This window comes from Gossypium arboreum, chromosome 12 (assembly GCF_025698485.1).
Source record: "Gossypium arboreum isolate Shixiya-1 chromosome 12, ASM2569848v2, whole genome shotgun sequence".
In the NCBI taxonomy this organism is placed as follows: domain Eukaryota; kingdom Viridiplantae; phylum Streptophyta; class Magnoliopsida; order Malvales; family Malvaceae; genus Gossypium; species Gossypium arboreum.
Window position 1 is genome coordinate 100,332,753 of NC_069081.1, and position 72,089 is coordinate 100,404,841.

The 72,089-nt window shown below is 33.1% G+C and overlaps 2 protein-coding genes and 1 long non-coding RNA gene across 11 annotated transcripts; 2 read left to right on the forward strand and 1 right to left on the reverse strand.

Moving 5' to 3' along the window:
- Nucleotides 1-16,965: 16,965 nt before the first annotated feature.
- On the forward strand, nt 16,966-23,894 carry LOC108477591 (ethylene-responsive transcription factor ESR2-like). Its single transcript, XM_017780121.1, has 3 exons — nt 16,966-18,058; nt 23,472-23,535; nt 23,891-23,894. The coding sequence occupies exons 1-3, from the start codon at nt 16,966-16,968 to the stop codon at nt 23,892-23,894; spliced, it is 1,161 nt and encodes a 386-aa protein (XP_017635610.1).
- A 13,404-nt stretch (nt 23,895-37,298) lies between these two features.
- Nucleotides 37,299-38,375, forward strand: LOC128285197 (uncharacterized). Its single transcript, XR_008275635.1, has 2 exons — nt 37,299-37,430; nt 38,118-38,375. It is a non-coding gene; the product is annotated as an uncharacterized LOC128285197 (long non-coding RNA).
- Nucleotides 38,376-54,515: 16,140 nt separating this feature from the next.
- On the reverse strand, nt 54,516-59,311 carry LOC108476909 (BTB/POZ domain-containing protein At1g67900-like). 9 transcript variants are annotated; one of them, XM_053023283.1, is made up of 6 exons: nt 59,150-59,311; nt 58,937-59,029; nt 56,950-57,196; nt 56,805-56,874; nt 55,428-56,699; nt 54,516-55,222 (listed from the first exon to the last, which is right to left on the reverse strand). In XM_053023283.1, the coding sequence occupies exons 3-6, from the start codon at nt 57,006-57,008 to the stop codon at nt 54,725-54,727; spliced, it is 1,899 nt and encodes a 632-aa protein (XP_052879243.1). In that variant the 5' UTR covers nt 57,009-57,196; nt 58,937-59,029; nt 59,150-59,311; the 3' UTR covers nt 54,516-54,724. The 9 variants fall into 9 exon arrangements, with proteins under 9 accessions (XP_052879243.1, XP_017634769.1, XP_052879244.1 ...); XM_017779280.2 differs by lacking the exon at nt 59,150-59,311 and having other exon boundaries at nt 58,937-59,136; XM_053023284.1 differs by lacking the exons at nt 58,937-59,029; nt 59,150-59,311 and adding an exon at nt 58,723-58,858.
- Nucleotides 59,312-72,089: the final 12,778 nt, after the last annotated feature.

A 72,089-nucleotide genomic window follows, 5' to 3' on the forward strand; every position in this document is an offset into this window, starting at 1 on the left:
TTTTATTGAATAATTTATAGTTTTGGCTATTTCATTACGAGTAATTATGCTTCCTTATATTTCCTCAAAAGTTTCTGATTCTATCATAGTTATAAAGAGCTCCAAAGCTCATCATCGCATAGGAACTAAAACCTCCACTGGCAAAGGTTCTCCACGACTGCCATGTCCTGCTTGACCACGACCATACCTACCACCAGATATAATATTCTTTTGGCGCAGGACTTATGGACTAATGAACCTCTACCACCACCGGAGTATCCTCCTCCACTCTCATCATTGCCTTGGCCGATTATTTTTCATAACTCCAAATCAAGGAGTTCATTCATCATTCAGGAAGTTTCACTTCTCTCCCTATCTTATGATTATTTATCTATATTTTTCAATATATATATCTTTGTACATTGAGGGCAATGTACATCTTAAGTGTGGGGGAGTCTTTCATATCATCATTAGAAATCCCTGAATTTTGTCTTATTCTCACGTGAATCACTCATATCACTATTAGAATAAATTTTAATTAATTTATGATTTTTATTGATATGTCTTGAATTAAAACATAGGCATTTATGCATTGATTGTTTAAATTTTAAGACATTAGGGAATCAACCATGATAAGCTGATTTTTGAAGAATTATAAACTTTTAGGTTGTTTCCCTAAGTTTAGGTATTATTGTGAGTTGAAATTCACAAGTTTAAACATTAAAAAGCCATAATTTTTGTGAGATCTTGAGCCTTTAGAGCATATTTTATTTCTTTCATGCTCACTTTTATTATGAGTGCGTCAATTTTGATTTGTTATTCTAGAACTTGCTTGATTATGCATGTCAAGACCACACCATTTGAGTTGATATGTCAAGATGATAAAGGCACTTAGGTTTAACCCACTCACTCTACAAAAGCCTACCTTCATAATTGACCCTTAGTGAACCCCTTTGAGCCTAACAAGCCATTAATTGATTTACCCTCAATATTAACCCATAACCCATTTTTGTTGAAATCCCCTAATTTGATCCCTATTTTTGTCGAGATTTGATTTGAACTAATTGCTTAGCTATGTTTTGTTCTTCTATGTATTTGACTTGTTCTTAAAAAAAATACTTCAATACATATTAGCAGTAATTTGTCATTTTTGAGCTTGAGTGTTAATTCCATATTCTGAGAAGAAGCTCAATTGTTTTCAAATGATGACTAGTTATTTTTCTAGCTAGGTAATTTTTCAATTCAATCTCGAGTCTAACCTTTTCTTTCAGCTTGTGACCACACCCCCTAACCAAAGCCACATTACAACCCTCTAAAAGACCTTTTTGATTGAAGTATCAGCTCAATTTATAGTGGTGTAGATTTGTTTTGATTATGAGTTGAGGATTTTGCTTGAGGACAAGCAAACGCTTAAATGTGGGGGTATTTGATAAACCGTAATTTATACATGTTTTTATCTCATGCTTAGCACATTTATGGATGGTTTCTCCTTAGATTTGGTGAATTCGATGCTCCTAATCCTTTAATTTCATGTTTCATACTTAAGTGAGCATAGGAGAGTAAAAAGAGTGAGAAACGGGCCGAAAACAGAGAAAATGGACCCACATGAAAAATCAACATGGCTTGGACTTCCTCACACGGGCGTGTCACACGGTCGTGTCCCTTTCGTAGGATCGAAGCATGACTTACACAAGTAGACTAGACACCCATGCCTATTCAACAGCCTTGACCACGGGCTGGAGTAATCGCACATAGGCGTGTCCCTGCAGAGCCCAAGTATAACCCTATTCGGAAAAGGCCAATTTTAAGGGCTCTTAGGCATTCTAAATCCTATTTAAACACTGAGGAGGCATTTAGGAAGGGGACGCGGAGTAGGAAGCAGGGAATTACTCAAGGAAAGCCGATTGATCCATCTCAGAAGCCAGATTCATCAAGACTGAAAATCTCCCTTCAAGTTCCTTCAGGAGTTTTGGGTTTTCTTATGTTTTGTTATCGTTATGCTTTTGAGATGTTTTCTTTCATAAGTATGAACTAAACCCCCTAAATACCTAAGGGGAATGAAACCTAAGATGGATCTTGTTATTATTATCAGAATTGTATGATAAATATTTGACTTGTTCTTAATTATGTCTTATTAATTCTTGTTTTAATATTCCAGGATATTGATTCAAGTTAATGCTCTTATTCAGAGGAGGAATAGACCCTGTCTAAGAGTAAATTTGTCATAATTAAGCGGAGTTGATTGCACGCCTAGAGATAGGGTGATAAGATTTTGCCGAATTAGGGTGAAACCTAATAAGGGGATCCATAGATCGAGTTAATGCAACACTAGGGCGTTAATTAGAAAGAGATTTCAATTAATCAACCTAGAGTTAGACATTATTAGTCTCGAGAGAGATAATAATATAACTTAGGGATTTCTACGGATCAAGTCAAATGAATAAGTCGTCTAATTCAGAGTCAAATAACAAGTGAAGTCTAGGTGGATTTTTCCTTAGGTATTGTCTTAATCAATCGAATTTTCTAAAAAGTATTTTCCCAAATTTTCTTTCTGTGCATTCTTAGTTTAATAATTAGTTTAGATAACCAAATCCCTTAATTTTTAGGCTAGATAATAAAAAGAAGGTAATTACTAGTACTCTTAGTTCCTTTGGGTTCGACAATCTGGTCTTGCTAAAGCTATACTACTGTTCGATAGGTACACTTGCCTTCATTGTGATAATAGTTAGTTTCAAGAACGATTAATTATAAATTTTTAAAACCTATCACGATTATCACGTATCAGTCAACTACCCACATAAACGATTTAATAAAATTTAGGGTGTTACACTAGATGGTTCAACGGATAAGTAAAGGTTAATTGCAAGGCTTGTATATAAATGGATAATTGTTCATAATCTTATGAAAAGATAAATTTAATGAATACAAATGAATTGAATTGAACTAAATAAGTATGCGATGAAAGGTATGTACATGTAAATTTACTTATGATATGGTTGAACTTATATGTATTTTGCATGAACTTACTAACTTGTGAGTTTGGTGGTGTATATAGGAGTTTATTAAGCTTATGAGCATGGTAATGATGTTATGCATATTTTATAAAATGAGTTTAAAAAGGGTAAGCTTATGTTTGAATTTATTCAAGCTTACTAATTACTAGTTGCTTACATAGTTATTTTTCTTCTATTTCGTAGATCGTCGAAAGCTTGATCAGTTGGAAGCTTGTCGAAGTTTTATCACACTATCCAGCAATCACTTTAGTAGTTTTTGAGTTATTTTGGCTAAGGTTATAAACGGCATGTATGGGGCTTTTGTGTAACGATAGTTGTTGTTTATGCTAATTGACTATTATGGTATGGTTATGCTTTTGTGTATATAGTTGTTTGAACTTATAATGTTTAACAAGTGTGTATCTTTTAGTCTCTTTTAAGCATATGATAATTATATGATTGTTCTATATTTATTTTGAAAGGTGGATAATTATATGATTTTTCTATATTTATTTTGAAAGGTGGAGGGATTGACAATTGTAGTCATTAGGTAGCTAATTTATATATGTTATGTGATTGAAATTTGACATCATATTTTTGTGATAGAATGATTTTGACTTGGTATAAATCGAAGGTTCCTTTGAATGGCATATTGGTTAGAATTGTTAGGTTGATTAAATTGGTATGTTTATGTGTGTTCGAAATGTATTTAGATCCATTGAATGTATGCTCAAATGAAGTAGATTGTTGGGCAAGGATTGGTCTTAAAAATAACTTGATTTAGGGGTTAATTTTGGAGCACACAACCTGAGACATGGGTTGTCACATGGCCTGGCTACACAGTCGTATGTCACTTTTTATTTCAGGTGCAGGTATCACACGATTTAATACACGACCGTGTGACACGAGCCAGGGAGTTACACGGCCTATGACATAACCATGTAGCTTAAATTAGTGAGTTACATGATTTAAGACACGGTCTGAGACACGGCCGTGTGTCCCATTATTCAAATACTACACGGCCTGGGCTATGCCACACGGCAATGTGACCTCTATTTTCTAAATTTTTAACTTTTACTCAGACTTTCTTTCTAAATTGTTTTAAATTAGTCCCAATTTGATCCCAAACTATTTTTAAGGCTTCGAAAGCTTGATTTAAGGTCCAAATGTGTATGCCTGTTGGGTTTGTAATGAGTTTTAATTAATTAATATTAAATACATTATTAAACTGTTTTGATGTTAACTGTTCTGATTTTTACGGTAATGTTCCGTAACCTTAGACCTACAATAGAAATGGGTTAGGGGTATTACAATGGATCTCTAGCAAGCTTCTCTTGCAAACAAAATACCTTCTTCCCGAAGGCTATGAAATCCTTATCTTGAAGAGTTTGTTAATCGGAAATCACCAATTTTTAAAGTTCCTTTTTCGAACAAGTTTGATGCATTGATAAATTTTTCGTTCTAGGGGAATCAATCTAAAAAAGGTTATCAACTAAAAAGCAAGTCAACTTATTATAGTAGTCATCCTCTTGAAAGCAAGAGTTGTTAAAGATTCCTTCCTTAAAACATGAAAACTATCCCACTAATTTAAACCAAATCTTTCACTGGATAAGAAAATTTTGTATCCCACTGATTAAGTGCTACAAATTATCTAGTTTTCAAAAAGATTAAGATAATTTTTATATTTGTTGCAAACAAACTACGAGAAATATTAATTAATACGGTTCATAAGTTTACAAGTCACACGCAATGAGAATTGCAATGTGGTAACATTCTGCATGTCACTTGTAATGTTGTAACACTCTCGGATGATCAAATATGCTTTATCATTGATGCAATATGGTCTTTTTTTTTTTTATTTGGTTTATTTATTGGTATATTGCATTTTAGTTCTAGTTTCTGGTGTTTGGGTGTTGGTTTTAATGGGAGATGATGGTGGGAGAGGTTTTAGGGTTGTTCAATGATGCTCGAGTCTATCAAAGGGCCAAAGCTTATGGTTTTGGTGGTGGTGAATTGTCAAGGGTAGTATAAGGAAGTGGTATGGTGATGGTTTAGGTATGGGTTATGGTGATGGACTAGTTTTGTGTCGTGATTAATGGCTTAATGGTGATGGTGACTGATGGAGGTATGCTAAAAGTGGCTAATATAGGTGGTAAGGTATGATGGTTTTCAAAGGATGGGTTATGTTATTGGCTTGGAGGTGGTTAATGACTTTTGTTATGAGGAAAGTATTGTATGAAATAATAACGTCACGTCATGTATATTTATTTTACAATGTCACATTAATATTTTCATTTTGAATTTTAGTATTTTCATCTTGAAAAAAATCAAATTTAAATAAAAATCTTATAATTTAGGATGAAATTACTAATGTGGCATTAAACTATTGAAAAAATATAATATTCATGTTTCATACAATCCTTTCTCTTTGTTATGGGTGAGAGGTGCACAAAACTCAGGGTAAGCAATGGTGTAAGTGTCGTTGGCATGAGTTTGTGTGACGAGGGTGATCTGTAGATAGTGGCTGAAGTTGCGTATAGATCTTGGTGAGAGAGGTTGGAGATCAATATTTACATAGGTAGCTCTGTTGTGCATGGTGCACAAGTGGTTGCTGTGCACTATGTGTATGTGTGCTTTGAAGGACATGAAGGGAAAATTGAGGCATTCTATAAAGTGCAGGGTGAGGGCATGGTCAGGATAATGGTAGGTGAGTACGAGTGTAGTACTATGGTGGTAAAAAAAAAAAAAAAATTGGTTTGGGGTCTAGATTTGAAGGCTTGCAAAAAATGAAAAAGGGGGAAATTAAAATACAAATGAAATTACAACAACTTGAATTTGGAATTGTAATTGAAGTTGCATTCAGACCAAAAAAAAGGCTGAAATAAACCAATAACTTATATATATAAAAACTCCACCGAGATGAGAGTTTAGGTCAAAGGCAGAATTAAATTTAAAATGAAACATATCCCAAATAAAACAAGATTACAACATCATAAAGATATATAAATTAAATTATAAAAGGTTAGTTATGATTTTCGACTTGATAAGATTGTAATTAATTATAACCAATTAGTACATGTCTGGTTGATTAATCTAGGAAAATATCGATGTTCAGAATATCAATTATAATGCAAGTAATTTATATTTGATAGAGTGAAAGTATATAATTTTATATGCAATTAAGTGAAAGTATATAACTACTTGGGAAGAAAAAAAAAACCAAACAAGTAGATGAGTGCTTGGCGTAAGATGTGATGAGTGATATATCATTGAAGGGGCTGTCTGTAAAAAGCTGGTAGCTCCATTGATGATCGTATTTTCTCGGGGCACTGACAGAACCTCGGCTTGTCGTTGAAAGTGTAGTTTCTCTCCTTATCCCGATCTGCATGCTTGGCGTTTCCTCTCATCTCCTCCCCTCTCAATCCCCATATAATAAAATTACTCTCTCCGAAGCTACCTTTCACACTATTATTGTGAAAGCAACTACTGGTTTAACCACTTGCATGAAATGAAATGACAAATCATTGGAGGAGACATTACTTAATTGAATCGCTAAATCCAACATGATAACCAAATACCATGCATAGGTAAGGTAGGTAGGTAGGCATGTACCGCTATGAAAACTGCACCCACATGATGTCTGGAGAGAGTGTGTGTCATTTTACAATTTGAGAACTGGGGTAACCCTGGCCATGCATGTCGCCCTTTATTTATTATTAAAGATTGGACTCTTCATACCCCCCGCTCCAAGCCACCAGGGTCTCATCAAATTCATAGTAAATTATTATTAAAATACACGTTTTCGTGTATTTCTTTTCCTTCTTTTGGACGTTTTCATGATGCATCTAATTTTAACATATCAGCTGATTGGATTCGGTCGGAACCCATTAGTACATACCTAAGATTTTGAGTTCATCAATTTTGCATGTGACATTTATTTCTTTAAAGTTCAACTTTTTTGGGTTTAATTTATTATTGTTTAAAAAAAACAAAAACCATATTAAATTTCACTCATACTTATAAACCAATTCATTTTTTATTGTAAACCAATCATTATCTTGAGTTTAAATTAGGACAACTCATCTCCTTATCATTCATTAAAAAAAAAATTCGATATCTGTCAACGATTGTGTGTGACTAAGTCTAATGTCAGAGGTGAAGGGAACAGGTAGATCAAAAAATTACTTATATAATCTCTTTAGTTTTTAGAAAATCACAAATTGGTTAAATAATAAAATGACTTTTATGCTTATTGCGAAATAGAATCATAAATAGTATAATTTACATAAGATACATCCACCCTTGTTAAACAATAAATCACTTTATTAACAAATTTATCGGTCCATGGAAATGACAACTCTTGAAAAGATGTTTTAATCACTAGAAACTCATTAGCTAACATACCAAATTCAAAATTACCAAGAGTGTTTTCCTTGAAAGCTTTAATAATGTTTTTTGTCTTTTCATATTTTCATAAAAAAATAGAAGAATTAAAAAATTTATTTAAAATAGAGTTAGTATTTGGTACTCTAATATTGTAATATTTTAACTTTACAAGTAGAGTTATAAATTTATCGTGTATCTCATTTTATATATATATATATATATATATATTAATTTCATTATACCCTATATATACATTTGTCGTCACTCATTTTTGCTTGTGGGGTTTTAAAGTTTTACTTGTAGTGTATCAAATATTTTCCATTTAAAATAATTTATAGATAAAAATTGTGTCTTGACTTAGATAAAGTGATGGCTAAAGCTATTGTTAGATACCCATTTAACACAGATTTAAACCATATAACTCTTATCCTCTATTCTTAATATTGTATAAGAAAAAAAGATAAAATATTATACTCGAGATGAATGGATGTAAATTTGATGTAATCTAGTTATTATTAATGACGACAACCGTTGATTTATCACAATGGTTTGGGATGTAAAATAGAGTAATATTGTGAGGCTGAATATTATTATGGAACAGAGAACACGCGTTTAAAATTGGTTTGTTGTTGTAAATGTAAGGTTGGGTTATATTTAATTAGGAGATGTTTAGGTTTTTTAATCTCATATCATATCATCACCTTGGTTTTGCTGCAAAATTTGAGAGTGAGGTTAGCTGAGTGAAATTTAGATTAGAGGCAGAAAAAGTGATAGTCGCAGGAGGGTTGTCCGTTACAAGTACGAATGTTGAGAGTACTAAAATGCTTTAATTATCGCATTATTTCTCATGATCCAAAAACTACCTCGAGAGAATGCATAGAAAACTATACATAGGTACTATCACTCATTATTTATGACCAAGCATTTGACGCACTGTAGCCCACTATTCAAATTCAGGGAATATTTATCCTTCATTATTTTTGTTTCTGGGTAAATTACTCACCCAATTATTAATTATAAAAATTAATTATTACTTAATTTTTTTGGTCATTAAATTATAAAAATTTATAAAATAGTCACTTAATTATTAATAAATTTCTTTTTATTCACTAATCCATTAATGATCGCAGTTTTTAAAACTGGTATAATAATAACTTTGAGTCTCAACATTTAAACATTGTGTCAATTTAGTCTTAATTCTAAAAACTTTAACCTTCAACATTTAAACATTTAATAATATATATATATATATATTTTAGTTTTTCTTTTCTTATAACCTTTCATTTAAAAAGCTAAAAAATAAAATAAATATATCAACTAAAGTTAATTGAAAATATATCAAAATTAAATCACCCAAAAATTTAACATAATTTTTATTTTTATTTTTATTTACGTTTTTTATAGTTTTTATTATAAATTTACTATTTACGCTTTTTTATTTTCAGATTATTTTGGTAGTTTAATTAACCGAAGTATTGCCACCTACTCATCCCATTAAATTCAACTAGAAGGTTTATTTTAATAGAAATATTTTTTTTATAATTAGGTACATGGATGAAATTGCTAAAGATTAAACTCAAACAAACATAATATTTTTGGCAATAGATTAAGAGATTATTGACCAGTAGCAACTTTTATAATAATAATTAATTGTTATTTGACTGATACTAAACTAAAATATATTTAGTCTTTCTATTTTTAAAGAAAACACTATTATTAATAGGAACCATTAATAATAAGAATACAAAGACGTATCATATAGTACAAACCATAAATAAGACATTAAAAATTGATGTACCAACGTATGTTTACAGAATAATTCTAAAAGATGAGAAAAACAAATTGACAATAACCGCAATACTAGAAGAATTCAAAAACAAAGTAAAGATGAACCACCTTGATTAAATTACTAAAGATTGCATCCTAACCCCGCCATCATCAGACCAACTTGACGATGAACTCCAATCAACCAAGAAACTATTGCAAAGAGCCCCCAAAAAACCTACAGCATCAGTGACGCAAAAGCCAATTCTTAGATTACCTATCCTCTTCCTCATATTGTATTTCAATTTTACAAATATTATCACTATGCTCTATTGTAGTAATACTCTTCGATGGCACTCTTACCTTGACAAATTTCATATATATGCGAAAATATTATTAAAAATTAAAAACTAAAAATTAACACCACCATTGGTTTAAGAGAAAATAGACTGGACAAACTAAACACTACAAAAGTGTGGAAAAAAACCACAAAAGTGTAGACTAAAATTAAATAAAAAATTAGATAATACTATTGAAGAAGTTGTAACCAACAACTAGCTCGAAGGTTAACATCATCATTGATAAAGCAAAAATTTAATTTAAAAATTAAACGATTAAATTTTTTATAAAAATAAAGAATCTAGTAAATAATTTTAAATTAACTTCTCTAAAATTTATATTAATTATTGAATTAATATACTAAGTCTTTTACGTAGAAGAAAAATTAAATTCAAAACCATTACAAAAATTATACATAGTAAAACTCCTGATAGAGGTTTGTGTACTAATTAATTGGTATCAACTTAATTAAAAAAGTACATAAATACTAAAATTATTAATTTTATAATAAAAGTAAAGAATATATTATTAACTGAACCAATTCATATGAGAATATATACAATTACAAAGTAAGCTATATTATTATAAGGGTGATTTTATTTTTTGTATTTTATATAAAATCAATAAAATTTAATCATGATGAAATTTGAATCCATGGCACGATGAATTTTAAACATTCAACTGTACTATTTCAACCAAAGATCCATTTAATTTGAGATAAATCTCAAAGCTACACATGAACTTTGACCGAGTGTTCAATTTGATGCATAAACTCTAACTTGGTACAACTATGCACATGGAACTTTGATTGGGGTACAAATGTATATGTGAAACTTTAATTTTAATTCAATTATACACATTTAAATAAATAACCATATTGATCTATTTTTATATTGGATAAATATAGTTATTTGTGTATGCAATATGTAAACTTAAAATGCTTCTATATCAATAATTGTGTTAGTAGTTTGTGAAATTTGAATCAAATCAAAATTTCATATATAACATTACACATAGAACCAAAGTTGATGTGTAGTTTTAGAATTATCCCATTTAATTTCTGTATAAACTTTTAATAAATATATCTATTATACAAATTAATTTCACCCACATTGTGAATATATCCTTGACTGAGTTGATGTCAAAATCAACTAAACACCATCTTAATTGGATAAATGATTAAATTATCCTTTTATATAGCAAAATTTAAATACATAACAACAATATCTATAAAACCTCAATCTTTATATAAATTTTAGTAATTTTTTAAAATGTCTTATAATCTAATAATACTTAAAATTGTTTAGGATTAATGCTCATTTAATAAAAGGTTTTGCTTTCCCAACTTTCAATCCAAGATTTTTTCTTCTTCATAATTTCTATATTTTATTTAAAAGGATATTTCGCTATCAAAATTAAATAAAATATTTTAATAAAAATAAATTTCAATAAAACCTGGACTCTAATTACCCGACTCAAATTTATAGAAATAAAGAAAATTGTTGTAACTCTGTCATATGTCATAACAACATTTATTTTAATATTTAAACCCTTTTCTATTATACTATTTGCTATCCTATGGACAGATGAATACTTCTAGCAATTCAATTAAATCTATTTTATTAAATTAAATGATAAATGTATGTTAGATATAATTTGTTTTGAGTTAAAATATAGTTATGATTCCTATATTATGTTTAAATTTAAGATTTAGTGTTTATACTTTAATTACATATAATTAAGTTTCTCTATAGAGTATCATTAGTTAGTCGAAATAGTTGACATCCTTTATTATTCGGTTAAAATAGTGGAATCAATTTTTTTCTGAAAATACCTGTTCCAACTTATAACGTTGAAATAGATTTTTTTTGTGTGTTAGAAAAGTATTTTTAAGATAAATTGGCTGTCATCATTAATCACAACGTTTAAAAATGTTAACTATTTGGACTAAATAATATCTTTGTAAAAACATATAACCAAAATGTGCCAAGTTAAAATATAAAGGCTAAATTCCAAACTTGAGCATAGTAGAGGGATTGAAACTGTATTTTTATCATTATCTTAAAATGACATAAATAAGAGAAAAAAGAGAGGTGTGATTAGTTAATTCAAATAATTAACATTCTTAATGATTTCAGTCGCTGGCTGATGTGAATTTTTTCAAAAACAGTTATTTCAACACATCCTTCCAAATTAACTTTTTTTGTTAGAATGATATTTTTTTAAAAAATCCATGTAAAAATTTAATCAAAATAGTTAACAATAGTAATTACTTGAATTAACTAACAATATTATAAAAATATAGGATCAACTTATAGTTAAAATTTAAATATAAAATAAAATTCAAATTTAAACCTAATAGAGACCAAAAATGATATTTAGCCAAATTCCTATATATAAAAAAGGCTAATGGAGACGTGTCTACAAAGAAGTCCTTTTAAACTTTCTTTTCATATAGAGTTATAGAGAGTCCTAATTTCATCATTTTGAAAGGGATAAAATAGAAATTATTTCATTTTATGGGATTAAAGTGTAATTTTATTATATATTAATTTATAATTTTTCTATTTATAGGAGGACATGGGTTTGAGTGCGTTGAAACACGTTATCCTCCTATTTATGGGTTAAGAAGGGACTATAAATAGTTCTAGATATTGTAAAAAAAAACAGATATAATAAAATTTATTGCTAACACATTTATGTTATGGGTGGAAACTTTTGTATAACAAATATATTTATAAAATTTATACTAAAAGTAGAATAGTTTGGTAGAATTAATAAAATTGAGGTTTTAAAAATCATGATGGCTTGTGTTCAAAATTCACTATTGATTTAAATTGATTTTATAAATTTTATATAACATATAAAAGATAAAAATATCCTCAATAATATTTATTACATTATAAAATAATGAGTTTTAGTAATTTTAAAATTAAGTTAATATCCAATTAACTTGTGATATCAACTTAGTCAAATAAATTTATATTATTAGATTATTATATTCACAATGTAGGTAAAGAAACATAATTCTATGACTAATATATTTACAAATGAAATAATATAAAAAATGAGATATTAGTTGAAGTGGCAAAACAGATATGTTTAAACCCAATATATTTTTATTTTTTCTTTTTTCAATGTAAAGTATATAAAAAGTTAAAATTATTTTAAAATGATCAAATTTATTTTGTAAAGTAATGATATTTTAGTGATTATCTAATTAAGTTAGAGCTCAATTAATACAAAACACCAATTTAATTAATAGTCTAATATATAACATTTATACTATATTAGATTATGACACACCAATAATGTGTGTGGAAAATATTATGGAGCAAATAAAAAATGAGGCTTTGTTAAAATATTAAAAATAATGGGGTCTTATGTTCAAATCTCATGAGTGTATTTTTCTAGTTTTTATATAAAAATAAAAAATAAAAAGAATCCTTACAATGTACTTATTATTTTGTAAAATGATTGGGTATTTGTAATTTTGTAATCGAGTTGAGACACAATTAATAGGTGACACTAACTCAATTAGATATTATATACATATATATATATGTGTGTGTGTGTGTGTATATATAGAGAGAGAGAGAGAGAGTTCTTGATTAAATTGATGTCACAAGTCAACCGGATACCAACTCAGTTGAAAAAAGTTTAAAATACCCTTTTTAACAAATGAAAAATATTATAATAAAAATATTTACGTCTTTTAATAGTTTATATAAAATTTTTAAATTATTTTACTTAAAATTACAATATTAATGGTTGAACATTAGACCTTGAAGTGGACAAATTTCAACCACTGCTTCAAGATAGACATGACATGTTCAAAGGTTAGATTACTTACCCAAAAAAGGGTAGGTCTATTTAAAAAATGAACTATGTTCAGACTTAAACATTCCCAAACTTGACCCAACCTAACCCATTTTTTATTTTGTGATATATTATGTAATGTATTACATCACACACAAAAATTCTACAATGATATATGATACTATAACGTAAACATTAAGAAAATGTTAAGTTGCTTATATAAAATTTTAATAGATGAGAAAAAATCTAAATTTTAAATTAAAAATAATGTAAATATATATTTTAAAATTTTCAAAATAAATTTATGGATGGGCCTAAAACAGGCTTCAATTAACCAATTATAAATATAAGCGGATTTTGACAAAACTTTAGGCTCACATTTCAGTTAGATCTAGCTTGAGCAAGCATAAAACGTGTCAATACCATACTTAAGCTTGGCCTAACCTAACCCATGAACACCTCTATTTAAGAGAACATTGTTCTTTTAGTTTTAAAGTCATTATAAATAGGATTATTGACTTTTTTGGCCCTCCAACTTTACAAGAAAAAGTTATTAACTTTACAAAAAAAAAATCATCTTAGCATTTCATTTATTTTTCACATTTTTTAACCCTTAAACTTGCTCTCTCTTTTTTTGTCAAATCACTCCAAAATGGATGAAAAAATTAATGTTTTTTAAGTTTGTTAACATGGCATACACATGGATTACACATAAAGCATTTAATTAATTTTTTAAACTTTAAAAATTCAAAAAATTATTTTTAAAAATTTGAAATCATTAAAATTATTTTAAAAAGTATAAAATTATATATTTTAATATTAGAGTATTAGTTAAATGTTGACATGTTATTCATTTGGCAATCTATCTGTATGCTATGTTAGCAAAGTTAACAAAAGTTAACTTTTCCATCTATTTTTGAGTGATTTGACAAAAAATGTAAGTTCAAGAGTTTAAAGACGCCAAAAAATAAATGGAAGAATAAAATAACTTTTTTTTTTGTAAAATTGGAAGACCGAAAAAGTCATCATGCTTTATAAATATATATTTTAAATTTCTTTCACCCACATAATTGGTGCCATGTAATTTAATAAAAATATAAATTTCTTGACCGAATTTGTGTCATGAGTCAACCAACCATCAAATTAGTTAAGAAAATTTCAAAATATATCTTTTTGAACTTCCAAAATGTCATTTTTAAGTGACAACAAGTTAATATTATTATAAAGGTAGTTATGCATTTTAATAGTTTATATAAAATCTTTAAAATAATCTACAAAAAATATATAATATTAAGGTTAGAATTTGAGAGTAGGTTTGCTTGGGTGGGAAAGCATAGAAATGCAAAGAGGGGATGGAAAAGTAGAAAGAAATTAAATTTGAAGTGTGTTTGGTAGGAAAGAAAAGAAACGAGGAGGGATCACTACATTTCATCCCAATGTATAAAAATTAATATTTCTAATTTGGAAAGATGAGAGGGAAATGTATGCTAGTTGAAAATTAAATTTTTTTTTTTCATTTTTTAACTTTATCAAGCAACAGATAGTAATAAAACTATTTTCCCACTTTTCTTACCAAGCATACTTATGGAAAGAAAAATTATATTTTTCCATCCTTTTAAATTTCTACCCCTTCATTTTTTCCTCCTTCCGATTTTCATTTTATTCTACCAATTAAAGCTTAAATCTTATGATAGAAATGTGCGAATGTTATATGTCTCATTTATTTAGTTTTAAATTATTAATTAAGGTCATCTGGTTTCTTTAATCTCACTTATCAATTAAAAACTCATCAGTAATATATGAAATAATTATTCGAAATATAGTTGATTTTTTTTTTCCCAAATAGTGTAACCTAATCTAGAGATATATAAAGGCATTTACCGAAAGGCTTCCACTTCTCTCGGCTCTTTCGACATGAGTTGAAGGTGACGCTTGTGATATTTTTGAAAATATGCATACCAACACATATTCAAAGGTTCCATTTGATGTTTTTTTTTTTAATATGTATAATTTATTTTCATCATTTTCCTATATTAAAATATTATTAAGTGGGTTGGTATCACAAGTCAACTTGACACTAACTTACAGTTGATGATAATACAATGATAAATAATTATAGTACATTAAGTATTTTCTGATGTATTTATGTGTTTAAATTTCGTTATACTCATAATTTAATCTATTTTTTATTTTAATAAATACACATTTAATGTATTATTATGATTAATTAATTTTAAAATATATATTTAATTGTTTATTGTATGTTAATTTTAGACACAAATCTATATTCTAAATTCATAGTTTTTACATGCATATGTGTAAGAGGATTTCTAGTAACACTTTAAAGGGCTATATTATGAATCCCCCACCTAGTTTGTCAAATTTATGAGTGTGATACTTTTGCTTTAAAAATATTTAATATAGTACTTATACTATCAAAGTACACTAACAACTGTTAAATATTAATTATGATGTATCGTTATTGATTGAGTCTTAGTTCGATTGGTATCAACATTATTATTAGTGCAGGAGGATGTGGATTCAAGTGCATTGAAGCGCATTATCCTCCTATTCAAGGGTTGAGGAGGAGCTATGGGTTGTTCTAAGTATTGTATAAAAAGAACATATATGATAATAACCTATAATGAGATTAATGTTCAAAAAGAAATTACAATATATCTTTGCCCAATTAGGTTACAACACAATATTTATTTAGAAACGAACCTACAGTATTTTTCAAAAAGAATTAAAAAGAATAAAACTTATTTTTAATTATAAAATATTTAAACAATGGTATAATAATTTTGAAGAATTAAAATTAAATATATTAAAATAATACAGTTTTTCAATATAATTCAATATATCTTATATTTAAAAATAATTTTATTCTTTTATTTTTAAAGAAGAAGATTTATGTGTTAATTTCTAAATTAACTAGGGGCTATCATATATAGGTATCATTTTGAATATTTTTAAAGTAGATGTGCCATATTGAAAATTTTGATAAACCTTAGGAAACATTTATGACATTATTTTGAACACTGCTTCAATACTTAAAACATTAAATCTCTCTCTCTCTCTCTATATATCAAATTTTATGTAAAAACATAAAATACTTAAAGACAACTTAGACTATGAGAAATTGAGATGTGAATGAAAAATTGTACCATAACAAAAAAATATATATATATATATATATATATATAACAGTAAAAGCAAGTTTAAAATTATGTAGACTTGCAGTCAAATCTGATATAATGTGCTGATTTTATAAAAATAATTATTATTATATTGTGAAAGGAGAATTTTACTTATTTCTCAACTAAGTTAATGTTTGTTTAATTATTGAAAATTGGAATTAAAATGAGATTCATACACTAATCCTATTGTAAGAGTAGAGACAGGAAAGTGTGCAGGAAGAGGTATGAAAAAATCTAGGATTAAAAGGGAAAAAAAACCGTTGCAATTTCCGTTGAGAAGAGTTTATACACCATCTCTGCTCCTACATTTGCTCTGATCAGCATTTATTATAAATACAAGCATATGCTCCACCAGTTCACAATCCACGTTTTCTACTTTCGGGCTAATAACCCAAGACACACGGCCCCCTTTCTTTCCTTTTCCTCCTTTTTGATTCCTTGGATAATTCTGTGTGCTGAAGACCTTCAAGATTTTAGTTTACCCAATGGAAGAAGTATTTAGGAGACTCAATGGCATCCCTCATGTGCCTGACCCTGACCCTGACCCTCACCCTCACCCTCACTCCATCCTCAATCCAATAAAGTGTTCCGCTTCCACCACTGCCGTTCCCACCAACACCACCACCACGTCAAAAAAGCGCTTTCTCAAAGAAAATGGTGGCCCTGGTGGGACAATAAAGTACCGTGGGGTTCGCCGCAGGCCATGGGGCCGTTACGCTGCTGAGATTCGTGACCCGAAGTCCAAGGAGAGGCGGTGGCTTGGGACTTTTGACACGGCCGAGGAAGCTGCCTGTGCCTATGACTGTGCTGCTCGAGCTATGCGTGGAATGAAGGCTCGAACCAATTTTGTTTACCCTGCCACGGACCCTCACTCCCCCAACGGCCCTTTTCTTCCTCCCTTCAACTTCTCTAACCCTTCACAGCTATCCATCCGGGACCTTAACCACACCCGTTATCAGTTTGGGAACTGTTCAAATCGGCCATTGTTTGCTAAACCTCCTCACTCTATGGTTCACCACCTTCCATTTATCAATGGAACATCTTCGTCTTCATTATCTTCTACTTTCCCGATTCCAAGCGTTTTGCCTGCCACTACTTTCTTCAATTCCTCGCCCAGTTCTTCTCTATGGTTAAGCGACAACAGCAGTGGTCCTTTTACCGCATCTACTATGACTCTTCCTCTCAAGGATAAGAATTCAAGTGTTACCACTGTTGTGCCTGCCCCTGCCATCTCAACTTGTCAAGCTGATGATATGGGAATGGGATTATTCTTCCCACAGGGACCTTCTGATTCTGGGTTGTTGGAGGAGATAATTCAAGGATTCTTACCAAACCCCACCTCAAGGAACTCAGGCCTTGTTTGTTCTACAACCTCAAACTGCACCCAACATTCCATCGTTTCACCACCCACTGAAATGTCTTTCACTGGGTTGAATTTGAAGGAGATTAAGAACGAGAGTTTAGGTTTTTATATGGACTACCATCCGCAGTTGGAGAGTTTGAATGGAACTGCAAATTCTCGAGTGGTGCCAAACAGTAATGAGATACCACTTAGCCATCTACAGCTGGGTCAAGACAGTATGCCGGATGATATCTTTCAGTAGCCGGATTACGTTACCGCCTTACCTGCTAGGGTTCAAAATTCTTGAGCCATTGCAATGCATGCATTAGGTGAAAATCAGCAAGCCAAGTTGTAGCTCTCTTCCGTTCAGGGTTTTTGATTTTTTTTTTCTAGTATAATTATATGTGTTGTCGTCTGTTTTAGGATATAACTTAATGTTATTTGAATTGGAATGATATGAAAATAACTTAAAAAATACAATGTCACGTAATTGAGACTTTGAATGAAAACAAGATTGATAATTTCTAGTTTTGTAACACGTAATGTAATGATATTTAGCAGAAACAAGGTCCGAGTCATGATGTTTTTCAATCTGGTCGATCTATATAGATATATAGCTTAAACTGCGTTGACCATGGAACTCAAAAGCCTGTATTTGTCCAGCTTTAAACAATAAAAAGGCAGTGGATAAGGATTTCTCTGGACATTCTTTTCTACTGTTTCCTTCTGAGTTTCGTAAACCGTATATAAATTTTTAAATTGTTGAGGTCAAATAAAAGTTTTGTATTTAAAAAAGAAATTCAATCTCTATATTAAAAAGTTAAAAATTAAAATTAAATCTTTTAAATTTTTATTTAAAAATTTTAGTCTAATTATTAACATTGTTAATATTTTTTATCAAAATTTGCCAACTTTGCAAAATTATTAGATTGTTCTTGTATAACCTTATATATAATTGACAAAAATAAACTAGTTAACATATTTTGACAAAATTACAAACAATGATAATGGTTAGACTAGAATTTTAAATTGAACAAGGAAGATTAAATTTTAAATATTTAATGTATAGGGACTAAATCTTAAATTCTACATAAGTATAAGGACTAATAGCATATTTTAACCTAAAAACCTTAAATTAAATTATTTAACATTTTAAGGGTAAAAGCTTATTTTTGTTTGGGTCACTCAAATTTAAAATTTTCTATTTTAAAACCCTGTCGAAATTAAATATTTTGGCTACTTATTTATTAAATCACGAACAAAGTACTAACATGATCATTTTTCATTGGCATAATAATAAATTTAGCTCTCCAATTTTTACAAATCTTATCAATTTGGTCTTAATTCTAAAAATTCAACAAACTTATCCCTCAAGGATACAAATTAAAAATTGAAAAATTATTTAAAAGTTTTATTTTTCAATAAAAATGCATAAGATTTTATAAAAATAAAAAATATAAATAAATACCCAATTTTATCTTTTTCTAACATGATATTTATTTATTTTAATTATAATTTTATAAATAAAATAATTTTTAAAACCCACAAACAATACCTAAATTAATTTGAACATTTCTTATTTTTAATTTTATTTTATAAATAATAATTTATTATATGTTGGGCCTTATTCCTCAATTATTGTCAAATTTGTTAAGTGTATTGCCTTCGCCCAGAATCATTGACACCATTAACCCTTACTTCAAACTCCTGACTCCACATCCTCTGTCATCATGCCATCAATTTATAAATTGGTTGTAAAGCTACCGTCATGACTTTCTACCTTGTAGGTCTTAAGATCTCATCATTGCCTACATATCCCAATCATACTCACTCTCAAACACAACCTCAAATGCAAGACAACAACCTAAAGGCATTGGTTCTTACCTCTTTTTTTTTTACCTTAAGTTGAACTTTTGACCCAACTTAAATATGGTGGTTGTAGTGTTGAAAAAAAAAGAAGTTGAATATGCTTAAGTCTTATTCATGATTATTTTCTTAAATTTTTTATTTATAAATTTTTATTTTAATAAATAATGTCATGTTAGAAAATGAGAAAAATAGATATTCATTTATTTATAAGTGTTTTTATAATTTTGTATACATCTTTTATAAAATCTTATGTACTTTTTATCAAAAATGAATGTTTAAATAATTTTTAAAGTTTTTATGTTTGAAATTTTAAGAATCAAAATTAAATTGACATAATGTGTAAAGCTAAGAGTTAAATCTGTTGAATTTTTAGAATTAATACCAAGTTAATGTAATCAATAAATATTGGAGGGCTATATTTGTTATTATGATAATGAAAAATGGCCGTGTCAACACTCCATTAGTAATTTAATGGATAGATGACTAAAATATTAAGTTTTGATAATTTTAATAACTAATATAAAAATTTAAAACTTAAATTATCAAAACAAAAACATGCTAATAATTAGATAACTATTTATTATTATCTTTTAAGAAAAGTTAAAAAAAAAAAAGCAAATGGCACCAAGGACACCACCGGTCTCGCCTCTGGCTAATGAGAACTTGACAACCTTTTCTTTTGTGTTGTAAAAGCTATGTTCTGAAGAGTGGATGCAAGGATGGGATCATCCATTTGCGCTTCAGATAGGAGGCAGTTTGGCAATATTCTTTGCATTATATTACATTGGTCATCTATTTTATAGGGTCAATGTTTGGATCCACCCAGTTAATCAATGAACATTTGTTTATAAATAGAGCGGTTTGTAGCGACGTAAAAATTTTTTAGTTTGGCTTGGTCGCTAATTGTGGCGATTTATTAAAAATTTGATAAACTGAAATTTGATTTTAAAATAAACAGGGAGTCATCACCGATCCTTTTTCCTAGGTGTGATCGGACACCTATTAGATTTTTTTTTTTTGTTTTTAAAACAAAAAGAGGGCCGAGTTTAGGTCTACGTCAAAAGCCAGATAAAAATTAGGGTTCGGGAGTCGGTTACGCGCGAGAAAGGTATTAGCACCCTCGTGACGCCCAAAATTGATATCTCATAAACATGTGTTGTCTTGATTTTTAAAAATACGAGTTCAATGTAATATTTAGTCGTGATCCGATTGAAAAGACATGAAATTTTAGTTTTCGGTTTTTGAGAAGGATATACCGTTTTAACACGAGCCGACAAATTCCATCCAACATAGCGATGAAACTTATGGCTTAATGTTAAATCGATACATTGCCTCGCTTATTAAAAAACAAGAATAAGATTTTCGAAATAATGCAAAGCAAATTGATGTGAAATAAAAATAAATAAAAGAGCCAGAAATACATTAAAGCAAATAACGAATATGACAGTAATAAAAAAACAATAACAATACATGCAAGATTAAATGTAATAATAATATCAAATACGAGAAAACAATGAATATACATATATAAAAGATGATATTAAGAGTATGTACGTATACATTTTATACACACATATATATAAGTAGTAATAATGTTAGAAATATACTATATATATTATTTGAACTATACATGAAGTGATAAAATATATAATTAGTAATGTTAAAGTATATACATAATAATAAATATTGAAAGATGTATGTACATAGCGTATATGAGAAATATATATATACATAATATAGAATAAAAATATATATATATATCGCACATGTTAAAAGAATACATATAATATACATATATTTCAAAGAAGATAATAATAATAATAAAAGAATAACTATTAATATGTTGCATAAAGTATATATATATATATATATATATATATATAAAATAATAATGGTGTTAGGAGTATACTATAATAGTATAAAGATACATAACTAATAATATTAATGTGTGTACATAATAATATATAAAAGTATGGTATTAAACATATATATAACGATATAAAAGATATATGTAATATGATACTAGAGGTGATCATGGGCCGGGCCGGGTTTGGGCTGGGCTCAGATAAAATTTTAGGCCCGTCCACTAGGCCCGGGCTCGGCCCGGCCCGAAATATGGGCCTAAAATTTTGCCCAAGCCCGGCCCGAAATAAAATTACTAAGCCCTAGCCTGGCCCGGCCCATATTAAATTTTTTCTTATTTCATTAAATAAAAAATTTAAAAATATAATAAATCAAATATATTTAAAAACATAAAACAAATATTAAAACAAATAAAATAATATTAAAACAATTCTTCAAACAATACACAAATTAATAATATAATAAAAAAATGGTTATATTAAAAATTTAAAATAATTAAAAATAAAATAAAAAATATATATTAATATAGAATTGGGCCGGCAGGCCGGCCAAAAACTCTTACTCGAGGCCCCGCCCGTTTTCTAAACGGGCCTCGTTTTTTTGCCCAAGCCCATTTTTCAGGCCTATGTTTTTACCCAAACCCTCCCATTTTTTGGACGGGCCTTCGAGCCGGGCAGGGCTGCCAACCATGATCAACTCTATATGATACGTAAGTATATTAAATTCACATACATAGACATAATATAAAAATATTAAAATAAAGTAGAAAGTGATTCTATATACAAATATATATGCGTATGCATATATAATAAAATATACACTAATATTATATAACATTAATACTAAAAATGATGATGTAATATAAAAATAAATATAATATAATAATAATATTAAAATAAAGTAATTAAGATAATTCTATATATATATACGTACATAATAATAATATACACTAATATTTTTAAATAATAAGAGTAAATATAATAATAATATTAAATAACAATGATATAATAATCTAGTGAAATTAATATTACAAATGCTATTTAAGAAAAAAAAAACAAAAAAGGACGAAATTGAAGTCAAAACAGAATTCTTGGGGTGAAATTAGAAACAAAATAGGGAAATCGGACCAAATTGCAACGCGCGTGTGACCTAAAGGGACCCAAAAGCGCAATATTCCCGACTGTTAAAACGCTGCGCTGCACGGAGGGACTAAATTAAAAACCATGAAAAATTCTGGGGCCAAATTAAAACGTAAAAACTTAATTGTAAATGCATGAAAAACCGGAAGGGCCGATTATGCAAATAGCCCTTCCGTTTTAAAAACACGCGGATCCTGCTCGGAGCGGGTCGAGTCGACCCGACCCGGGGCTAAACGACGTCGTTTTTGTTTTAACCCGGGGGGACCAAAACGGTGCGTTTTGGTCCTCTAAAAAAGATAAATTTTTTTGAAAAAAATTCATTTGCACCGGGGAAAGAAAAAAAAGAAAAGAAAGAAGGAGAGAAGAGGGGGAAGGGGGGAAATCAGGTGGGGAGCCGGTCACCGGACCACCGTCGGCGTCGGTGCCAGCCACCGTGCACGGTGGCCGGAGAGGTGAAAAACTCTAAATTTTTTCCTCTTTTTTATTATATTATTTTTATACGTTTTTCTTTGTTTATAATATAAATATAGATGGAAAATAAGTCTGAAAATGTGATTAAAGATAGAAATGAGGAAATCACTCTAAATGTTTGATACCTTTATTTTTGGTTGCTGGATTGCTGCTATACCTGTGTTTTCCTTTTATGTTTTTTTGAATCTGTTTGTGTATATTGGAAATCTTTTTGTATTGATCCAAAATCCCCCCTTTTACAAACTGATTTTTCGGGTTTTATAACCATTTACATTCATTTTTATATTATTTTTGTCTCTTCTTGCAGGTATTGAGGCGGTGGAGCAGAGCTGGTGGCGTCAGGGGATGGTGACCGGTGCTGGTGTCAGAGGGTAGGTGGCCGGTAATCAGGGGCAAGTGGGGGGTAGGTTCGGCTAGGGTTTGTTCTTTTCTGATTTGTTTTGGGCTAGGGTTTAGTTGGGCTAGGGGTTTTGGTTAATTGGGTTAGATTAGGTAGGCTTCGGGTTTGGGTTTGAAAATGGGTTAAGGGGTTTAGGTAATGTATTGGGTTTTGGTTTAATGTAAATGTAACTAGGCTGAGTAGTTTAAAACAGCCCAAAGTTGGCCTATAACAGCTGCCCCTCTTTGCTCATTGTCGTGTAACGGGAATAGAGCAAAGATACAAAGGAAGGCCAATTTTGCCTAGTCTTGTTGAGTTTTGACTTCGCTGGTGCTCTTCTTGTTCAGGTAATCTTTTTCCAGTCCATCGCATCTTGTAGCTTTGGTTCAATCCACTGTATCTTCTGACATATGCCTTGTAGCTTCAATCTTCTCTAATGTAACTTCATGGATATGAGATTTATGGCTTCGATCTGCTTCACTTGTAACCTTAGAAAGATAAGATACACATCTTCAATCTACTCTTCTATCGTTTCAGTGAGATAAAGTTTGTGGTCTTCTCTTCTGTAACTCTAGAAAGGCAAGATTTGACATCCTCGATCAGCTCCACTGCAACTCCAGGAAGACAAGACTTGCAACTTTGACCTGCTTCACTGTTACTTCAGGCAGGTTAAATCTATTGTTTTTCATCAGCTCCAATCTTTATTCTTTATTCAGCATGTGATCTTGAGCTCAACTCATTTCTCGCAATATGAATTGACTCTTTAAAACAGAAATTGAAAATAGCTCAACACGTGAGCCAAGGCTCAACTCACTCCTCGCAATATGAGTTAATTTTTGACAAACAGAAATTTAAAATACCTCATCGTGTCCTGATGCTCAACTCACCTCTCGCAATATGAGTTGATTTAAAAACAAACATTAAAACAGAAATTGAAAATAGCTCAGTACGTGAGCCAAGGCTCAACTCACCTCTCGCCATATGAGTTGGTCTTTTTGAAATTTAAAAGCAGATTTTGAAAATACCTCGACATGTGACCCGAGGCTCAACTCATCTCTCGCAATATGAGTTGATTTTTTTTTGAAAAATATAAATTGAAAAACAAAAACTGAAAATACCTCAGCGTGCCCTGAGGCTCAACTCACCTTTCGCAATATGAGTTGACTTTTTTGAAAAGCAGAAATTGAAAAACAAAAATTGAAAATACCTCAGCGTGTGAGCCAAGGCTCAACTCACCTCTCGCGATATGAGTTGATTTTGGAAAAGTAGAAATTAAAAACAAAATTTGAACAACAGAATTTGAAAATATCTCGGCATGTGACCCGAGGCTCAACTCACCTCTCGCCATATGAGTTGATTTTTTAAAAGTATAAAAATTGAAAATACCTCAGCATGTGAGCCAAGGCTCAACTCACCTCTCGCAATATGAGTTAATTTTTGACAAACATAAATTTGAAAAACAGATTTTGAAAATACCTCAGCGTGCCCTGGGGCTTAACTCACCTCTCGCAATATGAGTTGATTTTTGAAAAATATAAATTGAAAAACAGAAATTGAAAATACCTCAGCGTATCCTAAGGCTCAACTCATTTCTCGCAATATAAGTTGAATCAAAATACCAAAACCTGTCATCTGGTGGAGCTCAGGTGTCTCTTTGATTCAGTACAGCTATCATCATATCTTCTTGCTCTACTGGAGTACCTGTATATGTCATGCATGATGTTATCATGATATGCACATGTTTGTCTTAAATACCTTTATACCTAGATGATTATGCTATGCACCTTGGGTTTTTTTGTCATATGTCCCTTTCCGTTATGATTTTTGATGATCTGCATTCATTGCTTTGACTCTTGACTTTCTCTTCAGGCCCTGTACCTATCCTCAAGCTTCACGAATAATCTGCGTTTCTCAGATATCACTCTTTTGCCCTTGGTTGAACTTTGTCCTTGCGTTGAGGCTCTTGTACTTATCAAATTCTTATCTGGGTAATGCTTAACATTTCTTTTGTTTAGAGCATGTCATTTCACTATTTATCATGTAAATAAACTACATAATGAGATGCATGAAAATGGTCAGGTAGGGCCAAAAGGATACCTCACATTTATTTATTTCAAATGTAGCAAACAAAGAAGGTTAATCGGTGATAGTAAAAAAAGTGTCATAAAGAGAAAAGGGATTGCCTTCAACAAATACAAATGCTCTAGATATTCAACGCATGAATTCTTCCACGTTCCTTCATCAAGAATCTTTTCGAGCATGGCTTTTTGCGTAGAAGATTTCGAGCTTTCATAAATGCTTCAAATACTGTAGTCTTGCTGTTTGACCCACCGTTTGAAACACCTTGTTATTTAAACCAGGGTTTGCTTCATTAGAATGCCTTTTCAGGTTTTTATCCTAATCTTTTGTGTTAATCAAGACGCCCTTTTCGGGTTTTCACCTTGATCCCTTTTTTTTTAAGATGCCCTTTTTCGGGTTTTCATCTTGATTTCCTTTTTTTTCAAGCATAATATTTCTTCACAGCATCTGAGTTCACTGGATTCGGTAACTCCTTCCCATCCATCTCTGTGAGAATCAAAGCTCCACCCGAGAATGCTTTTTTTACGACGTATGGTCCTTCCCAATTTGGTGCCCATTTTCCTCGTAGATCTTTTTGTATTGAGAGAATCTTTCTCAGCACGAGTTCTCCTTCGTGGAATTCTCTTGGCCGTACTTTCTTGTCATGAGCCGTGATCATTCTCTTTTGGTACATCTGTCTATGACAGATTGCCTTTAAGCGTTTTTCTTCGATGAGGTTCAACTGATCATATCGAGCTTGAACCCATTCTGCTTCTTCTAGTTTCGATTCCATTAAGACTTGTAGAGAGGGGATCTCAACCTCGATAGGTAACACAACTTCTATTCTATTGACCAGAGAGAAAAGAGTTGCTCCCGTAGATGTCCGCATAGATGTGCGATATGCATACAAAGCAAATGGTAGCTTTTCGTGCCAATCTTTATATGTCTCGGTCATTTTCCTAATAATCTTCTTAATATTCTTATTGGCCGTTTCAACCGCTCCATTCATTTTTGGGCGATAGGGTGATAAGTTATGATGCTTTATTTGAAATTGCTTGCACACTTCTTTCATCATCTTGTTATTCAGATTCATGGCGTTATCTGAAATGATTCTTTCAGGAAAACCATATCGACAAATGATTTCCCTTTTCAAAAACTTGCAAACTGTAGTCTTCGTCATGTTGGCAAATGAAGCGACTTCTATCCATTTTGTGAAGTAATCAATAACTACAAAGATGAATCGGTGTCCATTAGAAGCTTTTGGGGAAATTGGCCCTATAACATCCATGCCCCACATAGAAAAAGGCCACGGAGAAGTCATGACATGAAGGGGCGAAGTGGGTACATGAATCTTATCGCCATAAATTTTACATTTGTGGCATTTTCTTGCAAAACTAATGCAGTCGCTTTCCATCGTCAACCAGTAGTAACCGAGTCTCATAATCTTCCTGGCCATAGTGAAATCATTGGCATGTGTCCCACAAATTCCCTCATGGACATCTTCAAGTATTTTTCTGGCTTCAACAACATCCACGTATCTCAAGAGCACCTGATCTTTTCCTCTTTTGTACAGGATGTCCCCATCAAAAACGAATCCCACTGCCATTCTTCCGATTGTTCTTTTATTGTTCTCATTTGCTTGTTCAGGATACCTTTGATTCCTGATATATTCTAAGATATCATGGAATCATGGCCATCCATCTAGCTCTTTTACAATGCTAAAACAATGCGCAGGGACTTCATATATGCTCATTTGAAGAGGCATTATTTCTGTTTCTCTGTTTGCTTTGAACATTGAAGCCAAAGTGGCTAGAGCATCATCCAATTAGTTTTCTTCTCGCGGGAAGTAATTAAAAGTTATTTTTTTGAATTCTTTAATCAACCCTGCCATGAGATCACTGTATTTGACTAATTTTGAATCCCTCACTTCCCAATCTCCACGGATTTGGTAAATCACTAATGCTGAGTCTCCGTATACCTCTAAAGTTTTGATGTTTCGTTCAATTGCTGCACGAAGTCCCATGATACAAGTCTCATATTCTGCTATGTTATTGGTACAGAAGAAGTTTAATCCGGCAGTAAATGGATAATAGTTCCCTTCGGGTGATATCAAGACTGATCCAATCCCATGCCCCAAGGCGTTCGATGCACCATCAAAGCTCATCTTCCATGACTTCTCTTTTGATGACTCGCATTCTTTTTCTGTAATACACATCAAGTCTTTATCTGGGAAATCAAATCCCAATGGCTCATATTCTTCTGTTATTCGAGTTGCTAAGAAGTCAGCTATTACGCTCCCTTTTATTGACTTTTGACTCACATAGACGATGTCGTACTCTGACAGTAGGATTTGCCATCGTGCCATTCTTCCTGAAAGTGCAGGTGATTCCATCATGTACTTTATTGGGTCCAGCTTTGAAATTAACCATGTCGTATGATACAACATATATTACCTGAGCCTCTGAACTACCCAAACCAGAGCACAACAGTATTTTTCAATGGACGAATACCTTGCCTCATATTCAGTGAACTTTTTGCTGAAATAGTAGATCGCTTTTTCTTTCCTTCCTGACTTGTCGTGTTGCCCTAGTACGCAACCTATTGAATTTTCAAACACAGTCAAATACAATATCAATGGTCTTCCCGGAGTTGGCAGTACTAGCACTGGAGGATTAGACAAATATTGTTTTATCTTATCAGAGGCCACCTAGCATTCCTCATTCCATTCTCCCGGGTTATGTTTTCGAAGAAGCCGAAAGATTGGATCACACTGGTTGGTAAATTGAGCAATGAACCGAGCAATGTAGTTCAACCTCCCTAAAAATCCTCTGACCTCTTTTTGCGTGCGAGGAGGTAGTAGTTCTTGAATGGCTTTTATCTTATCGGGATCAACTTCAATGCCTCTCTCACTGACGATGAAGCCTAGCAACTTTCCCGAGGTAACTCTAAATGTGCATTTGGCCGAATTGAGCTTCAGCTGGAATTTTCTCAGTCTGTCGAACAACTTCTTCAGGTTCACTACATGCTCTTCTTCCCTTCGGGATTTAGCAATCATATCGTCAACATAGACCTCTATTTCCTTATGCATCATGTCATGGAATAATGTCGCCATAGCCCTCTGATATGTTGCCCCAGCATTCTTTAATTCGAACGGTATTACCTTGTAGCAGAATGTTCCCCACATTGTTTTGAAAGTAGTTTTCTCCATATCCTCAAGGGCCATCTTGATCTGATTATAACCCGAGAATCCATCCATGAACGAAAACAATGAATGCTTGGCTGTGTTATCCACCAATGTATCGATGTGTGGCAAAAGAAAATTATCTTTAGGACTCTCTCGATTCAGGTCACGATAATCCACGCACATTCGTACTTTTCCGTCATTCTTTGGCACCGGGACTATGTTAGCCACCCATTCTGGGTATTTGGAGGCTTGTAGGAAGCCAGTATCAAATTGCTTCTTGACTTCCTCTTTTATTTTCAACAACATCTCAGGTCTCATCCGTCTTAGCTTTTGTTGAATGGGTTTACATTCTGGCTTTAATGGGAGCTTATGGACCACTACATCTTCATCCAATCCTGGCATATCCTGATATGACCATGCGAATACATCTTTGTACTCGCGGAACAAAGCAATCAAACTATGCCTGGTGCCCCCTGAAATAGAGGTGCCAATCTTCACTTCTTGCTTCTTTTCTTCAATTCCTAAATTTATTGTTTCAACAGATTCTTGATGAGGTAAAATCTGTTTATCCTCTTGTTCCACCATTCTTAGCAAGTCGAGAGGCGAGACACGCCTTGACATTTTCTTGACTTCAATTCTCCTAAACAAACAAATTTCTCAAAATCGATTTCAGGACTCATAACGGGTTTGTTCATGCCATTGATATCTGAGCACCTGAAAGTTGAATGGAAAAGGAAACTATAGAGGGGCATCCAAGTATTAGAACCAACAAACGAAATGTTATGGCATGGCATGAGGCAAATGTAAGGATAGGCTATGAAATGAGAAAATGATTATGAAATTAGCGATAATGTGAAAGACCGTGACAAAATGCATCTTCATTGATGTTCATTTAAATGATAAAGAGTGAATCATAAGCTCTTACAAAAGAATCCCTCTATTACTTAGGGACACACAAAAAAGAATAGTGTTAATATTGAGCATTACTCTGGAGAAGATTTAGAAATGACAAGGAGCTCCACAGCAGTCCAATTGTTCAAAACAAATCCAGGAGGACAAGGGCGTATCGTTGAAACGTCTTTACTTGCCTCACTTCCTTTGTCAATGACATTTATACTAACATTCTGAAGCCCCCTTTCAATTAATAACAGCGTGCTTTGTGTATTATCCTGTCCGGGGTATATCATCCCTGTAGATGTAAATATTTTTGACAAAGGAGGATACGTTATGGGCTCTCATTCTATTTCTCGGCCTAAGGTTCTTGCGATCCTTCTTTCTTGATCCTTATTCCATTGTTTTCTTCTTTGACGCATGTCCGGCTGGAACCCCAAACCGTATCGGGCCTTGTGGTGCACTGGCTTTAGAGCCCTAACTATTCCTTGCTGAAATTTTCCTAAACCTTTCCTCGCTCGGGCTCCTCTCCCTACAGTCAGCTTGATACCCATCCTGGTATTTCTCGACAGTTTTGGCATGGGAATTCTGTTCCCCTCAGCGACGAATGCGGCATTGACAAATTCAAAGGATCGGAAGGAACATTCTATAGCATCTTTACTCACTTCAATGTATGTGCGTCGGTAGAAATAGATGTTACAATATCTTCTTCTCCCTCGACAGTGACCAAACAGCCATCCATGATAAATTTCACATTTTGATGGAGGGATGATGGGACCGCTCCAGCGGAATGGATCCAGGGTCTTCCCAAAAGGCAGTTATACAAGGGTGTAATGTCCATGACTTAAAACTCGACATCATATAGTAGGGACCCACTTCTAGAGGGATCTCGATTTTTCCCATGACTTCTTGTCTTGTTCCATCGAATGCCCTTACTGTGGAATGGCAAGGCCTTAGATAGGACAAATCCATCGGAATCCTGAAAAGTGTAGCCAAAGGCATGACATTGAGTGTCGATCCATTATCGACTACCACGTTCGGTATTATATAACCCTTACAGCGGGTTGTGATATGCAATGCTTTCACAGAGCCTCTACCATTGGGCGGTATTTCATCATCACTAAAAGAAATGAAATTATCCGCATTCAAGTTATTCACCCACCTATCCAGCTTTTCAACAGATATATTGTTTGCCACATAAGCTTGATTTAACACTTTCAACAGAGCGTTCCGGTGTGGTTCTGAATTCAGCAGTAGAGATAATATTGAGATTCGTGCTGGCTGCTTACTCAATTGTTCCACCATATTATACTCACTATGCTTGATAAATTTTAAGAACTCTTGTGCTTCCTCATCATCTACAGGCTTTTTAGCTTCTTGTTCAGGCACAGTTTCATGCTCATCTTCGGTCACATGCATTGGTGCTTTTCCTTTCTGTTTCAAGTCACTATTCCTCTTCACTGGTTTGACCTCTTTCGAATAACATCTCCCACTACGAGTGAAATGACCTACTTCCCCAACACTTCCAGTCATGGCTTCGGGTTTTTCATCTTCAGGTGTGACGATATTGACGTCGTATTTCCATGGTACTACTTTATTGTCCTTATATGGGAAAGGAGATGGTACTTCAATTATCACTTTTGGTTTCACCGGCTCCTTCTTCGCGTCATAATAAATTATTAACGGTCGGTCGGCGCTATACGGGACATCTGATGATTGATTGTCAGAGGCCCATATTTCTCCTCTATCGGCCTCTTTGCCTTTATAAAAAATCCCAATCTCCTTATTATCCATCATATTTTGCAATAATCTCCTGAACTCCTCGCAGGATTGAATGTCGTACCCCTCAGTTCCATGGAATTCGCAAAAACTTTGACCTTTTGCATTTCTTCCTTCGAATACTCTGTTAAGATGACAGAGCAACCTCTTTTCAACCAGCACCTCCTAAATTTTCTGTAGAGGTGTTCTTATTTTAGAAACCCATCTTCTACTTTGCCGTTTGTCCTCCTTTCCCACTGCGCTCACATTCCCTTCTGTGTGGTTTGGGAATGGGTTTCCGGTCGTACCGCCAGTACCATCAAATCGCAGAATGCCTGCATCGATGAGTCATTGAACTCTCCTTTTGAAGGCAAGACAGTTTTTTTGTAGAGTGCCCCTGGTTCCCGGCATGGTATGCATAACTAGCATTTGGATCGTACCATTTTGGGTATGGAGGTTTAAGGGATGCCATGTAATGGGGATATATTAATTGCTTCTCCAAGAGTTTTGGGTACAGTTCCCCATACGACATAGGAATAGGGGTAAATTGCGGTCTCTCAGGATTGGGCCTTGCTGGTCTTGGTTCATTTCTAGGTTGGCTTTGAGCGGGTAGAGTGTTTTGTGGGAATGTGGTGATGGGCCTTTGGTTGTTCGTGGAGTATATAGGGTAGGAATGAGGTGGTGCTTGGTAGTAAGGGGTCTGAGAAGGATAATAGAAATTCGAAGGAGGATAATTTCGAGGTTGGGGTTGGTTTGGATATGGATTAGGGGTATAACGACTTCCCATTCCCACCATATGGGCTTCTGGTTCTTTCTTCTTCATGGGCGCTGCCCTTTTTGAACTTTCTGAACCTTCCATCCTCCCACTTTTGATGGCATTCTCAATAAGTTCTTCGGAAATTACGATATCCGAAAAATCCTTCGTAGCACTTCCCACCAGCTTGTCATAGAATGGTGCTCTCAGAGTATTGATGAAAAGGACTATTATCTCAGTCTTAGTCAGTGGAGGCTCCACTTGGGCTGATATATCTCTCCACCTTTGCGCATATTGTCTAAAGATTTCTGCTGGTTTCTTTTCCATCATTTGTAGAGTCATTCGATTAGGCACCATGTCCGATACATACTTGTACTGCTCGCAGAATGCTGATGCCAAGTCTTTCCAGGATCAAATCTTTTCCTACTAAGCTGGTTGTACCACTGAAGAGCCGATCCTACTAGACTATCCTGAAAACAATGTATGAGTAGCTTATTTTCGTTCACATAACCGGTCATTTTTCGGCAAAACATGACAAGATGCGCTTTTGGACACCTTGTCCCATCGTACTTTTCAAAATCAGGCACCTTGAACTTCGGAGGCAGAATTAGATCGGGTACCAAACTGAGTTCTTTAGCATCTAATGCGGAGAAGACTTCAGTGCCTTCTATCGCTTTGAGTCTTTCCTCTAAGCTCCTATACTTCTCTTGAGCCTCATGATCATCGTTTTCAACTTGGTTATTTCTACTAGATCGTCCAAATCTGGAACGAGTGGATCAGTAGGACTCGCCCCCGGATTTGATACGAACATTCTTTGCCTCAGATTAGCAGGTGGCGTAGGTCGTTGCTTTAGGCCTGTAGGTTCCCATTGAGGGTATCCTCTTTGTGTTGCGTGGGCATGCGGTGGAGTAAATCCTGGCGGATGGGGCGGATCCTGATCGTGATTAGCCCTTAACTGTGGTTCCACAACGTCAGGGTTCATAAGTCCCTTTCCTTTTACCAGAGCCGACATCATTTCTATCATCTTAGCCATTCGATCCTTCTGTTCAAGTGATTCCCTTTGTTCTTGCTGTGACTTAGCCAGTTGTTCTTGTAATTCCCTTTGAACTCTTTCCATCCTTTCGATTCTTTCATTGAGCTCAGCCTCCATTATTCTAGCTTTTCGACGCGTTCTATACGAATAGCGTGATTCTAGATTTGAAGTGTTGTGATTGTGAGTTATATGATTCTAACTTTAGCGAGTGATTATGGGATAGGTACATGCAATGAATGCATGAATGTCAATCATGAAAGAAATGCAAGAAATGGGTGTTGACTTCAAGATAGCCCCTATTTAGGCATTTCATTCATCAAAAGAGTTCATTACAAAACATTTTTCCATTTTCGATCCAGCCATTCACAAACTTCCTAGCTATATCGCCACATTTCTTTACTCGTGCTATGGATTCTGATATATTCGACCTTCGACTTGGAAGGAATTGGCAAATGAGAATTTCAGCTTCTTCCGATAGTTGTACCATGTGCATGGTTACCCCACGAATTTCATTGATCAAATAGCTAAGTTGCATTTCTTTTTCTTGGAGGCTCACTTCGTAAGCACGAATGTCTCTATCATACTGATTATTCTTTTCCTCTAAAGCCTTCAAGAGAGTATCTAGCTGTTGTTGACGATCTTGCAACATGTCTTCTAAATCTCATATCCTCTCTTTTAGTTCATGACATTTAGATCGACTAGTCATTACCTCGGCAGACACAACTTCATATTCGGCGTTCTTTTTTAGCTCCATCATAGCCCGAGCAGCCTTTTCCTCCTCTTTCTTCACTTTTCCTTTCCAAAATTCCATCCCGCCTTTAATGTTGCTTATTTCTTCTTTCCATTCTGCCGACGACTTGCCCAACCCACTATTTTTTATTGTGCCTCTTAACTTTTTATTTTCCAGATGGAGATCCCTTAAGTCATTTCTTACGACTTCAACCCCTTTTTGCACTTTCTCAGTTTTGGACCTTTCAATCTGAACGTCGATCTTCAACTGGTAATTTTCTTCTTGAAGGGCATTGAGGTCCCTTGACATCATGGTCTTTTCGCGTTCAAACTCTTGTCTTGCCACTTCTAACTCGGACGGCATTTCCTTCAAGAAGGGATTCTAAAAGGCGTAACTCATTGACGAAACTCGTTGGCTATTCACCCGTTGCATTCTCCATACGTCGTAATCTTGAGTGAGAGTATCAGCATATAGGGCCAACTCCATCAGTTGAACTTCCTTCCAAGATTTTGCAATGCCTCGGACCCTCTTCATATAGCATTCACCCGCAAAAGCAAACTCGGACTGCGCTAATCCTCCAGTGGCGGGTATGAATTTTCGTGAAGGAAATTGCCTCTAGACCATTAACGGAGCGTATCCAATTCCTTCCCATAGCTCGAGTAGTGGTACCCAATCTTGATTTCTAACCTTGTATAACAGAACCGAAGGGCGGATCCACGGTGCTCTCCAGGTTACATCTTCAGCTTGAAGGTTCTGAAAAACTGAGACCCAATGTTGTTCAGTGACTTCCTTTGGCCATTCTTTCTTGAGATAAGCTTCCAACGGGGCAAATGTTTTTGAAAACATATGGAACGGTGTGCACTCTACTTTCTAGAAGTGACTCAAGATCCAAACATTGAGCAACTGCGCGCATCCAATAAATCGTCCTTCCCCTTTCCTCTGACAACTACTCAGGGATCTGAAGGTCTCAGCTAAGATAGTCGGGACAGAGTTGATTCCTTGTTTTAATCTTTCGAAGAAATCCACCACCGTAACTTCTATGTGTCCAAGGACTTTCGGGAAGATGATCAAACCGTAGATGGCCAAAGCGAATAGATTTATCCTTTTCAACATGTTGGGATGGTTTAAAACCAAATCTCGTAGGGAAGACCATGGAATGCAAATGTTTTCATTTTTCTTTTTTATCTGTTTTTCGGCCCATGTGTCAGTCATGTCTGTCAATCTCACTAACTTTTTCTTGAAGGTCATCGGCTTAGGCTCCTTCACATATATTTTATAGAATTGCGTATTTTCAACACGAAGCAAAGCAACGTACTCCTCTATAGTCAGCGTCATATCTTCTCAATTGAAGGTAAAACATTGGTAAGCCGAATCCCAAAATCTGACCATGGCTTGAATCAATCATTTGTCAACGTTGACAGCAATCAAGTTGGTTATGTCCCCATATCTTTCAGGGAAGATACCCCTAGTGTCTAAGTCCTACTGATTCCAAACCCGAACTAATTCTTCAAGGTTATTCTGGTGAACATTCACAGTTACGTGCTAGGGCAGATTGACAATACATCCCTCAACTAGACTATCCCCTTTTTCTTTCTAAGTTTTTAGAGACCAGTCCTGAACCACGGCATTCTTCTCGGTCGTTTGTATAATTGACTCTTCCATTAAAAACCCAGTTTTTGGCAACCAATCTCTAGTCAACACCTTCCTAATATGATGCCTATAATGCATGATGCAAAATAAGAACACAGACAAATATCTTGGTTAGTATAACAAACATGAATTATAGAAAATCAAAATAGAAAGTGTAAATGTCAAAGAAATAAAAGGTAAGAGGCATTTCTCCCATGTACTTATTTTGGTGACTATTAACGGACGGAGGTTCGACATGGCTCTAATTAGGTGGCTCGTACGATTCACTATATGTGGTTTCGGTTCTATACAGGTACTCGAATTATCCGTACTGTCATCTACTAAGATTAGTACGAAGCCTCGGTCAGAGCCGTCCACAGAGCTCACGAGTTCAATTCGAGGATTACATCTTCTTATGCCTATGCGGAGGACAAGTTAACTCACAAAGCATAAGTCATATGTAACCCAAAGTATTCACTAGCTCTGTCTGCAGAGGGACGAGTTAACTCACGAAGGCATAGCGTTTACTTTCACTTAAACGGACGGAGCCCGGGTATAGAGCTCATGTTATGCAAAGATGCATGTGCACGGTGTGTGGGGAGAAACTCACAAACCTTTCATTTTATTTAAAAAACTACTAAATTAAAACCATAAAACTTAAAGCTGAAAAACAAAAGGACAAGACGAGTTAGAAATGTAACGGCCTAATTTTCAGTGGTGTCGGAAATGGTGATTTGAGATCACTAAATTCGAAAAATAAGATTGAACAAGATAGTAATTTAATATTTATGAGTCAAGTAAGAATTTAGAAGAATTTGTGAAATGGTGAAATTAGTGAATTAAAAGAATTTATTAGGTCAAGCGGGTCAAAAATGAGGTATCGAGACCTCAAAGTTGAAAATCAAGCTATAAATATTTTATAAATATTTATGGAGTGTCATTGAGTTAGTATTAAAGTTTAGTTAGAAAATTTTAACGTTTGGATGGCTAATTAGTTGAAAAGGATTAAATTGAAAATAGCACAAAATTTGTTAAATTGTGAGTAAATAGCTTAAGTATTTAAAAAGATGGATTTAAAGAGCAATTAGACCCAAAGGTTAATGGCTGGACGGTTTGGGTATGAAATAAGCAAGAAAACAATGTGAACAAGGGGCAAAATTGGAAATAGATAAAAGTTAATAGTTAAATAATGATGTAATTGAAAAATCTAGACATTTTCTTCATAATTTCTCAGCCAAAACGCCATAGAAGATCTGGAGAAAGCTGGTTTTTCATATTTTTACATCATGTGAGTCTAATTCTTGCTTTTTCTTGATAATTTTTATGTTTTTATGACTTTTACAATTAGGTCCACTTGTAGAATTCATTAGTTTTTGATTTTATGGGTGAAATTGGAAGTTACCCTGGATGGATAAGGGAATTTTATGATGAATTATTATGAAATTTAAGTTCTAATTTCATATTAAGGTGGTTTTATTAAGTGATTTTGATAGGAAATGATATTTAGGACCTAATTGTGAAAAAGTTGTGAATTGAAGGTTGCTGTTGAAATTCAGAATATAAAAGGTTTTGAAATAGTTTATAATGATAAAATAAAGTGTTAATTGAGAAAAATTAGTTCAATTGATGGGTGAATTGAGTAGGGACTAAATTGTGAAAACTGTAAATTTTGGGGTAAAAGTGCAATTTTGAAATTTGAACAGCATAAATTGTGAAGTGAAATAGAAATCAAATAAATGCTAATGAGTAGAAATATTTTATATTATAGATCAAGAATCCAAAGAAGAACGAGGAAAAGAAAAAGTTGCGGAATAGTCCCTAAATTTCAATATCTTCTACAAATTAGCCGGGTAAGTTCATATGGTTGAAATTAGATGTTTATTTGTGAATGATTGAAGTATATAATGTGTTATTATATACGAATTTGTTGTGGGATTGTGTAGATTTTGTTAATGAAAGAATAAATGTGGAAATGCAAATTAGGAAAACGCAGGATTGAGTACGTTCGTATCGTGACGTGTGATGAATTGATTGATAAGACCATGGTTGTTCCATGGCAAAGTGTGAAATGTAGGTATGGTATCATCCATACTGAGTTGTGAAATGTAGGTATGGTATTATCCATCTTGAAATGTGAAATGTAGGTATGGTATTATCAAATCCATACCGAAGTTAAGAAATGTAGGTATGGCATTTCCCATACCGAAGTTAAAAAATGTAGGTATGGTATTTCAATGAGAAAACCATACTGAGTTGTGAATCGTGGCATTGAGCAACGACGTACTCAATTTCGTAAGCCGCTTCCTAATTTGATTATAAGAAATAAAGAGAAGTGATCCAAATGAAAGAGATTGAGTAGTTGTTACTTGTTGAGCTCAACTATGTGAATTATTATAACAATGGTTGTGAATCGCAGAAACTTTAGTAAATGTTTTGGTATTGTTTGGAAATATTATGTTTGGTAAGCATTACTTTTAACCTATGAACTTACTAAGCTTCAATAAGCTTACTTGTGTGTGTTTAATATTTTTATGTAGATTGACTTGAAGTGAAGTGGGTAGATCGGATCAACACAACAAAGCACACTATCCAGATCAATTCCGGTAGCTTTTGTTTTATGTTTGAAGATTTATATGGCATGTATAGAGTTTGAATGAATTGAAGTAAAGATGTTATAAACTAGTTAACAATATTTGTACTAAAATAGTTTTCGGTAAGTAGCAGTAGTTTGACTTTGAAAAATCACTAAAAATAGTAGAAATGGAATTAAATAATGAATAAATTATGTAATTGAATCTCGATGAGTCTATTTTCATATGGAAGAAGCAAAACAGGTATATGAGCTATATTTTATGAGATGTTTAAATTTTTGTGAAACAGGGCCAGAGCGATTTCTGGATCCCCTGTTCTGACTTTGGAAATTCACCATAAATTTTACAAAGATAATTAGAAGTCATACTTTATATGTACAGATTCCTTATTGAGTCTAGTTTTATTAGAGACAAACGGCATAGTCATTGAAGCTCTGTACAGAGAGATATCTGATTCGTAATACACAAAGGTCAGAGTAGTCAAACCCTGAAACAGGGAGATTTTAAATAATAAACTGTACTAATTGGCTTGACCAAAATTCTAGAAAAAATTGGTAAGTAGATATATGAGTATAAATTCAGATAAAATTTACGGATTTGGATTTCGAGTTTTATAACTCGAGATATGAATTATTTAGCAACTATGACACAGTTGGACAGCTTGTCTGGAAAGTGTGATATAAATTGTTTGAATTTGTTTAAGTGCTCAAATAAGTTTAGTAATGCCTCGTGCTCGACTCCGGTGACGGTCTCGGGTAAAGGGGCATTACATTTATTGGTATCGAGCCTGGTTTAGTCGATTCTCGAACTAATTTGATGTGTAAAGTGTTTAAAATACATGCCATATAAATCTGTGATAGTGTGATGTGAATGATCCGATCTAATTACTAATTTTTGTTATAGATTGTAAAGATGTCTGATAGACCCGATGGTGCTAGTTAGGAAGAGGAAGTTAATAGTAGAATACAAACTTCTGAACAGGGAACAAGTGGTAATGTCCTGATTTCTTTGATGATAGAGGAAGAACTTAAAAATATGATTTACGGATTAATGAATCGGTGGTATCATGAAACAATACAAGGAAGAAGTCGCACAACAACCTCCTCCTCCCCTCTTGTACCACCAGTTACAACCCCGGTTGCTCCTCCTTTAATAGATGAATCTAGCAAAGAACACCAATTGAAAAACTCGAAAGTTTGGAGTGAAGAATTTCGAGGAGATCGGACGATGATCCGGTTAAAGCGAGTATTGGTTAAAGAGTTTGGAGAGAGTTTTAAACAGATGATGTGTTCTCCTGAGGACTATTTGGGATGTGCGCCGCTATTGAAAGAAGAAGCGATAATTGGTGGAAACCATTGAGGCAATGGTACTGCAGATAAACTTACACGGAATTCTTCCAAAACGAATTTAAGAAGAAGTATGTGGGAAAGAGATATTTAGATAAGAAGAAGAGAATTTCTTGATCTTCGACAAGGGAATAAAACAAGGGCTGAATATGAAAGAGAATTTGTGTATCTCAAGAGATATGCTCGGGATGTTGTAAAGACAGAGGAAGAAATGTGCATTAGATTTGAAGAAGGGCTTAATGATGAAATCGAATGATGATTGGAGGTACAGAGATTCGAATTTGTGATTCTGTTTGATCGAGCTCAAAAGATGGAAGAAGTGTATAATGAGAAAGATGCAAAGAGAAAGAAGAGGTAAAGAGGTATACAAAAGAAGTTTCTCTAGACCAACTTTGACTTTTTCGCCAAAAGTTCGAAATGATTCTCGTCGACTGTTATAATCCCGAACGATCGAATAACAAAAACGACTCAACAAGATGTCGGAGTAACTAAGAAACCAGCAGCTAGTGTTAGTAGTGTGCAAAATATTCCGAGACTTAGATGTAAAATTGTGGTAGATTTCATATTGGTGAGTGTTGGGGAAGAGCCGAGCTTGCTATAAATGTGGTGGAACTGATCATTTTATTCAGATCGTCCTCAATTATTAAAGAAGATAGAGAACAAGGGGAGAAGCAAGCAAATACTCCTCGTAAAGGTAAACGTTCAGTCAAAGTAGTGCTCTGGGACTGTTCATTCGAACGAGAGATACTGCAGCCCGATCGAGACAAGAGTACCGCACGCATATGCTATCCGGCAAGGGAAGAAGCTTCGCTCCGGATGTGATAGCTGGTAATTTCTATCTTTTGATGATTCTGTATGCTTTAATTGATCCTGGATCTACACATTCATATATTTGCACCGCATTAGTGTCGAAAAGAAAATGACCGTTGAGTCCATCGACCTTGAATTGCAAGTCACTAATCCACTAGGGCAAAGTGTGTTGGTTAATTTAATATGTCGGAATTGTCCACCGAAAATACAAGGTGTGAATTCTCTGTTGATTTAATGTTGTTACCTTCCGAGAATTTGATGTTATTCTTGGAATGGATTGGTTGATTGGACACGATGCCATAGTGAATTGTAGAGAAAATGGATTGATTTAAAATGTCGATGTGGGGGAATAGTTTCAATGAGTTTGGGGATAAAAAGAATGATGTCGGATTATTTCACCTTTTACTGACTCGAAAATTGATTCGGAAAGGTAATAAAGCATTTCTAGCTTATATTCTTGATACTCGGGGTTCGAATTGAAGATGGAACAATTGTCGATTGTTAATGAGTTTATTGATGTGTTTCGAGGAATTACCCGGTTTACCCCAGTTGTGAGGTTGAATTCATAATTGATGTAATTCCTGCATACCTCAATATCAATAACACCGTATAGAATGGCACCAATGAGTTAAAAGAGTTGAAGACACAGTTGCAAGAGTTATTGGATAAAGGGTTCATCGACCGAGTACATCACCTTGGGGCGCACTTTGTCTTATTTGTGAAAAAGAAAGATGGTTCGTTGCGATTGTGTATTGATTACGTGCGGTTGAATAAGGTAACAATTAAAATAAATATCCATTACCTCGTATCGATGATTTGTTTGATCAACTGAAAGGTGCTGCAGTTGTTCTCAAAATAGACCTTAGATCTGGGTATTATCACCAAGGTTAAAGAGTGTGATGTGCCAAAGACGCTTTTGAACTCGGTATGGTCACTACGAATTTTTGGTAATGCCTTTTGGTTTAACGAATGCCCTACGCTGCATTTATGGATTTAATGAATCGAATTTTTCAGTCTTATTTGGATAGATTTGTGGTGGTATTTATTGATGACATATTGGTCTATTCAAAGACAGAATCCGAACATGCACAGCACTTGAGAATTGTACTGCAGACTTTGAGAGAAAAACAGTTATATGCGAAATTTAGTAAATGTGAGTTTTGGCTTCATGAGGTTGGATTTCTGGGTCATATTATATCAGCTAAAGGAATTCGTGTGGATCCAAGTAAAGTTTCGGCAGTGGTGAATTGGAAAACACCAAGAATGTAAATCGAAGTGCGAAGTTTTCGGGATTAGCAGGATACTATCGCCGTTTTGTAAAGAATTTTTCCATGATTGCTTCACCAATGACTCGTTTATTACGTAAGAATGTTGAGTTTATGTGGTCCGATGAATGTCGTGAGCTTTGATCGCTTAAAGAAAATGTTAATGAAGCTCGGTCTTAACTCAACCGTAATCGTATACCGTATCTTTGTGTACAATGATGCATCTTTAAGTGGTTTGGGTTGTGTGTTAATGCGATCGGAAAGGTAGTGGCTTATGCTTCACGGCAATTAAAACCACATGAAAAGAATTACCCTACACATGATCTTGAGTTAGTGCAATTGTTTTTGCCTTAAAAATTTGGAGACACTATTTATATGGTGAGAAGTGTTATATGTATACGGATCACAAAAGTTTGAAATACTTAATGACTCGTAAGGAACCGAACTTAAGACAGAGACGGTGGTTAGAGTTGCTTTGAAAGACTATGATTTGGTTATTGACTATCATCCGTGGAAAGCTAATGTAGTTGCCGATGCAATCGAGTCGAAAGTCATCCTTGTTTGCACTTCGCAATGAATGCTCATTTGGCTCTTAATGAAGAAGGTGTTGTATTAGTAGAATTGAAGGTAAAACCAATGTTTCTTCAACAATTCGAAGCTGCAGAATGAAGATCCAAAATTGGTGCTTTGAAACGACAAATGGTTCGGGATAATTTAGATTCGAGTTCAAGATTGATGATGAAGGTATATTGTGCTATCATAATAGGATTTGTGTTCCCAATAATTCGATTTAAAGAATGATATTCTTTCTCAAGCACATAATAGTATGTATTCTATTCATCCGGTAGTACAAAATGTATGGTGATCTGAAAAAGACATATTGGTGGCTGGTATGAAAAGAGAAATTTCAAATTTATTGCAAAATGTTTGATTTGCCGCAAGTTAAAGCGAGCATCAAGTGCCAACGGGTTTATTACAACCCATTATGATTCCCGAATGGAAGTGGGAGCATATTTCAATGGATTTTGTGTCGATTGCTCGTGACTCAGAAAGAAAGATTCGATATGGGTGATTGTTGATAGATTGACAAAGTCAAGACACTTTATTCCAATCGAATAGATTTTTCACTTAATAAGTTAGCGAAATTGTATGTGTCAAAGATTGTGAGACTACATGGAGTTCCAATATCTATCATTTCGCATCGGATCCGAGGTTTACTTCAAGATTTTGGAATAAATTGCAAGAAGCCTTAGGTACCAGATTGAATTTTAGTACAAAGATTTCATCCTCAAACAGATGGACAATCGAGGCGAGTGATTCAAATTTTAGAAGATATGTTAAGATGTTGTATACTCGAGTTTGATGACAGTTGGGAAAGGTATTTACTGCTATTGAGTTTGCTTACAACAATAGCTATCGGTCTAGTATAAAATGACACCATTTGAGGCTCTTTATGGTAGAAAATGCAAGACTCCATTGTGTTGGTCTGAATTGAGTGAATCAAAAATAGTTGGGGTTGATTTGATTCGAGAAACCAAGAGAAAGTCCGGATTATTCGAGATAGTCTAAAAGTCGCTCAGATCGCTGTAAGTCATATGCGAATTTAAAACGAAGAGACATAGAATATGCAAGGGTGATCGAGTATTTTAAAAGTTTCACCATGGAAAAGGGTGTTACGATTTGGTAAAAGGGAAAATTAAGTCCGAGATTCATAGGGCCATATGAAATTGTGGAAAGGGTTGGTCCTGTGGCTTATCGTTTGGCTTTACCTCCTAACTTGAGAAGATTCATAATGTGTTTCATGTGTCTATGCTAAGGCGAGATAGGTCGATCCTTCACATGTAATTCCCCATACTGAAATTGAGCTTCAACCGGATATGACTTATTCAAGAACCAAGAAGATTTTGGCTCGTGAAGTTAAGGAATTGCGGAACAAAAGAGTACCATTGGTTAAAGTATTATGGCATCGACATGGTATGGAGGAGGCAACTGGGGAAACAGAGGAGTCAATAAGATCACAAGATCCAAATCTATTTTCAGTAACAAATTTCGAGGACGAAATTTTTAAAGGGGAGAGTTATAACTACTAATTTTCAAGTGGTGTCGGAAATGGTGATTTGAGATCACTAAATTCAAAAATAAGATTGAACAAGATAGTAATTTAATATTTATGAGTCAAGTAAGAATTTAGAAGAATTTGTGAAATGGTGAAATTAGTGAATTAAAAGAATTTATTAGGTCAAACGGGTCAAAAATGAGGTATCGAGACCTCAAAGTTGAAAATCAAGCTATAAATATTTTTATAAATATTTATGGAGTGTCATTGAGTTAGTATTAAAGTTTAGTTAGAAAATTTTAACGCTTGGATGGCTAATTAATTGAAAAGGATTAAATTGAAAATAGCACAAAATTTGTTAAATTGTGAGTAAATAGCTTAAGTATTTAAAAGATGGATTTAAAGAGCAATTAGACCCAAAGGTTAATGGCTGGACGGTTTGGGTATGAAATAAGCAAGAAAACAATGTGAACAAGGGCAAAATTGGAAATAGATAAAAGTTAATAGTTAAATAATGATGTAATTGAAAAATCTAGACATTTTCTTCATAATTTCTCAGCCAAAACGCCATAGAAGATCTGGAGAAAGCTGGTTTTCATATTTTTACATCATGTGAGTCTAATTCTTGCTTTTTCTTGATAATTTTATGTTTTATGACTTTTACAATTAGGTCCACTTGTAGAATTCATTAGTTTTTGATTTTATGGGTGAAATTGGAAGTTACCCTGGATGGATAAGGAATTTTATGATGAATTATTATGAAATTTAAGTTCTAATTTCATATTAAGGTGGTTTTATTAAGTGATTTTGATAGGAAATGATATTTAGGACCTAATTGTGAAAAAGTTGTGAATTGAAGGTTGCTGTTGAAATTAAGAATATAAAAGGTTTTGAAATAGTTTATAATGATAAAATAAAGTGTTAATTGAGAAAAATTAGTTCAATTGATGGGTGAATTGAGTAGGGACTAAATTGTGAAAATCAGAAATTTTGGGGTAAAAGTGCAATTTTGAAATTTGAACAGCATAAATTGTGAAGTGAAATAGAAATCAAATAAATGCTAATGAGTAGAAATATTTTATATTATAGATCAAGAATCCAAAGAAGAACGAGGAAAAGAAAAAGTTGCGAATAGTCCCTAAATTTCAATATCTTCTACAAATTAGCGGGTAAGTTCATATGGTTGAAATTAGATGTTTATTTGTGAATGATTGAAGTATATAATGTGTTATTATATACGAATTTGTTGTGGGATTGTGTAGATTTTGTTAATGAAAGAATAAATGTGGAAATGCAAATTAGGAAAACGCAGGATTGAGTACGTTCAGATCGTGACGTGTGATGAATTGATGGATAAGACCATGGTTGTTCCATGGCAAAGTGTGAAATGTAGGTATGGTATCATCCATACTGAGTTGTGAAATGTAGGTATGGTATTATCCATACTGAGCTGTGAAATGTAGGTATGGTATTATCAAATCCATACTGAGTTAAGAAATGTAGGTATGGCATTTCCCATACCGAAGTTAAAAAATGTAGGTATGGTATTTCAATGAGAAAACCATACTGAGTTGTGAATCGTGGCATTGAGCAACGACGTACTCAATTTCGTAAGCCGTTTCCTAATTTGATTATAAGAAATAAAAGAGAAGTGATCCAAATGAAAGAGATTGAGTAGTTGTTACTGTTGAGCTCAACTATGTGAATTATTATAACAATGGTTGTGAATCGCAGGAAACTTTAGTAAATGTTTTGGTATTGTTTGGAAATATTATGTTTGGTAAGCATTACTTTTAACCTATGAACTTACTAAGCTTCAATAAGCTTACTTGTGTGTGTTTAATATTTTTATGTAGATTGACTTGAAGTGAAGTGGGTAGATCGGATCAACACAACAAAGCACACTATCCAGATCAATTCGTAGCTTTTGTTTTATGTTTGAAGATTTATATGGCATGTATAGAGTTTGAATGAATTGAAGTAAAGATGTTATAAACTAGTTAACAATATTTGTACTAAAATAGTTTTCGGTAAGTAGCAGTAGTTTGACTTTGAAAAATCACTAAAAATAGTAGAAATGGAATTAAATAATGAATAAATTATGTAATTGAATCTCGATGAGTCTATTTTCATATGGAAGAAGCAAAACAGGTATATGAGCTATATTTTATGAGATGTTTAAATTTTTGTGAAACAGGGCCAGAGCGATTTCTGGATCCCCTGTTCTGACTTTGGAAATTCACCATAAATTTTACAAAGATAATTAGAAGTCATACTTTATATGTACAGATTCCTTATTGAGTCTAGTTTTATTAGAGACAAACGGCATAGTCATTGAAGCTCTGTACAGAGAGATATCTGATTCGTAATACACAAAGGTCAGAGTAGTCAAACCCTGAAACAGGGGAGATTTTAAATAATAAACTGTACTAATTGGCTTGACCAAAAATTCTAGAAAAAAATTGGTAAGTAGATATATGAGTATAAATTCAGATAAAATTTACGGATTTGGATTTCGAGTTTTATAACTCGAGATATGAATTATTTAGCAACTATGACACAGTTGGACAGCTTGTCTGGAAAGTGTGATATAAATTGTTTGAATTTGTTTAAGTGCTCAAATAAGTTTAGTAATGCCTCGTGCTCGACTCCGGCGACGGTCTCGGGTAAAGGGGGCGTTACAAGAAAAATATTTACCATATAATGCGAATGCATGACTTTTTGAAGACAAAAATTTGAGGATCACGACTAAATGTCAATTTGAACAAGGAAATTTGAAAATTTTGATAACACGAGTTTAATTCCAAACAAGACTCTCAAAAAGGGTTCCTCAGTGGAGTCGCCAGCTGTAGCGACGTAAAAATTTTTTAGCTTGGCTTGGTCGCTAATTGTGGCGATTTATTGAAAACTTGACAAACTAAAATTTGATTTTAAAATAAATAGGGAGTCGCCACCGATCCTTTTTCCTAGGTGTGATCGGACACCTATTAGATTTTTTTTTTTTTGTTTTTAAAACAAAAAGAGGGCCGAGTTTAGGTCTACGTCAAAAGCCAGATAAAAATTAGGGTTCAGGAGTCGGTTACGCGCGAGGAAGGTATTAGCACCCTCGCGACGCCCAAAATTGGTATCTTATAAACACGTGTTGTCTTGATTTTTAAAAATACGAGTTCAATGTAACATTTAGTCGCGATCCGATTGAAAAGACATGAAATTTTAGTTTCGGTTTTTGAGAAGGATATACCGTTTTAACACAAGCCGACAAATTCCATCCAACATAGCGATGAAACTTATGGCTTAATGTTAAATCGATACATTGCCTCGCTTATTAAAAAAGAAGAATAAGATTTTCGAAATAATGCAAAGCAAATTGATGTGAAATAAAAATAAATAAAAGAGCCAGAAATACATTGAAGCAAATAACGAATATGACAGTAATAAAAAAACAATAACAATACATGCAAGATTAAATGTAATAATAATATCAAATACGAGAAAACAATGAATATACATATATCAAAGATGATATTAAGAGTATGTACGTATACATTTTTATACACACATATATATAAGTAGTAATAATGTTAGAAATATACTATATATATTATTTGAACTATACATGAAGTGATAAAATATATAATTAGTAATGTTAAAGTATATACATAATAATAAATATTGAAAGATGTATGTACATAGCGTATATGAGAAATATACATATACATAATATAGAATAAAAATATATATATATGTAGCACATGTTAAAAGAATACATATAATATACATATATTTCAAAGAAGATAATAATAATAATAAAAGAATAACTATTAATATGTTGCATAAAGTATATATATATATATATAAATAATAATGGTGTTAGGAATATACTATAATAGTATAAAGATACATAACTAATAATATTAATGTGTGTACATAATAATATATAAAAGTATGGTATTAAACATATATATAACGATATAAAAGATATATGTATTATGATACGTAAGTATATTAAATTCACATACATAGACATAATATAAAAATATTAAAATAAAGTAGAAAGTGATACTATATACAAATATATACGTATGCATATATAATAAAATATACACTAATATTATATAACATTAATACTAAAATGATGATGTAATATAAAAATAAATATAATATAATAATATTAAAATAAAGTAATTAAGATAATTCTATATATAGATATATACGTATATAATAATAATATACACTAATATTTTTAAATAATAAGAGTAAATATAATAATAATAATAATATTAAATAACAATGATACAATAATCTAGTGAAATTAATATTACAAATGCTATTTAAGAACAAAAAAAAAACAAAAAAAAGACGAAATTGAAGTCAAAACAGAATTCTTGGGGTGAAATTGGAAACGAAATATGGAAATCAGACCAAATTGCAACGTGCGTGTGACCTAAAGGGACCCAAAAGCGCAGATTCTCGATCAAGAAACGTCATACTGCACGGAGGGACTAAATTGAAAACCATGAAAAATTATGGGGCCAAATTAAAATGTAAAAACTTAATTGTAAATGCATGAAAAAGAGGAAAGGCCGATTGCGCAAATAGCCCTTCCGTTTTAAAAACATGCGGATCCTGCTCGGAGCGGGTCGGGTCGACCCGACCCAGGGCTAAACGACGTCGTTTTTGTTTTAACCGGGAGGGGACCAAAATGGTGCATTTTGGTCCTTTATAAAAGATAAACTTTTTTGAAAAAAATTTATTTACACCGGGGAAAGAAAAAAAAAAGAAAAGAAAGAAGGAGAGAAGAGGGGGAAGGGGAGAATCCGGTAGGGAGCCGGTCACCGGTCAGTCACAGGACCACCATCGGCGCTGGCGTCGGCCACAGTGGACAGTGGCCGGAGAGGTGAAAAACTCTAAATTTTTTCCTCTTTTTTATTATATTATTTTTTTATACGTTTTTCTTTGTTTATAATATAAATATAGATGGAAAATAAGTCTGAAAATGTGATTAAAGATAGAAATGAGGAAATCACTCTAAATGTTTAATACCTTTATTTTTGGTTGCTGGATTGATGCTATACCTGTGTTTTCCTTTTATGTTTTTTTGAATCTGTTTGTGTATATTGGAAATCTTTTTGTATTGATCCAAAATCCCCCCTTTTACAAACTAATTTTTCGGGTAACCCTTTACATTCATTTTTTATATTATTTCTATCTCTTCTTGCAGGTATTGGGGCGGTGGAGCAGAGCTGGTGGCGCCAGGGGATGGTGACCAGTGCTGGTGTCAGAGGGTAGGTGGCCGATAATCAGGGGCAAGTAAGGGGTAGGTTCGGCTAGGGTTTGTTCTTTTCTGATTTGTTTTGGGCTAGGGTTTAGTTGGGCTAGGGGTTTTGGTTAATCGGGTTAGATTAGGTGGGCTTCGAGTTTGGGTTTGAAAATGGGTTAAGGGGTTTGGGTAATGTATTGGGTTTTGGTTTAATGTAAATGTAATTGGGCTGAGTAGTTTAAAACGACCCAAAATTGGCCTATAACACGGTTGATGCTGGGATTGGGTAAGACTCAAATGGCAAGAGAAATCTTTGTGTTCATTTGCTACCTCAGCTCATATATAGCTCATGATAGTACTTCTCCTTAACAATATACTAGGTTCAGGTCTGCATGCAGGGCTTACATTTTCTACATCTACGTTATGTAAGCCGTTTTTGTTTTTGAGAGAAAACAACGAAAATTCTTCTTCTTTTCTCATCCGATTCAATTCTAGGAATCAATTTAAATATATAATTTTTAAATGTTCTGTTTGTTTGTTGGACAGAAAATATTTTTCAAAAAATAAATTTTAGAATATTTGCTAAAAAAAAATGTTTTATACACATTCAACCAAATATAGGAAAATATCATGTTTTTAAGAAAATCAATATATATAATTTTAGTGAAACAAACAAATAACGAAAGAGTACATCAGATTCAATTGATCAAACACTACCCTAACTTTATCTTGAATACGAACATCTGAGGTAGCATGAGGGCACTCATCATAAACTTAGATTCCTATCTTCCCCTTTGAGCTCAATTTAGCCAAACAGACTGCAACGCGATTATCTACTTGGGAACATGTTGAATCAACCAACGCCCTTCTGTACTCATTATCTCTTCGACTCTCTTGAGGATTGTAATGCCCAAATCTCCCACTAAATTATCATGTAGAGCTTGAACTACTTCCAAATTATCAATATGAATCACAACTCTATTAAAACCATTATTAAGAGACATAATCATGCCATTCACAATACCCTAAAGTTCATCCTCAAAGATGTTGCATTTTTCGAGAAATCGATTATAGCCGAAAATCCACTTCCTATTCTGATCTAGCAGCACTCCACCAGCAGGCGCTGCTCCAGATCCTTGTTCAATCGTTCCATCAGTGAACAAGTGTAATAGGATTTCTAACAAGGTGCTCAGAGGACTAGAGATTTGGACATTTGACTTATCCCCATAAAGATTCTGCTCATACTATTGTGTCCATGAATAGGAAATTTTAACAATCTCATTGACGCTCTAAGAAATGCCTTGGAAAATAAAAAAGGTTCCTATTTTTCCATAAGAGCCAAGCAATTATTCCAAAAAAACAAGATCATGCTTCTCTCTTCTAGACACTTTCATGGAACAACAAAGATTAGAGGTTAGCCAAGTTTGTAGATTCGCAAAAAAAAAAAAAAAATTATTCTGTTGGTCATTTGGAACAACTTGCCTCCACACCTCCTTAGTTGTTGAACAATCATGTAACACATGCAGAATATCCTTTGTATCATGACAACAAAGTGGGCATGAACTATTGCTCCCAACTCCTCGTCGTATACGTTCCATGTTAATGAGTAGTCATTGCTTAGAAACAAGAAAAAGAAAAAGTCCGACTCACTATGGCCCCTGATACTTCCATGTAACTTCTTTAGGGTTCCAAGAATTTTCTTTTAAAGACCAAAAGGTGCTTTTGACAAAAAAGGATCCTGCAATTGTACGTGTCCAAATAATCCTATCTGGCCCAGGTAGAGGATGAGTAGGGGGTAATACTTATGATATACCTAACAATATCATCTGATAGCCAAAGATGAAAAAGATCCAAATTTCAAGAACCATCTTGCAACACCATTTCACTCAAGGACCAATCTAAAGATAGATTAGCATGGGCAAGAATATAACTTGCCAAGGAGCCTACTATTGGTATCCATGAGTCCTTCCAACAATGAATACTATTGCCATTCCCAATAAACCAAGCTAGGTTCTCACGAAGTTGTGGCCATGGAAGTATGATCTTTTAAACCATACTTCGCCTGAAGGACCTAAATCTAGAGAGCATTGTTTTTGGTGAGCAAATTAAAACCAATCTTCATTAAGAAGGAAGTATTTTGATCTCTCAAATGTCGAAACCCCAGGCCACCATGAGATCGAGGCTAGCAGATATTTTCCCAACCAACTAGTGCCATCTTCATGTGTCCTCCTGAGTGGCCCCAAATGAATTGCCGAACAATCTGTTCGATCTCTGTATAGGCTCCTTTGGGTATCATCATAGTCTGCATGAAATAGTTAGGGATTGAAAGAGGAATATAATGAGCCAGTGTTACTCTCCCCGCCAAAGACAGCTTCCTAGCATCCCAGGTAAGTAACTTGGAGCGTACCTTTTCCACCACAAAGCTTAAGGTACTATTAGTCATCTGTTCGAGGAAGAGAGGCACCCCCAAGTAAGAGCCAAAATTCTAGACTTCCTTGAATCCAAGTACCTCACTAATCTGATTGCTTAATTCTTCATCCACTCCTCTAGAAAAGAAAACACTGCATTTTCGAGCACTGATCCTATGACCAGAAAAATCACAGAATTGTACTAAGATATGTTTAAGTACCTAAGCTTGCTCCAACTCCGCTTGCAAAAATTGACCAAATCATCTGCAAAGAAAAGGTGAGATAAAATAGGACTTGAATTAGACAAGCGAATAGGAAACCAGTTACTAACAAAAATAGTTTGCAAAAAATGTTTTACAATAGCAAAAATGCAATTTCACCATTTTAATAGTCTATATTTTTATAATTTTTAAAGGATTAAATCAATTATTTATATTTTTAGGGGCCAAAGTGCAATTTTACATTTACTAATTTAAAATTTTAAAGGGCCTAAATGAAAAAAATTACATTTTAAGGGGGATCAGGGCCTTATTAGCCCCTTAGTTTTGCCCCTAAATTAAAAGTAGTTTGAAGTTAATTGGAGGTGATCGGAACTCAAAAAGGGCTTTGGAAAGCCAAAACAAAACAAATCAAAATAATGCAATGCAGTGGCCATGCCTTGACACTAGTGTACCGATACAAGCCCTTGCCATTGTTTACTTGGGCATTCTATCTCACTTATTGTGATACCATGAGGGTCAAGAATTGAAACCACAACCCTAGATTAAAAAAAAAAAAACTTATAACTCACTTATTTTAATACTTAAAAGCTTAATACCAAAATTTTAAACTTAAAAAGACTCAAAAATCACGTTTAAACACTAAAAAAACTATCGAACACCTCCGAACATAATAAACATAAAACATGCTTAAAGAGAAGCCGTATACATGAAAATTTTCTTCATAAAACATAATCAAATTGCATTGTCACCCATCAAAATATGCATCAAACATATCTAGCGCATAATAAGGCGTTCATAAACCATTCAAAATGAGCAATTTAAGCTTATAACATGGCAGAACTATATGCATGCATGCAACTCATGTGAAGCCACAACATCCATGGCTCTAAGGTCAACCAAAACATATTCAGAAGTAGAATTAATCACCGTACATCACTATAAACTTTAATATTAAATTATAATTATTTCCAATTAACCGAAATGCTCTTGAGATAAAATTATCATTTTGTCGTTCAACTAGTATCTTTACACGATTAAGTATAAAACTTTAAAAATAACTTAATATATTTTGTAATAACTTCCCAATAATCCAAAATTTATTAAATATTTGAAAGAAGCATTAATTAATTAATTGGTTTGCTAAAGTTGAAGATTCAACTTGAATTCTGTTAGGCCCAAACCCTAAATTCAGGTTCGAAATGGTTTTACGTTCATCACTGGATGTCCAAGGATTTTGCCCAAATTCAGTACCCCATCTGTTGTTCTTACCTTCTAATTTTTAAGTTTTAATTTTTTTATTTATGATTAAAGTTTATTTTAAATAAATTATCTCTTTATTTTAAAATTTTATAATATTAAAATCAATGAATATTAAATTTTAAGCTTAAAATATAATTTTAAGAGAGAAACATATTAATAATATTTGTCAAATTAAATTTATATTTTCAAAAAGAATAAAAATTAATTACATATTAAAGTGGAACAAAATTAGATACTAAAAATTATCAAAAAATAAAATATTAACAAATTCATCATTATAACAAATTAAATTAACAATTAATACATATAAAATAGATAACCGGTAAGAAATTATTAATAATATCATTTAAATTATAATATATTACTATTAATATTCAGAGCATGATGATTTTTATATATTTTAATATTAAATAGTAAAATTAAATAACATTAATATAATTGATTTCAAATTAGTTAAATATTTTGTAATTAGATTGCTTTTTCAATTTATTAATAAATTTTTAAGAAACTCATTAAAATTTTAAAAATATTAATTTTATAAAAATATAATATACATAATCAATATGTGTATTGCACGAGAATACAAATTAATTGTTGTATATATTTGTGTAGAATATATTTATATATCTTGCGTATCGTGCATATTCTTATTTATTTACTTCATAAAATTTGAAAATTACCCAAAAATTAATTTCTTTTTTTTTTTTTAAAAAAAGGGTGGTTGCTCATCTTCTCAAATAAAGATGGGATTCCAGACCTATGAAAAAGTAATTTTGAAAACTGATTTCAGTTAAATCTCTTGTCAAGAAAGGGGAAATTTTGGAAACTTGGCTTTCAACTGTTTTTTTTATATCGAAATAATTTTAAGGGTAAACTATTAAATTAGTCACTTTTGTTTCTCTTAGATTATATTTTAGTTAGTTATGTTTGAAAAAAATGTTACTTTTTAGTCACTTACGTTATCGTATTGTAATATTTTAGTCACTGAAAAGTAATTGTCATTAAAAGTGTAACGATAAGTAAATGTGACACTTTAAAATTATCATTTCAAAAGAAAATTTTAAGTTAAATTATACAATTGGTCCTTATATTTTTTAAGCAATTTAATTTTTTTTCTTTTAAGTTAAAAGAGATGGAGAATGAAGGAAAATAGAGGGAGAAGTAGAAGAGAAAGGAAAAAAAAAAGAAGTTAAAAAAATAAAACAAAAAAGTAAATTGCTCAAAACAAAAAAATATGGAGACTAATTGTACAATTTAATCTAAATTTTTTGTTTGAGATGATGATTAGATGTGCCACGTCAGCTTACCATTACACCCTTAATAGCAATTAACAACTTAGTGACTAAAATGTTACAACACGTTAACATAAGTAACTAAAACATAACATTTCAAATATAAGTGAATAAAATGTAACATAAAGAAAATAAAAGATACTTACCCTAATTTTAAATCATTTGGCAGGTTATGACATTACCTATCAACCAACTCTTAATATTTTATGTTGTAACAACAATAATAATAATAATAATAATAATAATAATAATAATAATAATAATAATTAATATTATTAAATTATACTTATATCTAAATCAATCAAATAATTTGTGTAGATTTAATTTTATTAAATGGCGAAACAATAGAAGGAAGTAATATATAAAAATTTGAATCCATAATATTAAAATTTAAAATCCGAAATGTATCAAAATTTGGAATGTAAATTAAAAAAAGTTAATAATATATAATTGAGAGGATATTGGAGTTTTGAATACTCATGCTTACATTTAATCTTGATTCTTATTACATTAGGTTACACCCACAATGCACATTGAGATTGTTTTGTTTCTTAGCTAAAATTACAAGGATAAAGAGTATTGGTTTTACCCTTAAAAAGCTACCATCTCTAACTTGTAAGTAAACAAAAATTCACTCAGTTCTTTTCACTGCCACTTCTATTGATGGACAGCAACTTATTGAACATTCTTTTGGGTCTCCTAGGAAGAGCACAAAATGCCTTAAACTTAGAAGGTCTTCCCATTCCATCACGATTCATCTCATTTTCATCTAAATCATCTTCTCCAGCTACCTTGTTCCTTAATCTCGAATTTCTCGACTTTGGGGATTTAATGCCTGAGTTGCTCCATTCATCATCTGCTGGGATACTAGTAGTAGTGCTTAAAGGCCCTGGAGGCTTAGATGGATCAATGTTATGAGAGGCTAAAAGTGCCTTGATGTTGCTAGGGAGGTCAGCCACTTTGGCCCCCGTTGTGGCTGCTCGAGCTTGCTCGAAGAATAGAACTTGTACCACTACTCTTAGTGGAAGCTTTTCATTTTGAGCAGCATGCATGCAAGCCTCTACCGACAGCTTCCTGCAGTCCAGAATACGGCATAACCTTTTCCTTTCACTCTTGTTTAGCTCCGGGTGTGCCTGGATATTCAAAAACAGCAACTAATTGAATCTGCACCTTCATATTAGCACTAGTAACAGCTCAGTTTATGCCACTGTTCAGAATTGGTCATGTTTATTGAGATGATTACAAATTATATTCTACGAATTTCCCTCCATTGCAGAAATTCAACACAAGTATGAAACATGGTAAACTAGTGAGGCCAGGAAAACGGTTTGTATTTACCTTGAGATAAATGTCGATGGCTCGGTAGAGATCGTCATGGTCAGGCCGTGAGAAATTTGGGATGGTCTCAGCTATTGCAATGAATTTTGAGAGAGGCAGATTTACGTCTTTGGCAATCTCTTGGAGATATCCATCTACAATTCTACCTACTTTTAGTTTGGAACTGTGTGATGCAGAAGAAGATCTCCTAGCTTCCTGAAACTCCAAATCCACATTCTCGGCTGATCGCGACCTTCTTCTCCTCTCAATCCCCAGCTTTGATCTCGGAGGGCTCGTTGGTGTACTTTGTCCTTGTAACATGAATTGCTCGAAAATGGTCAAAACTATGTCGACGTCATAGAGGGTATCGCTCGAGTGTGATAAACAAGGTATTAACAGATCACTGACTCTTGCCTCCTCTAATTGAAGTGCTACTCTTCTAGCCAATTCCATCTTTGAAGAAGATGAAGCATTAAGGATGTTGGCTACTTTCAAGAGCTTAAGTAGAAAACTGCAAGAAACAGCGCCTTTCTCTGATGGGAGTAAACTTACTAAAGATTCCAACACCAACCTGTGCTTTGAAGTAACCTCGCCAGCCGAGTCTGAATCCGAGGTAGATGCTGTTGTTGCTTCTCTGTTAGTTTTTACTTTTCTTGATATGTTAGGTAGCCATCGAGATGCATAAACTTGCAGTGCTTCACCAATGAGATTAGAGAGTATTTTCCCACCAGATTTAATACCTATCATGGTTCTCCAGTAGAGATCAATACTCAACTCAGCAATGTCCTCAGCCCACCAACCTTTGATAGTCTGTTGGTGCCGCTGGCTCTCGGCTCCATTGCAAGACATATCATCCTGAACCCTTCTCGAATGACTATGTGACAAGCTCACCTTTGAAGGGTGTGTCAAAACTTTCGACGCAATTGATTCTATGCATCTGCTTGTGATTCCAAGGTCTTCAGACCATAAGGAAAAGGCTTTGGTGCTTTGCAGGGTGATAATAGAGTCTTTCCAACCATGAAGGATGCAGGAATTGAAGAAAACTTCGACTTTGTAAACTAAGTTCCCTTTCTCAACATCTTCTGTCATCTGCAAATATTCAGCAGCACATCGGACCGCCACAATGTTATAGGCGCTGAGAGTGATAGTGATGCCATAACAGAACTTAGCACAAAACTCAAACGCCTCAATTCCACCAGGGAAATCAGGTAATTGGATGATTTGGGGTTGTAATGTTTCAGGGGATTCAGAGCATATTCTTTGTAGCCGCATACACTTTGATAACAAAGGAAACTGCCCGTACAGTGAATTTGCAAAGAATCAATATAATAAGAAATAAAAAGATTGAATGGAATCACAACAAATGCATGGAATTTAGAACAATCTCAGAAAATTTACCTTGTGAAGCATATATCTACTTCCTTTCACTTGAATTATAAGGTCACTAGAGACTTCAGAAGAGACAGACCTGTATTGAGAAAACAAAGTTCATGGAATTTTCCTCAAATATAGATAAAGAAAAATAATGAGTGTGTCTTCATACCTTACAGCCTCTGTAGTGTAGAAGGTGTCAGGCCGAGATCCAAGTTTCATAAACTTCATGACTGGATTTTCTGTTGCTTTTTTCCCTTCAGTTGTGTATTCACCAGCTACAAATTAGCATGATGATGGAAACTAATCAAGCTCCTTCCTTGCCTGATTATAGGAGTCCCCCTTTTGGTGCACCAAAGTTCCTACTCCAACAGCCAGCTAGACCCCCAATTTCTTGACCCAACCAAGCAACCCCGCAACTATATACCAGAAAGGAAAAATAGACTTCAAACTCCAGAAAGTTGAAAAATCTTTCTATATAACAAATAAAAATAAATCTAAAAAGAAATATCTAGCATTTATTTACTGGAGGGAGACATCCAAAATGATAGGAGTGCAAAGAGGATTTCGATACATATTTTTTAGGAAACCAAGAAGATCAAATAATCTAAATTCCCAAGTCCTTTCTGTCAATCTGATTTGGACATGCAAAACACAGAATCAAAGCCATTGCAATCCTATCAAACATCCAGTATGCTAAAATTCTCCCCAATTCAATGAACCCAAAAAGAAGAGACCACAGCAGTTCTCCTCTCTTATGGCATACATATATGTTGAGCTTGAGTTCACCATGTTAGAAGACTCCACAACAATCAAACAAAGAATGTTTCTTGAGACAACCGCCTGAAAATTCAATGCTTTTGATGCTTGCACACACCAACTGCCAATCATTCATCGGAAAATTCAACCTGTATATGTTAATTCAACCTGCATATGTTGTATGTGTGTGTGTATATTAATCCTTTTGTAACAACTAAAAGTATATATGGTTTATGTTCAAAAAAAGAAAAAAAAAAGTATTTATGGCTTGAGGCCGTAGGCTTGAAGGACATTTTGCCTCGAGTCCTATGACCACGCCGTGCCAGCGAGTAATGAGGAAGGCAGCACCCACGTGCTAAGCCTGGGCACAAGTGCGCCCACTTGTGCCCCTCCCTGTCATCATTGCTACACCAAATGTTTTACTTTCACCTGTACGCCCCAGGTTTATTATTCTACCCAAAAACTAGTTTATACGCAACATCGTACACCACTCAATTTCCATTCACTATATCTTTTTAAGAAGACTGAAAAAATATATCTTTTTTTCCAAAAAGTTTTTCTAATTTTTATTGTCTGCTAGCTTTACACAAGGAAAGAAAAGGGGAAAGTTTAAAGAAGGAATAGAATATGTGTATGGCTATTATAGTTGCCTTTAACCATCCTCACCGACGATTTTGCACTTTGCAGATCATATACGTTAATGATTGGGGATGCACTACAACTAAAAATCTGGAACGGAACTGGCCTTGCCATTTCACTAAAATATCACCACCAACCCTTTCCTCGAATTTAATCCAAATGGTCCAATGATGACGAAGGAAACAGTTGCTTTAAGATTGAGTGATTGATGTTAGCATGATGAGATAAGGGAAAGTGTGCGTTCTTTTCACTCGTAGAGGGATTCATTAATGAAATGCGTTATCTTGGCAGTTGACGGTCACCTTTCAAACTTGTTTTTGCATTGGATTCTCACAAGCTTTGCCCTCATTTTTGTTCTTAATGATATCATTTCTAAATGGCTGAGATTCACAGGATTAAAAGAGGAACTTAAGAAAGATATGAGTGATGAGTAATCCATAGTTCCATACTAAAAATGCTTAAGCTTTTCCCTTCACTTCATCAAGATATTAATTAACCAAAATGCAACCCAATGCAATGCATGCCCATGTTAGGTAATTAATCTCACCTCGGACTTTTCACAGCTCGAATGGGTGCCATTTATGTTACTAACAAACAATCAAATAGGTAAGTGCTTTTTTCATCTTATATAAAAGAAAAGGAGAGAGAAAGCAAAAACCAGGTAGAAATTACGAGGAAAATCCAGAATTTGTCAAAGCAATAAACACCAAGCCTACAAACTTGAATCAAATAAACAAGAAGGAGATGCATTTCATGGTCACCTGATTTCGCTCAAGATGGTTCAAGGGACTTTCTTCTGCTGCTATATATATCATAAATTGAAAGAGAAAAAGCTGAAAACTCTTCAAGCTTTACTTCAATTCAAAAAACAAAAAGGGTATAAAAATAGAGGGAGTGAGAGTAGGTTAAAAATGTAACATTAAACAAGTTGGTTTTGTCAAAAAGGGAGTAATGTACAAAAGTTGTCTACCTACATGTTGTATGTTACTGAGGCATGATCACAAGGGGGGTTAAGACCCAGTCTCCGTTTAGGCTCGATCATTGTCCATTAAAGACCGAGACCAAGGGTTTTGTCTTGGCTCGATCCATGCCTACCCTAAGCCCAGGCAACTTTGGCTATCCTTGATATTTGTTGGATAGGCTAAAGATAATCTGTGAAAATTTGAGTGGAGTTGGATACAGGTTAAGTCTTGGTGGGGGATAAATTGATGTAAACCTTACGTGAGAAAAAAGGGTTATCCACAAATGCTGTAATGGTCCTTCTCACTGCTACCCAGGGGGGCGGCCAACCGACAACCCTTCCTTTTGTGGGACCATAAGGGAGGTTGAACTTTGAAACTATTAAGGCTTTTGCTTCTAGTCGCTTATGAAAATTTGCATCTCATTAATTTCTTGTTGAATTAATATAGAGATTCAAAAAGATTTCAATGCCTAAATGAAAGGAGATGAATGATGTTAGGTGGTTGACAAGCAACATCTAAGGGATTGGAATTTTGAAAGAGAATCTTGCATAATGGTGCGCCCATGTGGGAATCCCCTCATTTCACAACTGTTCCAGTTCTTCTTTCAGGGATTTTGCTTTGGGAAATCAATGAACCTAAAGATTTCATGAAAACAATCAAAGAAATGAATAATGAATTGTCTTTCAGAAAGATAATCGAAGCAGAATATACGTTGTACGCAGCTCCCAACTTTTTCTCTGTTCATTTTCATGCTTGAATTTTTCGCCAAAAATAGACAACATTATGTAATAAAGTCCCACAATTTTAATTACAGTATTTTATGATTCACTAATTAAGTACACAACATAAGTACAAAATCATACTAGAAGACACCATTTGCAGCAAACTAGGATTGGAGTTTTTTTTTTTTTTTTTTGTAATAACAACATACAAATTAAGCAGGGAGGGCTCAAGAGGGGCCTGAAACATTGACGTGAGGCCAGGCCTCCAAAAAATTGTCAACTTTGGAAATTAGCATGCGAGCAATTGTTTCAAGTTCGTGTAATCGCTGTCTGTCTGTCATTTACAATCCCTTTTTAGGGCTTTGGAATTTGGTGCGTTTTAGAAAAATACAGAATTGCCACGCTTGCGGCCAGATTTGATGCAGTCTGCCTTTACCGGTTGGTGCTGGAGACTTATGAAATGTAACCTTCAGGGTTACAGGGGACCTGCCTAGTCTACTACCATACCTCCACAGGGTGGGCAGTGCTGGTGGCCCAGGCCCTGCGTGGATCCGAATAAATGTCACTTTCAGCTTTTCCAATGTGGTGCCCTGCTCCTTTACTCGTGGGGTTTCTGTGTTTCTAATGAATCCAGGCCTCGCCGGAAAAACTAAAACTCCAATAGGGGAAAAGGTCGGACCCCAACTCACGTGCATGTCCAGTCATTAGTTGCTTCAGCATTAATATATACGTAAACAACCAGAGTCAGTCTGCAAGTTACTCTTCATCTTAATCAAAACTTGTCTTACAAAAGCTCTCACAAGTATAATGCTAAAGTCTCTACATATTCTCGATTTGGATCTGAATGTCAAAAGCATAAAGTCTTGGATAAAGTTTGATATCTTGGGGATTTGAGAGGTGGCTTTCACTAACTCCCGTGGGATTCTAGAGGTGGCCCCCATGCTATGGCGGTAAGCTCTTTTATACTGGTTTGAGAATCATCTTATAGCATTTGTGGGAAGCCGCACCTGATATTGTCCGCTCGAAACAAAACTTGCCTCGCAAATATGTTCTTTGAGTTGTCACACTTGATAGTGGATTATTAGAATCCCTTGATATGCAGTTGTGGTGGTGTTTCAAACTCTTCTTATTAAAGCACAAAAAATAATCCGAACCAGAATCATACCAAACATTTGGATTCTAGACATGAATTCCACTGTGCAGTGCTTTGCGCTCGTATTTCAATTGGTAACTTAGCGATATCGGACATGATAGAGTACAAGAAAAGCAGGCGATACGAAAAAAATAACTAAAATACAATAAGAATAAGGCATGCTAAGAAAAAGAAATATAAACATACATGCCAAAATCCATGTAATATGATTATGCATATTGATTCGACTCAAATATATAAATTACCAAGTGTAATTAATAGTAATTGTTTTGACCGCCTCGTATTGTTTGTTGATCGGGGGTGGTGCTCATCTTTTTGGTTTGATATGTTTGCTAAGGTGTCTTTTCTTGATTGGTTTCTGTAGGTATTTGATTTTTGTTCTGACTCACTCTTTATTTGGACGCATTCATTTCTATCTTAAATAATGCAATTGGTGTATTAATGTCAGATTTTGTGTGAAGTGAAACATTGAGTTGGAACGAATTTCATGATTTCAAGGTCGGTTACTTTTGACCCGAACTTTTTGTCCCAAAATCAGATGTTAATAAGTGGGAAGGTGATTCAGTTGGATGTTTGTTGACTACTTGAAAAGTAGATATGGTTTAACTTTGTTCATGCCATGTTATTAAGGATAGAGATTAGATTGGTTGATGTGCCTTAGCACTAGCAGAGCCACAATTTAGCTTTATTTATTACTCTCCTACGCAATATTTATATATGTGCGGCAAAGCGGAATCCCATACATACAAATCAAAGGGTTAAGAGTTTAGAAAGTGTTTTTTTTTTTAAATGCATTCAATTAGTTTTTCAAACATTAAATATGTGTCAATTTAGTCCTTTGCTAGCTGTTCACATCTTTGATTGTTATTGTACTGAAATGACCGTTGCTGAGTCAAGCATCATAATACTGACGTGTCACTTCACATCAATAAAAAATAAAATTTTATAAAATTATAAAATTATTAAAATTTTAATTCTAAAATGAACCTGGACAAATGGATTTCTAAGTTTTTTTGAATTTAGATATTCATTTATCCAAAATTTTTAAATAATAAAAATTTTAAAATTATATTTTAAATTATAAATCATTATAAAAATGAGAAATAATGCTTCTAATAAAATTTGAAACTTTCGTTACGAGCTTTGAACCTACTACCAAATGATTAAAAACCTTGTAATTTACCGTCTATGCTAAAAAATATTATTACAAGTCTCTCTTTTATCTATACATATGTTTAATCATAATAACAAGTGTGTTCTTCGACGTTGTAGTTTTACATCTTGCATTGAAGTTAACAGCTCATCAAGAATATGACCTTAGAAGTGTATCGAACACCAATGTCACAATAGCAAATTAGATTTAAAAAAACAATAGTAAGAATGGCAAAAGCTAATAAAAAATGAAATTTACCTGTTGCGAATTAGCAAGAATCACCTTTTTCTCTTTTACAATTTTTATAATATTTAATAACTTATATATATATATATATATATATATATATATTTTAAAATTACGTCTAAAATAAATTTAGATAAATGAATATCTAGATTTAAATGAACCTGGATATTTAGATGTCCAGATTCATTCTGGACTTGTATTTTTTTTAAAAATATAAACTTTTTGCCGACGTAAACCACCATATCAACATCACAATGGTTGGTTCAATAGTTGTTAACAGCTACGTAAACACAATAACAATTTGCGACAATAACAATCACACCACCACATACTCACAAACAAATCCTACTAAGGAAAATTCTATATACACAATGGTAAGGGTATTTTCATGGGATACTACACAAATAGCAAGGCTTATAGAGAGTACAACAAGCACACCAAGTCTATAATAGAATCCTTTAGTGTAGTTGTCAAAGATGAACCAAGAAGCTCTTTACCCAATAAGTGTGTAGATGAACAAGTAATGGAGCAAGTTGTATAAGAAGTTACAATTGAACATACAATTGAGCCGATTGATAGTGCAAATCAATTTACGAACATGTTTTCCAACTTTAACCATCCTAAAAACTACAACCACAAAAAACATCCTTTGGATAGAGTTTTTACTTGAAGTTAATAAAGGAATCAAGACCAATGACATGGCTTGGTCTGACTACCATGACATGGTCAAGCTATCCTACTAAATATCCTTTATAGAGCCTAAAATGATGGAAAAAGCCTTAAGAATAAGCACTAGATTCAAGACATGTAAGAGGAGTTGGATCAATTTAAAAGAAATAATGTATGGAAATTAGTCCTTAACTTAAAAGGTTGCAATGTGATTAAGGCAAAACTCATCTTTAATAACAAGATGGAATAAGGCTGGACTTGTGGCTCAAGGCTACAACTAGGTGAAAGGATTTAATTTTGATGAGACCTTCTCACTTATAGCTCATTTGCAAGCCATCATACTCTTATTGGTAGTTTCAACTTACCCGGATATCAAGTTATTTTAGATGAATGTAAAAAGTATGTTCTTGAATGAATTTATTAATGAATAAATATTTATGGATCAACTTAAAGAATCTGAAGGCCCCAAACGTCCAAATCACGTTTACAAACTAATTAAAACACTATATGGATTAAAGCAAGCCCCAAAAGCATGGAACGAGATTTTCTAAGTTCTAATTGAGAAATTATATATGAGAGGAAAAGTGGATAAGTTATTGTTCATAAACAAGCAAAACAGGTGATGTAATCACATTGGCTTGGATTTTTGCAGATGATACAATATTTGGCACAACTTCTTAGCAAGCCAAAGAAATTGAATTTGAGATGAGTATGGTGGTAGAATTGTCTTATTTCTTAGGACTGTTGGAACATATTCAAATATTTATAGTGTTCTAATAACTATAAATGAATGGATGTAATTAATCAAAAAATTATATTATTTGATTTTTTGAAAAAGAATTATAACTATTTAAATTATATTATTTGAATAGTTATAATATTAAATGATTAATTATGTGTTTATTTTAAAGACATTATTATTCGAAAGACACCTATTGATGAAAGATGTCTCTATGAAGAGATATGAAAATTCCTATAAATAGGAATGAAATTTTATTTGGAAATCATACCAACAAATTCTAATATTCCTTCTTTCCTTCCTTCATTTTCTAATATTATTAGATTATTCTATAAAGTATTACTGCAGAAATCCTTTATAGAAATTTAGTTTCTTGTCATACATTACTTAGTGTGTAATGGGCTATTCTCGTCAGTGCAAAACGCAAATAGTTATTGGCTTCATTACATCCTCGATGTTAATTTGCTTGGAACTTGTTTGCACAACGAAGATAGGTGGGGGCGAATATAACCTTAAAGATAATGGTTTGATACATGCCTTGGAGCCTTATCCTATTTCTTCTTCTGTTCGAGTTCCGTTCGTGTGTTCAAGATTTTCTTCACCGGAGATTTGTACTAACAATTTTAAGGTTATAATTCATGATGACTACCACAACACATGAAAGTGGAACACTAAGAGAGTTGGCTTCCAATTTTGTCAAACTTGATCAATTTGATGATGGCAATTTTGACGATGGCAGAAAAAGATGCACTTCTTATTATCAACTTTGAAGATTGCTTGGATACTGCAAGACCCGAAGAGAATGAAAATGAATCTGTTGCTGCAACCCGAGAAAGACAAAAATGGGACAATGCTGATTACATATGCATGGGTCACATATTGAATGGTTTATCTGATTGTTTGTTCGACACTTACCAAAACGAGGTCACCGCTAAAGAATTATGGGACAAATTGGATACAAGATACATGACAAAAAATGTTACAAGTAAGAAATTTCTTGTCAGTCGTTTCAATAATTATCAAATGGCTGATGGTCGTTCTGTTATGGAACAATTCCATGATATTGAAAAGATGTTGAATCAATTCAAGCAATATGATATGAAAATGGATGAAATGATTGTTTTATCCTCCATAATAGACAAACTTCCTCCATCTTGGAAAGACTTTAAAAGAAGTCTAAAACATAAGAAAGAGGACATATCTCTTGAAGCTTTGGCAAATCATCTTCGTATTGAAGAAGAATATCGAAAGCAAGACCAGAACCTAAATTCTGAAAATACCAAAGTGCATGTTACAGAGAAAGTACAGACTACTAAAACATTCAAGAAAAGTTCAAACAGACTGATAGAGCACCTAAGTTCAAAAAGAAACAAAAAGGGCCATGCTATCATTGTCGTAAGTTGTGACATTTCAAGAATGAATGTCGAATTTTAAAGAATAAATCATCTTCTAAGGCTGATAATAATGAAAAGTTCATTGCAATGATATCTGAAATTAATATGGCACAAGATGATAATACATGGTGGATTGAAACCGAAGCAACCAAACATGTGTGCAAAGACAAAAGCATGTTCACAAAGTTCACACAATGTGAAAATGACAATGTCTTGTACATAAGAAATTCTTCCATTGCTGTAATCAAAGACAAAAGGTCTGTTGAACTACAATTCACTTCTGGAAAGGTTTTAACCTTAAATGATGTATATTATGTACCAGAAGTTAGAAAGAATTTAGTGTCTAGAAGTCTATTGGATAAGTTTGGTTTCAAACTTGTTTTTGAGGCAGATAAGTTTATTTTGTCTAAGGGATGAATTTTTGTAGGGAAATGGTATATGTATGAGAGTATGTTCAAACTGAATATTATTAATAAGAATAAAAATATTATTTCTACTTATATGGTTGAATCTTTTTGTTTATGCCATTATAGATTAGGTCATTTGAATTATAGAAAATTGAATGACATGTATAAGTTAGATTTAATTCTTGTTTTTAATAATAATATTTAAAAATGTAATACATGTATGTTGACTAAAATTACAAGAAACCCTTTCCCTAAGGTCAAAAGAAAAACAAAATTGCTTGATTTGATACATAATGATTTATGTGACATGCATAATGTCGAAACCATTTTTCGAAGTTTGGAAAAAACGGGGATCGACTTTAAAAAACGGAAATGGAGTCGCCACCAATCTTTTTTGTTTAAGTGTGATTGGGTTACCAAGAATTTTGGCCATTTTAATAAAACATTTTGGTTTACTAAAATAACGATTTTGGTTCATGAAATTTTGAGAAAACGGGTTCGGGAGTCGGTTACATATGAGGAAGGATTAGCACCCTCATTACGCCCAAAATTGGTACCAAATCAATTAAATACTGTCCTTATGTCTGAGATTTAAAAGAGTTTTTGAAATGTGATTCCTTCTTGAAGCATTTGAATGGCTCGAGCTGGTTGTCAAAAATTCTCTTATTTCGGAGGAATGCAGCATCATATTCAGCACGATAGGACACGATCCTTTATACCCTCAAAAACAACGATAAGTTTTGACTTCCAAAAGTTTATATGTTGAAAATCACAAAAGGATGCCCGATTATTTAGTCCAATGAGAAAACCGAAACCCAGCACAGTAGGGCACGATTCCTCGAATTTCTAGATATCGAACATTACCTTATTTTAGAATTCAGAAAACATGAGTGAAATTCTAAAGGGATATTCGATCATTTTGAACAAACGGAAAATTGCAACCCAGCACGATAGGGCACGATTCCCCAAGTTGCCAAACATCGAACATTACCTTCGTTTTAAAATTTTTAAAGACATGAGTGAAATTCCAAAAGATTATTCGATTATTTTGAATAAACAAGAAATTGCAACCCAGCACGATAGGGCACGATTCCCCGAATTGCCAAACATCGAACGTTGCCTTCGTTTTAAAAAAAAATTAATGAATAATTATAAAACTAGCTTAAATGCATTAATTTTACTTGAAATAAAACGAAATTAATCTTAAAGATTTGGACCTTATAAAGTCACATTTCGTAAACCAAGTGGAAACCAATGATATGGGATAATATACACCCATAAGATATAATACTTGGTGAATGAAAATATTATGAGAAATAAAACAAATTAACAAATATACAATAGCAATGAGCACCTATTTTGAAAAACATTAATAATCAAAATAATGGAAACTAAAAGATATAACTAACCAAAGAAACAAATTAGAATAAAAGTATAACAAATTTCGAACATAGATGAACAAAAATTGAAATAATAGTGCAAAAGACGATAGACAATATACAACGATAATGTATCAAAATAATATGAAAAATAAAATGCAACACATAATATACAGAGCAATATGGACACCGAGAGCCAATGTAATACAAAACAATTTAAAAACTATATGAAAAACTTGCAAATGAATAATACATGCTAGGGATTGAAATGATTTACATATATAAAATAAAACTAAGAATATGTAAATGAAGATTAAAATAAATATTGTAAAAGAAATTTGGAGCAAATAACATACAAAAATATTTTAAAAACAAAATATATCTATTTAAAGGTGATGATATACATACAATAATAAAAATCAATGTAAACAATGTATAATGAAGATATAATAAAAATAAAGAATAAACAATATACATGATGAATAACAAACCAATATATAATAAAACAATATATACATGAAAAATCTTAAATAACAAAGAAATAATAAAACATTTTTTAAGAATAAACTATATACATAACAAATTCGAAAGGAAATTCAAATAAATAGATTTAAAAGAAATTATATATATAAAATAACATGAACTAATAATGTATATAGAATAAAACTAATTTTATCACAAATCATATATGCATTAATATAAGATTAATTTAAATTAAATATTATACAAAATTTAAAAACAATATGATTTACAAGGTAATTTTAAAATAATAGTTTTATAATTTAAACAAAAAAGGTAAATTATCAAAGTAATTTAAAACGTATATAAAAAATAAAAGATGAATGCTAAATGAATTAAAAAAATAATGAACTATATAAATTAAAATGAGAAAAAAACTTAATTGAAATAAGGGCAAATTAAAAGAGATAACTAACAAATAGAATAAACCATTGAAAGGACCAAAGCGCAAAGCGCGCAAATGCGTAGGGACTCAAGCTGGAAATAATCCAGGCCCCAAAACGCATCATTGAAGCGCGGACCAATCTGCAAATACACACAAACTACAGAGTCCAATTCAAAAAAAAAGAAGTAAGGCGCACAAGGGGCAATTGAAGACTCGTAAGAATATGGAGGACCTAGCACGCAAATTCCCCGTTTTAAGCAAAAGGGCGTGGATCTAGCCTATTAATCGAGTCAATGCGCGGATCCTTACCCATTGAACGGCGTCGTTTCAAATTCTATACAAAACAAGGTTAAAAAAAACCCTAAACTAGTTATTCATCATTTAAAAGCAAATCAAAATAAAAAGAACTAAGGCCTATCCTCCTGTTCTTTCAACCGAACCCAAAGGCAGCCCTCAATCGCCGTTTCGCCTCCATGCTTGGCTGACGATCATCACGCAAGGGCCTATCCTAGCCTTATTCGACTACGAATCCAAGATTCTTGCTCAAAAGCCTCAGGATCTTCGCCTGGACTTCGATTACGGCGAAGCAAACAAAGACTCGAAGGGGGGAAAATAAGATAAGTCTCTTAATCTTTATTTTTTTATATATATACAACAAGTAAAGATCAAGAAGAAAGAAATAATAACTAAAAAAAAATCGAAAAGAAAAAATAGATCTGAAAATCACCTGGAAATCTTTTCTTTTTCTATTTCATTGTTTTGTATCTGTATTTCAATGTGTATATTGTGCGTGTGTTCTCCCCCTTCTTTACAAAAATGAAAGGAATGGCTTTATAGCCGAACAATAATCCAAAATAAAAAAATACAAGCCCCCTTTTTTTTATTCCGTTGTTTTTTGTTTTTATTTGCTGTTGTCTGCTTGTCTGCTTGCAGGTACATGGCGGTGTACGGATGTGGTATGGTAGTGTCGACGTGGAGGCGCGAGCGATGGTAGTGCTGGAGGCTGCTAGAGGCTACTGCAGCGCCAAGCGAATGGGGCTAGGGTTAGGGTTTCCAAGAACTTTCAAAGGATTGGGCCTATCGGGCTCTATTTTTGGGTCTAGGTTAATATTAGTTGTTGGGCCATTGAGTGTTGGGCTAGGGTTAATTCGGTTTTGGGTTTTAAATTTAGGTTTGGGTTTGTAATGTTTTGGGTTTAAAATTGGGTTATGTAATTTGGACTTGTGGACATTTAATTTGGTTTAATTTTTATTTATTTTGTATTTTGGTGGACCCGGGCAAATTGGCCCGCTTACACATAATACTCCTAAATTGGTGGAAAGAAATATTATGTTACTTTTATTGATGATTATTCTAGATATTGTTATGTATATTTATTGCATTCAAAAGATGAAGCACTTGATAAATTTAAAGTTTATAAATCTGAAGTTGAACTTCAGTGTGAATCATTTATCAAGTGCTTAAGATCGGATAGAAGTGGATAATACTATAATCCAAGTTATTTTGAATCCACTAGAATTGTTCATCAAGTATGGTGTAACTGAAAGGAAAAATAGAGTCTTGACTGAAATGGTAAATTTAATGTTATCATATTCAAGTCTTGGACAAGGTTTTTGGGGAGAAGCTGTTCTAACAGTTTGTCATATATTGAATAGAGTTTCTAATAAGGAAACTAAAATAACCTCTATAAAGAATGGAAGGAAAGGAAACCAAACATTAATTATTTAAAAGTTTGGGGTTGTAGAGCTATTGTCAAAGTTCCAACACCTAAACGTAAAAAGTTAGGTGAAAGAGGAATTGAATGCATATTTATAGGATATGCACATAATAGCAAGGCATATAGGTTCATGGTAATTGAACCAAATGATTCAATCTCAATTAATACTGTTATTGAATCAAGAAATGCTATTTTTGATGAAAATAGATTAAATTTTATATCAAGACAATTACATCCACAACAATTGATTCATTCTTCAAATGCGAAAGAGATTCCATTATAACAAATTGATAATAATGATGAATCTTGTCAAGAATTAAGAAGAAGTAAGAGGATTAAAAAGGTCAAAGATTTTGGACCAAATTTTATTATGTTTCTTGTAGAAGGAAAAGGTGAAAGTATATGCAGTAAGATATCTTATTGTTATAATACGGAATCTGATCCTATTACATTTAAAGAGGCAATGAAATCTCAAGACTCTGCTTTTTGGAAAGAAGCAATAAATGATGAGATGAATTCAATAATGGAAAATCAAACTTGGATCTTAGATGATCTTCCACCAGGTTCCAAACCAATAGGTTGTAAATGGATCTTTAAAAAGAAAATAAAGGTCGATAGAACCATTGATAAGTTTAAAGCAAGGTTGGTAGTCAAAGGTTTTACACAAAAACAAGGTATTAATTTCTTTGATATCTATGCTTCAGTAGCAAGAATTGCTACAATTATACTCTTAATATCACTTACCTCTCTATATAATTTGGTTGTTCACCAAATGGATGTTAAAACTGCATTTTTAAATGGTGAATTGGAAAAGGAAGTGTACATGAAACAACTGGAAGGATTTGTTGTTCCAGGACAAGAGCATAAGGTATGTAAGCTTGTTAAATCTTTATATGGACTTAAACAAGCACCAAAACAATGACACCAAATGTTTGACAATGTTGTTTTAGCTAGTGGCTAAAAATAAATGAATCCGATAAGTGCATATATAGCAAATTTGAAAATGAAAAAGGTGTCATAATTTCCTTATATGTAGATAACGTTCTCATTTTTTGCACAGATTTGGAACAAATAGAAAACACAAAGAAATTCTTGTCAAACAACTTTGCTATGAAGGATATGGGTGAAGCAAATGTTATTCTTGGGATTAAAATAACTGATAAACTATAATATATACATATTTTTACCCCATGCTTGGCATATTCATGGATGATTTTTCCTTGGTTTTATTGAATTTGATGCTCCTAATCCTTTAAATTCATGTTTTATATTTAGGCGAGTATAAGAATGCGAAAAGAGCAAGATACGGGCCAAAAATAGACAAAATAGGCCTAATTAGTGTTTCACACGGCCTAGGCACTTCTACAAGGGTAATCCACATGCCCGTGTGTCATGGCCATGTCGACTAAAAACCAACTCAGAATTACACACGGCCTGAGCACCTTTACACGGGCGTGGCACACGGCCGTTCCCTGTCGAGCCCAAGTCTAATTCTACTCGGAAAAGGCTAATTTTGAGGATTTTGAGGCATTCTAAAGTCTATATAAACACCCTAGAAGAGGATCAAGGGGGACACAGAGAATAGAAGGCAGAAAACACTCAAGCACAGCCATCAGAATTAGCTCAGAAGGAGGATTTACATCAAGACCGAAGATTTCCATCCAATTTCCTCGAAGTTCTTTGGGTTTCTTTATTTTTTTTATTTTCCAATTTTTGAGATGTTTTCCATTATTATGAACTAAACTCCCTAAATACCTAAGGGAGATGAAACCTAAGACGAATCTTATTACTCTTTGAATTATATGATAAATACTTGTTCTTTTTCTTAATTGTGAGATTTAAAACTTGCTTTAATATTCCATGATATTAATTCAGATTTTTGATGTGCTTATTCAGTGGAGCAAAAGTCTCTGATTAAGAGTAGATTGTTCATAATTAAGCGGAGTTGCATGCAATCCTAGAGATAGGAAGACATAAATCTGCCGGATTAGAGTCAAATCTAATAAGGGAATCCATAGATCGAGTTAATGCGACAATAGGGGTTTTAATTAGAAAGAGATTTCAATTAATCAACCTAGAGTCAGTTGTTTTTAGTATCGAGAGAGATATTAACATAAATCAGGGATTTCTACGGATTAAGTCAAGTGAATAAATCATCTAATTCAGAGGTAATAAGTGAAGTCTAGGTGAATTCTTCCTTGGGTATTGTCTTCTCCATCGGTTTTCCAAAAGTATTTTCCAACTTTAATCTCTGCTGCAATCTTAATTAATTAGATAATTAGTTTTAGATTAAAAATTCTCTTAATTGTTAGGCTAGATAATAAAAATATAGTAATTACTAGTACTTTTAGTCCTCGTGGATACGATATTTTCGGTCTCACCATAATTTTACTACTGTTCGATAGGTGCGCTTGCCTTAGTAGAATTTTTAGTTTGTTTTAGCGACCATCAAGTTTTTAGCACCGTTGC

Coding starts and splice junctions, on each gene's coding strand:
- LOC108477591 (XM_017780121.1), top strand. CDS start 16,966: ATGGAAGAAGTATTTAGGAGACTCAATGGCATCCCTCATGTGCCTGAC. Junction 18,059..23,471: donor TCTACAGCTGGGTCAAGACA/GTATGCCGGATG, acceptor CTCTTCTTGCAG/GTATTGAGGCGGTGGAGCAG.
- LOC108476909 (XM_053023283.1), bottom strand. CDS start 57,008: ATGAAGTTTATGAAACTTGGATCTCGGCCTGACACCTTCTACACTACA. Junction 56,700..56,804: donor GTAGATATATGCTTCACAAG/GTAAATTTTCTG, acceptor CTGTACGGGCAG/TTTCCTTTGTTATCAAAGTG. Junction 55,223..55,427: donor CCATCGACATTTATCTCAAG/GTAAATACAAAC, acceptor TTGAATATCCAG/GCACACCCGGAGCTAAACAA.